Source organism: Hemitrygon akajei, chromosome 11 (genome assembly GCF_048418815.1).
Source record: "Hemitrygon akajei chromosome 11, sHemAka1.3, whole genome shotgun sequence".
Classification (NCBI taxonomy): Eukaryota; Metazoa; Chordata; class Chondrichthyes; order Myliobatiformes; family Dasyatidae; genus Hemitrygon; species Hemitrygon akajei.
Window position 1 is genome coordinate 29970312 of NC_133134.1, and position 60948 is coordinate 30031259.

The window sequence follows — 60948 nt, forward strand, 5'->3', positions numbered from 1 at the left end:
CTTCCCAGTCATCGAACTTCCCACTAAGTTTTGCTATAATGTACGCCTTCTCTTTTGCTTTTATACAGTCTGTGGCTTCCCTCTCAGCCATGGTTGTCGGATACACCCGTTGGAATACTTCATCTTGGGAAGCAGCTATCCTACACCTTCTGAATTGCTCCCAGAAACTTCAGCCATTGCTGCTCTGCTGTCATCCCTGCTAGTGTCCCCTTCCAATCAACTTTGGCCAGTTCCTCTTTCATATGCCTGTAATTCCCTTTACTCCACTGTAAAACTGATACATTTGTCTTTAGATTCTCCCTCTCAAACTGCAGGGTGAATTCTAACATATTATGATCACTGCCTTTTCGGGGTTACTTTACCAAACGTATCAAATCTGGTTCATTACACAACACCCAATCAAGAATTGCCTCTCCCCTAGTGGACCCAAACATGAGCTGCTCTAAAAACAGCACCTCACAGGCATTCTAGAAATTCCTCTCTTGGGATCCAGCACAAACCTGATCTTCCCAATTTACCTGCATATTGAAATTTGCCATGACAATCATTATATTGCCCTTAATACATACCATTGTAATTATATCCCACATCTTGGCTACTGTTCATGGGCTGTATCATTCCCATCAGTGTTTTACCCTTGCAGTTTCTTAACCCTTCTGATCTGACCTGATAGAGGTGTATAAGGTGATGAGAGGCATTGATCATGTGGATAGTCAGAGGCTTTTTCCCAGGGCTGAAATGGCTAGCACGAGAGGGCATAGTTTTAAGGTGCTTGGAAGTAGGAACAGAGGAGATGTCGGGTAAGTTTTTTACGCAGAGAGTGGTGAGTGCGTGGAATGGGCTGCTGCCGGTAGCGATGGAGGTGGAAACGATAGGGTCTTTTAAGAGACTCCTGGATGGCTACATGGAGCTTAGAAAAATAGAGGGCTATGGATAAAGCCTAGGTAGTTCTAAGGTAGGGACATGTTCGGCGCAGCTTTGTGGGCCGAAGGGCCTGTATTGTGCTGTAAGTTTTCTATGTTTCTAGTGGAAAGTCTAGGGGGATAATAAATCAGACATGATGGTATGGTGGAGTACACTTTATAGGCTCCTAAGTCTTGTGTCTTATGGTTAAACTAGTCTCACTGACTCGTAATTAAGCAAGTCTGCTCAGTGCTCCTAGCTCTGCTTAGCTCGACCCACCCAGCCTCCGATTGCTGCAGCCTGGTGGTTGGGGGGTGGGGAATTGCCCCATTTCCACTGGGAGAAGATGCCTGCAGCCTCACAGCAAAAACTATCCCCATCGATCCTACCATCTCCAAATGCTCTTTCATATATATGAGATGTCCATAACTTAGGGAGGAGCTGAAATGAAATGGAGCCAGTTTGCAATGGGATATGTGTAGAATTTACTCAAGACTGTAGACTCATATCAAAATTCAATAGAGTCAATCCTATCCCATAGTATTCCACACCACCCAAATCCACCAGCAAGGAGAATGAATGTATAACGTTCTCCAGTGATTCACAAATATTTTCAAGGAGTTTGTAAGCATCTTGAGGTTTTGTGCTGCAATTTTTTAGATGGACATATTGCTTGTGCATATTTTGAATTATACTGGGTTACTGCTGTAAAAAGCTGATACTTGTGGCGTGTGTATGCCAATGACAGCAATAAACTTGAATGAAGCTTGAACGTGAACAATTGTGGGACACAGTAGGATGAAACTGCTGCTCACTGCCATCAGAGCATCTCAAAGGGACAACAAACTTTATTACAATATGGGCAACAATTCAAAAGAAGCAATTAAAAGGCAAAGTCTTACTGCCTTTAAGCAAATTTGCAATTTTTGTGGGGCTCTACATGGAATTTCAATTACATAAAAAAGTATTTTTTCCCACCTGTGGAACTGAAAATTGTCATTTAGAATCATTGGTAACTCACCAAGTCCATTCCTGGTGTTAGTCATCCTGAAATTGCATATTAGGATGACAACTTGTTTAAGATATGACAGACTAGGAAATTTAACTACCTTTCCATGGGGGTGTTCTGTTTAATAAGATACCACTTTATTGTGCAGTGAAGTCATATTTTACTTTAAGTATTCAGCAATGCAGAAGTCAACCAAACCACTTTCAATATTAAATTATGAGAAATAATTTCACGAAGATTATAAGTCTTTGCCTTATGGGAGGAATTGGAGACAAAACCAAGAATTTGAGAAATTCATTACTGGGCTAAAGATGAAGAAGGCAAACTGTGGGCTGAAGAACATAAAGGAGATGGGAGAGAAGCGAGACAGATCAGGCAAGAGAGAAACTGAGGGAGACGAGGAAAATTGCAAAAAGAGACAATATGAAATCAGACATCAGTAAATAAATACGTTAGTAGGGAAGACTATACTTGAAAGGAGGATATAGACTATTAACTTCCATCAGCAATAAAATGAGGTATGAGAAAGCTGTTGCTTCTCCTACTAGTGGTTTGACTCATTCTCATGCTCAGCAGCCCATTTCTTCACTAATGTTACCTTTCAGATATCAGTGTTGAACACAGAAGGACAATACCAAAGCTTCTGTCTATGCTTAGTACTAGTGAAAATTCCTGGAATCCTCCTGAGGAGCAAACTTGGGGCCACATTGCTAAAGCGAAACAGCTGTTTGTTAACTGTTGGACTGAGATACTAAAGAAGTTGCCAACAGTTGCTAAATGCTCCAATCAGTTTTTGGGACCATAGTTTGATTTTCAGTACACGTGCAAATTATAACCAAATAAGTTGAAATGTGTCTGACCCTGACCTGAATGGAAATACTTAGCCCACTATATTTTCCTTGCTAAGCTACTTTCAGGTGCTGATTTGAACACTGCAAACATAAAACAAATGTAGAGAAAACTGCAATTAGATATCGAGGGGTGTACAGAGAGAGAGAGAGGGGGAAAGAGAAAGAAAGCGAGTGAGGGGGCAACAGAGAAAGGAAGAGGGAGGAACATTTTCAAACTGACTACATGTATGGTAGCTACTAATGTTGCTCCATGAGAGAGTTAAGTGGTGGGTTTGTCACTGATCTAATCCAGAATGAAATCAGAAATACCAATGATTCTAAATGGTTACAAGAAGCAGAAGGTTATGTTTCAAGATGCAATGACCTACAAACACTGCATGTGGCAACACTATGCTGTAGGTAACCATGCTCCCATTATTAAAATCAGGGTCCCATTTGGCCTTGTAGGCAAGCATGAAAGAATAAATGACACCATTTTAAGAAGAATAACATTACAGGCAGCATCCTTGGCAATATTGGTCATTGGTTAATTATCACATGTTACCAAGATATAGCAAAGAACTGTGTTTGGCATGTCATCCATACAGATCGCTTCACAACATCAGCACGTTAAGGTGGTGCAACAGAAAAATAATAACTCAATATAGAATATAGTGTTAGTTACAGAGAAGGTGCAGTGCAGGCAGAAAGTAAGGTGCAAGGCCATGATGAGGTAGATTGTGAGATCAAGACTCCATCTTACAGCACAATGTTTATCTTGTATAATGCGCTGTAATGTTCCACTGCTAACGTAATGGCTTCTCTGTAATGTTCCACTGCTAAGGTAATGGTTTCTCTGTAGCAATGTTTGGGTTATGACTAGAGATAACGGGGCATGTTAGCCAATGAGCAGGATGTTGTTCTCTCGTGTGTCTGGGAGCTGGGAATTCACAGCCTTTTGCCGGGGAGAGATGAGGAGAGAAGGCGCGAATGGAGAGAGTTGGTAGATCGTCGGACAGAGTGGACGTGGAGCGAGGGTCTGAAGGTCAGTGACGATAGGAGGAGGTCGATGGTGGAGGACTGGCTTATCAGTGAGCTCCAATGTTGCACATTAGACTGTTTCGTGAGAATGGGCCCTTTTTCTTTTTTTGTTTTCTTTACTAACCGTATAGTCAAATTAAGAACTATAAAGCTCAATCATGCTTATAAAGCTTCCAAGTGCTTATAAGCTCGAAATAAAATACACATTCTCTTTTCTTGCTTTGACGTGGTTGAATGGGGTCATAAAATGACTACCATAGTAATGGAGCAGGTAACCACTTGTCCTAAGGTTGGTACCAGGAATAGAGATATTCTGTAAGGATGCAATTAGGATGTCACCATGGTAGCTATATCAGCCTCCCTGCAATATACCGATAACAGTGAAGGTTCGAGCTCTCCAGATTAGACTGGAGAAAATTGACACTGTTATCTTTTGTAATTGCAAAACATGCAACTAAGATGGAGGTCTGAAATGCGAGTCTAATTTTGTCTTTTAGTTTAAGCAAGGTGCACATGGTGGCATGATGATGTATGGCATTTACATATAACCTGCAATTCATTACTTAAATGAACAAGAATGCTTAACCTAATGATAGAATTACAATATCACTCAAATATTAGATACACAACCGACATCATAAAAGCAAATCCATCAATTTATGTGAGTTGCAAATATCAGGCATCACAATATGGCAGGACTGGTTGAAGGACAGGTATTGGTGTTTGGCCGATTTAAACGCTGGCCCAGATAAACTGGGAAGGCAGGGTGCAGGGACCGGTGGTGAGAGTCTGGCCAACTTTGCTCGCTCTCCCGCTGTTACGTGCTTTGTGCCTGTGAGCTTCACAGTGGATTGACCTGCTATTTGATGAACTTTAGACCTAGGCTTTGGGCCTACTCTGGCTGCTCCAGTGAGTCAGATCTACGGACTCAATTTGGTTTGGAATGCTGTTGCTTGCTTCTGCTGTTTGTATGATTTGTGTTTTCTTTCTCTGTCAATGCGCACTGGGAGTTGGTATTTCTTTTTTTTAAATTGGATTCTTGCTTTGTGGCTGCCCGTAAGCAGACAAGTCTCAAAGTTGTATAATTTATACATACTTCAATAATAAATATAATTTGAATCTTTAAATTTTTATATTAATGTTTAAACCTAAGTTTAGGACTAGTAAGAGGCAGGGAGGAGCTGACTTTTTGAGCTGACCTTGGAGATTTTGGTGAGGAAAGGCAAATATTTGATGGAATGAAACATCCATAAAACAATAAATTGATCCATGAAAGTATCAAGTGAGAGGTCACCTGACTGTTGTTAGGCCACCTGATTCCTGTTCCTTGTGGGTCAGAGCTTAGCTCGTACTAACAGTGCCAAAATCAGCCTTCCTGGGAGAAATAGTCAGTTTTCTCTTGATTGTAAAGTTACGAATCACATAGAAGGTTACCTCATGCTTATGTTTTGTTATAGGGACTCGTCTATGCATCAGTTTTTGTGCTTGTTCCCTCAGCAGTCAAATTCTATCAAGCACAATGCTTTAGCTAAAGGATTTGACCCTTACTGAGACCTTGCTACAGAGGGATAGAGGGTGTAATTCCAGTGGATAGGTTTTTTTTTGAAATACTGTATTTCAATCTCCCAGTGCCTCTGTGGACAATGGCTGATATCATAACTAGCTCACGTCAACCTCCTGTCACTATTATCCATCTTTCCCCATCATCACCACTTGATTGAGTATTTGGTGTGGGAGGGTGTGCTAGTACAGGGAGGGGGTCAGCCATATGCTTGTGCTAGAGATTGGCCAAGCATAAGCAAGGGTTTGAAATATTGGCAGATGAGAGGGTGCAATCAGCAGATGGTTAAAAGGAGCCAGAAGACTCAAACTGAAACCTTCCAACTAATACCAGAGCAAGCCACAATCCTCCAGTTAAAGCCGGCTTCAGTGTAGCTGGCTTATGCTCTCAATGAAGCTCCAATGCACACAAAAATATTCTACAAGTGAGATCAAAAAGTGCACTATGTCTCACTCCACATACCCTGGTGTTTTTGCTTATATGCACATCTGCACATGGAACATGTGGATTAATTATCTGGGTGTGTGCACCATTCACAAAAGGGCCTGGAAGTATTTAGCTATTACAGTTTAGCTTAAGTTCATATAGAACATAGAACAAAAATCGTTGTTCCTTTCTGCACCTTGTGGCACATTGGATGGTAACATTGCCATTTCTTCAGCAAATAGAACATACAGTTCAAAATAAATTTATTACCTAAGTATATATATGTCACCTTACACAACCCTGGGATTCATTTTCTTGTGGGTGTACTCAATAAATCCATAGAAGAACCATAACAGAGTCAATGAAAGACTGCACCAACTTGGGCATTCAACCAGTGTGCAAAAGGCAACAAACTATGCAATATAAAAATAAATAAATAATCAATAAATATCGAGAACATGAGATGAAGAGTCCTTGAAAGTGAGTCCAGAGGTTGTGGAAACATTTCAGTAATGGGGTAAGTGATGTTGAGTGAAGTTATTCCCTTTGGTTCAAAAGCTGGGTGTTTGAGCAGGTATTGGCGAGAGTCCCAAGGTTCCTGTACCTTCTTCCTGATGGCAGCATTCCTGTGTCAATGTTCTGGTAGATGTGTTTAATGAGGGGGGAGGGCTTTTTGTAGGAATTTTCCATTCAAGGGGATTGGTGTTTCCATACCAGGCTGTGATGCAGCAAATCAATATATTCTCCGCTACACATTTGTAGAAGTTTATCAAAGTTTTAGAACAGTACAGTGCAGTTATAAGGTCCCTCACTGTCAATATGCATCTATTACAAAATATTCTTGTAAAAGTATTTCCAGCCTGGTTTGTTTAACAGGCTAAATATCTCATTATGTTTCAGATTAGAGTTACCTGTCAAAAATGGACACCATGTTAGAAGAGAAAGATGAAAGGTAACTAAACTCTTGGTGAAAGAGGCAAATTCAAAAATATTTATTTGAAGGAAAAGAAGGATAAATTTAGGGAAGGGTTTCCAGAGCTTTTGATTAATTCACCTAAATGTGAGGTAAAAATTGATGTAGATAAGAGATGCACAACATTTTATATCAAAGGAATATGAGCTGCAGGTCTGAAGGAAGTCCAAAAGAACCAAAGCCAAGGAGAGATTTGGGGACAAAAGATAACTTTTACATTGAGGAATGCTTTTAACCATGAGAAAAGCAAGATTATTTGGAGGTGAGGCACTAAGCTATCTGCAGCATGCTTAAGGAGCCTAGCTCGTCAATTCAAAGAGCTCACATAAACACTATTTTTTGGCAAGTATAAAGCAAGAACAAACTTTGGACAATTCCAACTATGTAGAGTACACTCAAATTAACTAAACTGTCACACCCTGGTGAATAGTAATCTGCATTTTACTGAAGAGTACGGTGTATTGGCTGATGCGGAGCATGTCCAATAATGTTATAAAAGTTCAGAGGAGGAGAACACTATTTTCACAATGTTGACAGGTAAGTAAGCTGGGAACACAAGATGCAGAAGTGGCTACTCCTTAGTAAGCTCAGTATCTGGCTATAAGATTTCATATTTTCTGAACACATCTGGATACATAGGTTCTGTTGGAATAGTCTGCTCTGGATTGCTTAATTACTCCAGATATATTAGAACTTCCTGTTTTTCCACTTATCAGTTCCATTGAATGAAGATTTCCTATTGGAACTGCAGGGCTATAGACACCACTCTGTCAGATTAGTTGACCATCATCACTTCACCGGAATATTTTTGCTTTAATGAACATGCTCCTCCCAAAATGAGTCTCTAAAGGACAAAGAAGCAAGTGCAGAATGAAAGGCAATGTTTTAGAATTTACTGTAATATGGATTGTGCAGCTCCTCCATCTTCAACAGCTAAATATGCATGCTCCTTCAGTACCAAACTATGTTCCTTCAGCAGAATATCATGTAATATCTCTGTCAAGAATGCCTGACCATAGTTATGTCATAATTATCTTATTCACTGAGATGCAGTGAGGAATAGGCCTTTCCGGCCATTCGCACCTCGCCACGAAGAAATCCCTCAATTTAACCCTTGCCTAATCACAGGACAATTTACAATGACCAATTAATCTATCAACAGGTACATCTTTGGACTGTGGGGGAAACCAGAGCACCTGGAGGAGAATGTACAAACTCATTACTAATAGGTTTCCCTTCCAAATAAATACAAACCAGCATGCCCATACTCTCTAGTCAAATGAGCATATTTCCTTCAACGGATTGGCCTAACAGATTAATAGAATTATGAACCCATTGTCCCACCATGAGAACATAAACTTAAATATAACCGTACATTTTGTGTTCATGGGAAGAGGACATTGAGGGATGGAGACAATGGTGGAGCTGGTGACAGTTGGGATTTGAGGTGGATTCAATTACGTCTGCATGGACCAGCACTGCCGCACAATCACATGTTGCCCATTCACCACTCTTGGCTTTCAAAGGTTGAGTGAACAGAGAGAACACCAATCGGAATACTGATACCCAGTCTACAAAAACACTGCACCTGTAATTCCTTAGAGCAATTTCAGATCTTGGAAATGCGAGGACTGTTCACTCAAAGAATTGAAACATAGCAGAAGAAAATCTGTTTTTTTAATTATTTTCTGTTAATTAACATAGAGGTTTACTTGTTGGCCACATGGCTACAGAAGCCTTTTAAGCAACACATCGCATCTCAATCACTGTAAAACATCTACAAGTGACAATGTTCATTAGCCATATAAACTACAAGTATGGAGTTATACAAAAATGTCATAGAAAATAAATTAAAAATAACACTATAACAATATTCCCACAAATTGTTTGGTTTGCATATTCAATTGTCACAGTTTTTATAACACTGCTCGTCAGCTATTTAACTGTACTTGAAGAGTCTTAGGACCTTCAGCAGCTGGACGTGGGCAGATGATTTCAGATTGGAAGCTTCAGCAACAAAACTGTAATAAGTGCAGCTGAAAGGGGTTGCTGCTGTGGGAGTTAGTGGTGCCGATGGGTGGGAGGGTGATTCTCCTTCTGCTTGTATTTGGATGGACACCAGAAGTAGATTTTGAACTGTAACAGATAACCACGGCCAGGCATACCTCAAAATACATAATGCTACCTATATGGAACAAAAAATTTGGCCCAGAAAAGCTGAATTTATTTCACTATTACATTCTTTAACAGTTATGCAATTGCATATTAAGTCAAATGAAAGAATGCATGGTTATTTTGTCCTGCACTTAAATTTAAAAAAATTTTTTAAAGCTATTTTTGCTATAATAAACTTTACTTGCATTCTGGAAATATTATTGCCTTTCAAAATTATTAGAACTGTATATTGGTTAATGGTGTTTCAGTTAGTCTACCCAGTAGATTTCTAAATGAATAGTTGTGACTTTGAAAGAAAACAACCCTTATGTATGAATCCTTCATTTAAAAATTACAGTCTAATGAAGCAACATTATAGCTTTTCACTTTTTCTGAAGAATGAAATTATTCAAAACTGCCACGACTTATATAGTCTACTTTTCAAATGAATGCCGTCAATATAATCTCAAAAAATTATACAGTAAAGTTGATGATTGTCTACAGTCTGTTGTAAATATAATTGTTAATGACTATTAGTGCTTTTTTTCATCCTGTTTATGCTTACCATTGTTTTGTCAAATACTGAAAATTGAAGTTTGTTTTAAAACAATGGTACATAATTCTCCAATGGAATAGTGAATCAAACTGGAATTTTCTTTTGGAACAGATTAAAATTGTTTCACTGGGCAGATAGACAGCTTGTCAATATCTGGCAGCCATCACCAATAATAGTTCTTGCCAGATATTTACTTAGAGCCCAAGGGTAATATCCCTACAGCCTCCCTTTCCATTAAAATACCTAATGTTTGAGTGGTTAGTGAAAATGTTATGCTTGTCTGTTGTACTAAAGTTACATTTTAATATCAGCACACGGAAATGGGACAGTGTTGCCATTACAGAGACCTGGTTTCTCGAGGAACAGGAATGGTGCTCAATGCTCCTGGGGTTTGTTGTTTTAGACATGATAGAGAGGGGGTTAAAAAAAGGGAGGTGGCATTGCACTACTGATAAGGAAGTGGTACTTAGAGAAAACATTCCCCTCGAGCCCATCCACAGAGACGATTTGTGTGGCGCTCCAAAATAAAAATACTCTGATGGGATGGTACAGCAATATAGATAGAAGAACAGATAGGTAGATAGATTATGGAAAGCCGCAGGAACAACAGGGTTATTAAAGAAGGGGACTTTAAATTCCCTGTTATTGTTTGGAACTTTGTTTTTAAAAAACACAGAAGGCTTAGATGGTGTTTCTGCAATGTATCTGAGGGACATTCTTGAAACAGTATGCAGAGTCCAACTAGAGAAAAGATCATACTGGATCTAGTTTTGGGAAATGAGCCAGGCCAGTTGATTGACCTGAGAGCGGATGAACATTTTGCAATAGTGACCACAACTCATTTTGTTTTGGGCAGCACAATAGTGTAGTGGTTAACACAACGCTTTACAGTACAAGTGACTCAGGTTCAATTCTTCCCGAAGTCTGTAAGAAATTTGTATGTTCTCCTCGTGACTGCATGGGTTTCCTCCGGGTGCTCCAGTTCCCTCCCACAGTCCAAAGGCATATCAGTAGGTTAATTGCTCATTATAAATTGTCCTGTGATCAGGCCAGGATTAAATCAGGGGATTGCTGGCTTGAAGGGCTGGTAAGGCTGATTCTGTATCTCAATAAATAAAATTTTAAAAAAGATAGCTATGAGTAAGGATAAAATCAGCTCTTTCAGGAAGGTATTAAATTGGGGAGGCAAATTACAACAGGATAAGACAAGAGCTAATGACCATTGATTGGGAATCCACACCTGACACAAGGGGAATTGTTTAAAGATTGGCTGAATGTTCTGGTAAGGATGAAGGACCAGGATGGTAAGGTAAGTAAATCTTGAATGACCCAGAAGGTCCTAAACTTAGTTAGCAAGAATACATAAAGCTTAGAATGCTAAAATCAGACAGACACTTGTGGAGTACAAAGATGGAAAGAGAGAGCTCAAGCAGGCGATTAGGAAGGACAAATATCCTTGAAATATCCTTGGCAAGCAGGATAAAGGAGAACCCCAAAGCATTTTATACTTATATTAAGCAAAAAGGATAACTAAGGGGAGTATAGATTTACTTAAGGATAAGGGAGGAATTTGTGCTGAGGTTAATGCAAGTGGCTGGTTTGTTGGGATTTAATTACCGTGTGAAAATGAATGCATGTATATTTCAGCTGTTTTGGTTCAGTCTTAATCAAATACATATTTTAGTGGGTTTGTAGCTAAATGACCTAACATAAGATAATGACAATTATTTAACTAATACATATGTGTAAACCAAATTTTACTTACTATTCAAAAATCAAATAGAGTTATTCTAAGAATATTGATGTTTAGCCATATATAATTTAATCTATTTCAATAGAAAAGTATTACAATATATTGAAGCCTGAAAATAAATCAAAAAACAGAAGATAAACCAAGCTGTTTTCCTATATGGAGCAGACAGTAATGATGTTATAATGGTGTGGCACTTTGATCAGAACCTCAACATTGTTCCTCCCATTTGGCTAGAATGTCTTTGTGTCAATGCTGCCGATTCCAAAGAAATCACTTTCAGGATGAATTCCAAACAGCCAGAGCTCCTTATGCTGGTTAGTTGTTCTCCAGGGAGGGAATTTTACAAACGAATGGAAATTCACGGCTGCAACGATTATCGTTCCAGGATCTCAGAGCTTGGAATATAAAAAGAGAAATAAAAGTTTTTAATTTGGTATTAAATAACAAATAAACTTTAATTGTAATAAAATTCACCCTTTTTTATTTAAGAAGAGGATTAGTTGAGGGATAATAGAGTGGAAGAGTTATTGTTCATTATTGTACACAGCATCAGCACCTAATAACATGTATATTAATTATATTCATTGTTTATATGAAGGAGAAAGTTTTCTGTAATTTGGATGGAGTCCTGGGGAGCCCCTGTTTTATGTACAGGTATATGTGATGCTACAAATCTTAGTACTATCCCTTTCATAAAATCCATGCAAGGAACTGCCAAATTAATATTAGATTACAAGGATCTATGGACTTGAAGTTTCTCTAGCATCAACTAGGTCAATTTTTTTTTTATACTGAGTTACAACACGGAATAAGCCCTTTGGCCCTTCAATCCATCCTGCCCAGCAATCCCGAGTTAATCCTAGCCTAACCACGGGACAATTTACAGTGATCAATTACCTACCAAGGGAGGAAACCAGAGCACCTGGGGGAACCCCATGCAGACACAGGGAGAACATACAGATACCTTATAGGTAGTGGCAGGAATTGAACCCGGGTCACCTGTACTGTAAAATATTGTGTTAACCACTACGCCACTCTGCCACCCGGTGACATCTTGGTGTAAAGCTAAACATTAAACTATAAACAAAGGAATACTTACATTATTTAACTGAGGCTGGCATTCAACTCAAGAGCAATGCCCCAACCTAGTTCAATGCTGGTATGTCATTGAGTCACAGAACACGACAGCACAGAAACAGGCCCTTCGAGCCAATAATGATGAACTATTATTCTGCCTAGCCCCATCAACCTGCAACCAGACCATACCCTTTCCATCCACTTAACGATCCAAATACCTTTTAAATGTTGAAATCGAACCCACACCCACCACTTCCTCTGGCTGTTCGTTCCACACTCTCACCAGAGGGCTAAGTGAAGAAGTTCACATTCAAGTTTATTGTCATTCAACTGCATACATGCCCACTGCCAAACGAAGTGGAAGGATGAGAGGGGATCTGATTGAAACACAAGATATTATAAGGAAACATAGAAGATTATTAAGGGATTGGACACGCTGGAGGCAGGAAGCATGTTCCCGCTGATGGGCGAGTCCAGAACTAAAGGCCACAGTTTAAGAATAAGGGGTAGGCCATTTAGAACAGAGATGCGGAACAACTTTTTCACCCAGAGAGTGGTGGATATGTGGAATGCTCTGCCCAGAAGGCAGTGGAGGCCAAGTCTCTGGATGCATTCAAGAGAGAGTTAGATAGAGCTCTTATAGATAGCGGGGTCAAGGGGAGGGGGCAGGAACGGGGTACTGATTGTGTATGATCAGCCATGATCACAGTGAATGGCAGTGCTGGCTAGAAAGGCTGAATGGCCTACTCCTGCACCTACTGTCTATTGTCTATTGAAACAATGTTGCTCTGGACCAAGGTGCACAACACTGTACTTAAAGCTCACACACAACACAAAGTAAAATTACCACCAATAAATTCACTAGTAATAAAATGTATTCCAGAGGATTGACATTCAGCACAAGGTGAGTTTACAGCTCATTAAAAACAGTATAACACTACTTGGTGCTTCATCCTTGATGAGACCTCAATGGTGGCAAGGAGCTCAGTAGTCTCATGGAATGGGGGAAGAAGCTGTTTGCTCTCCTAACAGTCCTTATCCTATAGTAGGGGCTCAAAGAAATTGTGGGGCAGATGAGAGGGATCCTTTACAAAGCTAAGGTTCTTGCATATACAGCACTCATGGTAAATATTTCGGATGGGTAGAAGAGAGACCCCAATGATCCTCTCAGCATTCCTAGCAATCCTTTGTGGGGTCTTGCCAACAATGCCTTGCAATTCTTGTTCCAAATGGTGGTGCAGCTGGTCAGACCACTCTCAAAAGGGTAGACTTGTCCAGGTTGAGACTCAAGTTGTTGTGCTCACACCAAGCTACAAGCCACTCGGCCTCCTCTCTCTATGCCATCTTCTCGTCAGTGTTCTTCCTTTATGTTGATGATTCGGTTTGATGTGGATCTAGCTGTACAGTCATGTGTCAGCAGTGTGAATGGCAGGGGGCTGAGCATGCAGCCCTGGAGGGGTATGTGGGGGTGGTGGCGTTCAGTGTGATGGAAGTAGAGCTGTTACTGCCAACACAGACTAACTGATCTTTCAGTCAAGAAGTCCAAGATCCAATCACAAGAAGAGATGTGGTGACCCAACAGTTTACCCACCAGATTTTGAGGGATGATTATATTAAATGTGAAGTCAATAAATAGCATCCTGGTCTATGAGGCACTATTTTTCAGGTCAGGCAGGATGGAGTGGAGGGCAGAGGCTTTGGCATTGTCAGTGGACCAATTTGAGTGATAACCAGACTGGAAGGGTCACATTTGGCAGGGAGATGGGATTTAGGGAGATCCATAACCAGCTGCTTAAAGCACTTCATTACTGTTGAGGTCAGTGGCACTAGACTCATTAAGGCAGGTTAAGCTCACAAGTCTAGTGAGGTAAACTTGCAGTACTAGGTGTTCTTAATATCCAGCAATGCTTTGCAATCTTAAGAAAAACAAAGGAGGAACAATTACATCATTAATTGGCGCTGGAGTCCCCTCCATGTTCCCTTTAAATATTTCACCATTAACCTATGACCTCTAGTTCTAGTTTCACCCATTCTCAGTGGAAAATATCCTGCTTGCATTAACCCTATCTTTATCTCTCATATAATTGTATACCTCTATTAAATTTCTCCTCATTTCCCAGCACTCTAGGGAATAAAGTCCTAATCTATTCATCCTTTCCCTATTATTCAGGTCCTCAAGTCCCAGCAACACTCTTGTAAATTTTCTCTGCACTCTTTCAATCTTGTTGATAACTTTCCTGTTCCATTTAATAATTAATAATCTGAAGAACAGGACAATACACGTCAATATCACAACTTATAAGCACCATGTCAGAAGACTGTGGATTCATCTCATTCCCCATTTGATGACTAATTAGTAAAGAACACAGATCAAATCTAGAAGAAAACAGACAGTTTTAAAGAAATTGTTTCATTGCAAACTTCATTCTCCTCCCCATTACAGCCATAATCTCTGTTTTAGTAACATTACAACTACTTTGGGACATTCTAGGTCAGAGTATTTGCTTTGGTTAAAACAAGAATGAATTTCCAGGAGGACTGTTAATCAAAGATGACTTGGGACTCAAGTCGGCTGGCGTTTACACGATTCCCCGTGAATTATGAGCAGCATATAATCGGCTAGACGGGATACACAGTGGAAACCCACATCAAGGAGCACAGGAGGTGTATCTGTTTGGGTTAACCAGAGAAATCGGCGGTAGCAGAATATTGCATTCACAATGGCCATAGGATTGCCTTTGATGGCCAGTGGCTTCTGAAAGCACCTGGTAAAGAAAGCCAGTGAAATGGAACTAGAAGAAAAGAATTTTAAGAAAGATGAAAGTCTCGCTCCAAGATAGATCTAGAATTGGATTGTAAACAAGGTGAGAGAGTGAAACCTGACTGAATTAGGACTAACCAATCAGGAGGAACAGACTACAGGGGTATAAATGCCACTGGACTAGACATACAGTGGTGCTAGAAAGATTGTAAACCAGTAGAGTTTTCTCTGTTTCTGCATAAATATGACCTGAAATGTGATTAGGTCTTCACACAAGTCCTAAAACTAGATAAAGAGAACCCAATTAAATAATAACACAAAATCACTATACTTGTTCATTTATTTATTGTGAAAATAACCCAATATTACATGTATTTGTTGGAAAAAGTATGTGAACCTCTGGGGTAATGCCTTCTACAAAAGCTATTTGGAGTCAGGTGTTCCAATCAATGAGATGAGATTGGATGCGTGAGTTGTAATGGTGCCCTGCTCTATAAAAATGCACACAAAGTCAAGTTACTGACAGAGCCTGCTCTTCTCAAGAAGGATCTGTTTAAATGCATCATGTCTAGATCAAAACAACTTTCAGGAGCACAGGTACCTTTGAAGAAGAATTGTAGAGATGCATGAATCTGGAAAAGGCTACAAAAGTATTTCTAAAGACCTGGGTGTTCATCAGTCCACAGTAAGAGAAATTGACTACAAATGGAGGAAACTCAGTATTGTTGCTCCTCTCCCTTGGAGTGGATGTCCTGCAAAAGGTCACACCAAAGAACAGTGTGCAATGCTGAAAGAGGTGAAAAAGAACCCAGGAGTAACAGCAAAAGACCTGCAGAAATCTCTAGAACTTGCTAAAGTCTCCGTTCACATGTCCACTTAAAAACACCGAACAAGAATGGTGTTCATGGAAGGACACCATGGAGGAAACCACTGTTCTCCAAAAAAAACATTACTGTACATCTCAAGTTTGCAAAAGATCACCTGGATGTGCTACAATGTTTCTGGGACAAGGTTCTGTCGACAAATGAGACAGAAGTTAAACTTTTTGGCAGAAATACACATTGCTATGATTGGAAAAAAAAACATGAAAACCTCATCCCAACTGTGAAGCATGGTGGAAGGAGCATCATGGTTTGGGGCTGCTCTGCTGCCTCAGGGCCTGGTCAGCTTACAATCGTTGAGGGAACAATGAATTCAAAATTGTATCAAGATCTTGGATCCCCTTAAACAGGGTAACAGTCTGTCACCTGAAGCTTAATAGAAATTGGATAATGCAACAAGACAATGATCCAAAAGGCAAGAGTAAATCAACAATCGAATCATTCAAAAAGAAGAAAATTAGTGTTTTTTCACGGCTGAGTCAAAGCCCTGACCTTAATCCTACAGAAGTGTTGTGGAAGGACCTGAAGCAAGCAGTTCATGCAAGGAAGTCCACCAACATCGCAGAGGTGAAGCAGAAGCAGGTTTTTAGGGAGAAATGGCCTAAAATTCCTCCAAGCCGATGTTCAGGGCTGATCAGCGGTTACTGGAAACATTTGGTTGAAGTTATTGCTGTACAAGGGGGTCACACCAGTTACTGAAAGCAAAGGTTCACATACTTTTTCCAACAAATACATGTAATATTGGATCATTTTTCTCAATAAAATAAATGAACAAGTATAATGTTTTTTTGTGTTATTTAATTGGGTTCTCTATCCAGTTTAAGGTCTTATGTGAAGATCTGATTACGTTTTAGGTCATGTTTATGCAGAAATAGAGAAAATTCTACAGGGTTCACAAACCTTCTCGCACCACTGTACCTAGGCATTATCCCTGAAGAAGATGGTAGAATTTGTCATTGAAACGTCAGCTATAATTGATACCTATACCTGGCAGGAAGCCCAAGAAGTTTTTATTTGACCGGTAATCATTTACACTTCAAGTTACCATCATAACTCCATACATTCATAATTTTACCTGGGAGGATTCTTTGGAGAATCCGGAATGAGAAGGCATAGTCTCAGATTAAGGGGCTTTAAGATTGAGATAAGGAAGAATTCTTCTCTAAGAGGGGTGTGAATCTTTGGAATTGCACACCTCAGAAAACTGTGGTGGTGGAATATTTGAACATAATGGAAATATGGATTTTTAATCAACAAGGGCATCAGACACTATTGGGATAAGGCAGGAGAATTGATTTGAAGGAAGTTGGATCATATTGAGTGGCACACCATATTTGAAGGGCCAAATGGAGTATTCCTATTTTCATGGTCTTACAGGGTCAGCTTTAGATAGTGGTAGTTCTTCACTATCAACGGAAGAGCCATTGATTACCCGATTTTAAGTCCGCTAATGCATAAAGATATCACCCTGACATATAAAATCCACTGTGCTCTAATCAACTGCCCTAAGTATTTTTAAAAATTCAAATATCAGCACAGCAAACTAGAAATAAATCTTAGACATCAGCTGCAGTCAGTGTTGCTATGGAAACATAATGGCTAATGCACAGCATGAGTACTTGCATTCTGTTTATTCCCTGGCAGCCATATTGTAAATTGTCAGTCTCTACAGAAGGCAAGAGACACCCCCGCCTGGATGATCTGCCACACTTTTGTAATGTTGTTGGTAACATTTTGCTGTAGCCTGTGGTGTTTGCAGACAATTGCTCATTCAAGAGAACAAAATTTAGTGCTGCCTGCTGGGAATGCAATACAAATAAAATATGACATTTTAGAATTTGATCTGGGAAGTGTCAGCACCTATGGCTTTCCTGCCATTTACCCTATCTGAAAATACTAGCCCAATCAATGCTTCTGGCAGCAAACAGATTTAGAATAGCTTCACCCACTACTGCCAATTACAATCTACTGCATTATGAGACACCTCATGCTGCTCAAGAATGCCAATGAAAAGTACACTTCTAGGGAAATGGAAATAAGACATTTGAGATGCCATTACAGAAACAACATAGATCTCCGAGTTCCAACAGCATACTTTCTAATATCTGCACTTCACATTTTACCCAGTTGCCAATCTTTATCATTTGATACTTCAATAATAAACTCACAGGTGTTTGACAATGAAATATTAACTCTGCTTCCAAGCGCACAAATGGTACCAGGCCTGCTGAGTGTTTTCAGCATTTTCTATTTTTACTTCAGATTTTCCAGCACTTGCACTTTTTTGACTTTTCTGGAGATATTTCATCCTGTCCCTCTCTACATCTGTAGCTCACCCAGGTGAGCCCCCTTGAACAGCGGTCCAAGTTAATCCTGTCCACACTATGGACAGTACATTGGTCTCACTTGCTGCATCACTTTAGTTTTTGTGGTTGTTGTTCAGTACAATAATCACTGGCAGGACCTCTGGTATTCAGTTCACAACTGGGAAATGCTTGCATGTGACATCTGGTATTGGCCTTGTCAGAGTTTGTGGAGTCACAAACTCAGCTCCTGGCCCACAAACCAGGAGACTGTCTAAAGCTCAGCTGGAAGGTTTGCGACCTCTGAGTTGCTTTTAACATAGAGCTGACTTTTCATCAACATACTTGCTCCAACACTTAGGTCAGCCAATATCCAATTCCTTCCCACCCTGTTACTTGTAACCATACCTCTTTCCCACCCTGTTGCTTGTAAAGATGCCATTCCCTTCTCTCAGTTCCTCCATGGCTGCCGCATCTGCTCTCAGGATGGGACTTTTCATTCCAGAACTAAGGAGTCATCCTCAAAGAACTTCCTCCACCATCAACGTTACCCACACCGAATCTCTTCCATTTTGCACACGTCTACCCTCACCCCACCACCCTCCATGAGCAGAACATAATTCTCCACCTTCCACTACCTCCAACGGGATCCCACCACCAAGCACATCTTCCCCCCCTCCCACCCCACTTTCCGCAGAGATTGCTCCCTACAGGAGATTCCCTTGTCCATCCGTCCCTCCCCAATGATCTCCGTCCTGGCACTCACTTATCCTTGCAAGTGGAACTAGTGCTACACTTGCCCATACACCACCTCCCTCACTACCATTCAGGGCCCCGAACAGTCCTTCCTGGTGAGGCAAAACTTCACCCGTGAGTCTGTAAGGTGATCTACTGTGTCTGGTGCTCCCAGCGTGGACTCCTATATAATCGGTGAGGCCCAACATAGATTGGGTGACCACTTTGCCAAGCATGTATACTCGGTTCACCAGAAAAAGTGCCATCTCATGGTGGCCACCCAATTTAATTCTACTTCCCATTCCGACTTGCCAATCTATGGCCTCCTCTACTGCTGTGATGAGGCCACATTCAGGGTGGAGGAGCAACAGCTTATATTCTGTCTGGGTAGCCTCCAACCTGATGGTATGAACATCAATTTCTCAAACTTCTGGTATTTGCACCCCCCTTCTCCTTCACGACTCCCCATCCCCTTTTCCCTCTCTCACCTCATCTCCTTATCTGCCCATGACCTCCCTCTGGTGCTCTTTCCCCCTTCCCTTTCTTCCATGGCCTTCTGTCCTCTCTAATCAGATTCCCCCTTCTCCAACCCTCTCTCTCTTTTACCGATTGACTTCCCAGCTCTCTACTTCACCCCTCCACATCTCCTGTTTTCACCCATCATCTACTATCTTGTACTTCTTCCTCCCCTCCCCCCACCTTCTTACAATTTTCTTTCTCCAGTCCTGATGAAGGGTCTCGAGCTGAAACGTCGAATGTTCACACTTCTCCATAGATGCTGCTTGACTGATTGAGCTCCTCCAGCATTTTGTGTGTGTTTCTTGGATTTCCAGCATCTGCAGATTTTCTCTTGTTTGTCCAATTCTGTGTAAACATTTGATTCTTGTCTCTGCTAAATGGGGATCCATACCCTCTTGATGGTTTCACATCTTCTGTCCTATGAAAACTTCTGCTAACCGAAAATGCCCATGCTCCAAGTCACGTTCATTCAAAACGCTTGCTGCTTATGCTGGCTTTCACTCTAATAATATTTGAACATGAAACTATACAAAAGCCTTATTTACAAGCCCTTCTATGACCTCATTTCTACAACCCCTTCCAGTCCTACAATTCCTCCTGATTCCCAAACTCCTTCAATATTATCCATTATTCTCAACACTGGTGCCCCTCATGGCTGTGTCCACAGCCCTTTACCTATCCTACTCCCTGTACACTCAAGACTGTGTGGCCGGACTCTGCTCCAACTCCAATTACATGTTTGTAGATGAAACCACTGCAGTGGCCCATATCTCAAATAACAGTGAGAGAGAGTCCAAGAGGGATAGTCTAATGATATGGGATCAGGACAATGATCTTTTCCATAATGTCAACAAAAGGAACGAGCTGCTCATTGACGTTGAGGGGAAGGGTGGGGGGGGGGGGGCATTGTGCAAATGCTCCTGCACAAGTCAACCATTCTGAGGTCAATGGGGTTGACAGCTTCAAGATCCTAGGAGTGGACATCACAAATAGCCTCTTCTGGTCCAGCAACATTGACAACACAGCCATGCAAGCTCAGCAACAGCACCTTTGCTTCCTTGGGAGGCTAAAGAAATATGGCAGGTCCTCTTTGACTCTCACCATTTGTCATTGATGCATCACATAGGGTTTTCCTTCTGGATGCATCTTATTTTAGTATAGCAACTGTTCTCCTCTTCACTGCAAGAAATTGCAGAGAATGGTGTACACTGCTCAGTACATGTAACATCGGTAACATCTGCTCCTGTTAAATTCCCCTGGGATGTTTCATTACATTAGAGATGTTAGACAAATTCAGGTTCTTGTTAGCTTAAATCCAGTAGGGAAATGGGAAATTCCTTCACTCAGACAGCTGCTAGAATGTCCTTACTTTCATTGGAAGAGATCGAGACAGAGAGCATTCAAGTATGACCTGTACCAATTTATAGAACAAATTATATTATTACAATTTGCTGTAAGGTTAGGATGAAGTTAACAATAGTGGTATAAATATGAGCAGCAGATAATTGAGCTGAATGATCTACTTGTCTGCCAACCCTGCAATATAATTCTTCATGTTCATAAGTACATTAGGGAAAATTGTATTTTATGTACAGAATTACCGAAGAGGAGTAAATAGCTATAGATGTAATTTTTTTTTTACTAGCTCATAAGAAGTTACTTTTTTTAAAAAAAAGAAATGGTGCAATTTCTTCTTTTGTGCAAATAAAGTTGGGAAGTTGGGAAGAGAAAAAAATACTTTGTAAATATTGCCAGTTTGTCAAGGTGAATTATGTTGAACAGAATGATTGGAAACTTTCCTCATGAATGAATCCACTTGAAATAGAATCCAGTGGGAATTTTGGATGGACAGTGGTGAAAATGAGTGATATCAGATTTGCTATTTGTTGTACCTCTGTCCTGAATTCCATTTCTATACCATTTATTATGAAGTATCCTCTCATTTCCTATACAGAAGAGAGAAAAAAAAAATCAGTTTCTGTTGTTTTGTCCCCTTATCACCAATGAAGTCAATAGAAGAGATATGAAATGAGGGTCTGAATTGATTTTACATTTATAAAGTCACAGAGAAACGGACCCACCAGGTTTATGTCAACTCCCAGATGCCTATTCACACTAATCCTCCATTTTATTCTCCCCAAATTCCCAAATTCTATCATTCACCTATTCGAAGGACAATTTATTGTGGCCAATTAACCGAACACAAAGGAACCCCACACAGACACAGGGACAAGGTAGAAACTCCAAAGAGATAATAACAAATATTAGGATTGAATCTGGGTCACTAGAGCTCATTTACCGCAGCCGAGTACCAAACAGTAATTCTGAGCTAAACTTCAGACAGCAAGTTCCAGTGCTATCTCCTTTTGCTGAAATGCCAGTGAAACTTTCACTGTCATTTCTCTGCTCTTCGCTTTGTTGGCATCAGGTCTCCAAAGCGAACCCTAACCTATGCTGTCAGGCACAACGTTGAATTGATCTGCAGTGTAGTTTTAAATTCAGCAGGCCTGACAAGATCAGTGAGTAACATGAAGGCATACATATAACAAATTCTTCTTCCTGCCCTTTTACTGAAAAGTTTTTTTTTTAATATGAACATCAGTGTAAACCTTTCAAGCTCAATGTCAAGTATGATACCCATAAACAAGCTCTCATTATCTTTCAGGCAGAAGTAGATCTGAATTTTGTTGATGATGAAACAGGGTCAATGAAAATCAGCAATTGCACAGTTTCTTCATATAGGGTCTTCAGCAATTAATGATGCAGGGTATTTCACAGGGATGTTTATTTATGTACAAAATTTGACACCAAGCCACTTTAAGGAGACATCAGGGCAAAAGATGAACGACTAAGTCAAACAGGAAAGCTTCAAGGAGAATCGTGTCAAGGGAGGAGAAAAAGAGAAGTGGAAAATTTGAGGGAGACCTTGGCAGCAGAAAGTACAAATATCAATGGTAAAGGGATTAGTAATGGGTGAGTAAGGGTATGAGAGTAGGCAAGTAAGAGGGAGGAGTAAGAGTTTGAGAGTTGTAGGGTTAGATGAGGCAACATGTTAGAGAGGTGCAACATCATGGAGCAATTTGAAACCATGATGAATATTTGAAAATGGGCATGTTGATTCAATGGAAACTAGGGTAAGCCAAACTAGACAAGTTAAGACAAGGGTAGGATGTTTAACAACCCAAAGCTTATGGAGAATAGAATGAAACAAGACATCCAGATGCAATAGAATGGCAAGGTGTTGGGGTAACAATGGTGTGGGTAACAGCAGAGGAGTTTATACAGGGGTGAATCAGGAAAAGACAATAGAAGCAATTAAAGCAATGGGAACAAAAACTAGAGAGCCAATGTCTACCTTATAATATCTAACAATGTAACAATATACGAGATGTTACCAGATACCCTTGTACCCAGATCATACCAGAGGAGCAACACCAGAAGTTGCCTTACAATGGAGCTATATATAGACAGCAAAAAGTTGGAATGAATGGAAAAGGTGCATCCAATGATTGAGGCAACTAGATTAATAATATTACTTAAAGCAACAAGTGGTTTTTTTTTCTCTTATGTTTTCCTTCCTGTGACTTTCTTTTCAAAGAGGTGACTGAAAATGGAAGCATTTTGGATGCATCTTATCTCTGAATGTTATTCTATATATAAAAAAAACAGAATCTGAGTACATCTATTTTTAAATCAAACTAAACTTCTAATCAAACTTTAACCTTGTCTATAACTCATGCTCTTCTGTAGATTCCAACTAGGTGGAATGAACAATCAGAATCTGGCATAATTACCAGTGCATCTTATTCAATATTTTCTTCATTTGATGGCCATTGATCTGAATGTTTTTACTGCATTACATCACAGCAGAATCTTCACTCTATAATCACCATTAAACAAGATTTCACAACAGACTGGAATGTCAGTGCCATGATGCCAATAGTCATAATCTAGATGATGCACCCACTATTCTTTTAGCAATTTGAAGTGGCCTCCAGCTTGATGATAAAAATGTATATTTATGCCTGCCAGGTTTTACAACTAAGGGATTTAGCTTCTAGTGTGCCCCTGCTTTCTCCAATTGCTAGAAATCACTCATACAAGGTACTGCTGTCTCAAAGTTGATGATCTGAATCGCAGATATCACTGACTCTTTGTATATGTGCTCCACCTGGGGACCATCTTCTAGCATGCTCACTTACTGCTGGAGGATGGAAGAGAGTTCTTCTGCACTCCCAAGATCCCCCTGAGAGAAATCTCCAAACATTTTTTGGGCAGACTCTACATTTGTCAGAAACTACCATCACAGCTGGTGATAATATCCTTTAGTAGCTTGTTGCTTATTAAACAATTATCTCCTAATGTGGAAAATCTTTCCTCCCATAGCTCATGTGTTCAATGAGGAGCCTCGTCTACAATGCAAGAGAGCTAAAATCCTGTAATGGCAACTCTGAACCACATGATTCAGCTCACAAGAGCACTACCACATGAACTCTCTTGTCCTCTTCAGTGTCTATTTCCCTTCTCATTCCTACCAAGGAACAATACCAAAAGACCAATATCAATTTTGTTTCATCCTTCTCATCAGGGTGAATTAAAATCATCTCACTCCTTCCTTCTGGCATAGTTAATAAATCTCTAAATGCTGCATTAAGCTCCAGTTCTAGATAGAAGTGTGAATGATAATGATGTTCCTCTAGTGGTGCGTGATCTGCTTGACCCATCTGTGAAATGAGCAAAGAGATATTTATAAGTACATGAAAACTCTTCTTCAATTCACTCATGCCTTGCATGTAATGAGCTGTGTAACTGTTGTATTCAGTCTGTTGACACAGGAGCTTAAATTTTGGATATATCAGGCAATCTTCAATTGTCCTCTAAATCAAAACACTTGCTGCCATTTCATTGTTCACGAGAAACATTATTCAAAGGGTTCTTTAAAGTATTTGTACCCTCAATCCCATTTTAGCAATGACTCCAAGCAATATCTTTTTTTTTGGAGAAGTGACACAAGTTGTATTTATTCCTATTTCCTGCACCATTCATCTTCATTATGAATTCCAGTTATATTCATGAGAGCATCTAACTGTGATTTTAAATACATAACACTGGAATGCTAAAGCTTTTTTAACATTTTTATCTTCTGCACTGTCAAGTCTATGGGTTGTCAATTTATTCGTTCATTTTAATATGTGGAAAATTATAGGTCAGGGAGTGAAGGTGAAAAATTCCAGTCCATATTTTCACCCACAGATGTTTACACAGGATTGTAGCAATTATTTTAACTGCAAAGATTTTATCCATTTGAGCTCTGTGGTTTGCCAGAAGTCCCACCATTTCCTCACCTACACAACACACGACTGACAGTGGCCAATTGGAACGTGGGAGAAAATTGGAGTACCTGAAAGAAACACACAAGGTCACAAAACAAAGGTGCTAACTCCATACAGAGAGCAACCAAAGTCAGGATTTAACCTGGGTCTCTGTACTGAGAAGTAGCAGCAATACAAAGACCAGCGACGTGCCGCCCAATCTGTTTTACAATCTTCTTTCACGAATGTTTGGCTGCACCCTCACAGTTGTCTAATTGGTTATTGTGATGTATCTAGTGTGGTAGTCTATGGGTAGTGCTTGTCGTTCTCACTTTCAGCTTCTACTGCTGGCTAGCATTCTCACGAAAGGGAGAGCCAAGTGTGCAAGTCTCTCCCTGCCAGTGCATAGCCCCTCCAACAGCAAGCCTCACGTAGAGCCTCCTCGCTGGCAACGCACAGAAACTGAACTCCTTTCAGACTCAGGCTGAACTACAGAGGACAGGGAGGAGGTCTGGCCCCTGCACACGCAGCAATCAGGCCCACTGGTGTGTGGACACACCCTGCTACTCATGAATCAGTTCCCCAGCTACGGGTAAATAGTTTCACTACCTTGTGGGCAGCCTTGGGAGGGACGAAGGCTACGGGAGTAAATCCAGAGTGAACTCCTTAAGGTGGCTGGACGTCATTGAATATCCCTCCGGCAGCTCCTGCAGCCTAACAAATTGCTTCATAAGCTTTCCTTTGGACTACACTGGTGAGGCCGAGTGGGGGATCTTGATGACTTGGCATCTCAGGATCTCCCTACCTTCCGCCCTGTCCTTCTGATGCTAGCCACCATCACTACAGGACATCCATCATCTCCCCTTCACCAAGGCCAAGCCACATGGGCTATAAGCTCACCACTAGTCTTTCAGGAGCTCTCTCCCATCCATCACTGAGACATACATTTACACAACAGCAACAATCCCTTGTAATTGAAACGGCATTTATTATATTAACGCATGTTCATTTCTGAGCTGGCAACAAGAATCGCATCTGCTGGAGAACACAGTGATGAAGACTGTTGGATCTTGAGGCATTAATGTAGAATGCACTGTCTAGACAGATGATCCCTTTTAGCATGGTGTTAAAACAGGGAAGCCCAACAATGCTGTCCTGTAGACTGGCAAATGAAATTCTCACCCTTTATATGAGCTTCACAAACAGTGTTGATGGCATGTAACACTGCTTTAACACCACAAGTTTGGCGCGAAACAATTTCCAGTCCCAAATGCACTACTCATGACCAAGATAAGACGAGGAGTCAACCATCAGAGCCTTATGTTTTATCCCTGGTTTAATTAGATTAAAGCTTTGTTCTTCATAGCTCAATATAGCAGTCTGGATCTGCAACTCTTAACAAACATGATCCTATATTCTTTGTCTTGTCACTCTTATGGACGAGGAGGTATTGTAGGTTTATCTACTCCATCCCATTAAGTATTCTCTTGACCCCTCGTGGATACTGAACCACTCCAAAGTAAAATTATTTTCAAAGTACATACGTGTCATATATGCAATCCTGAGATTCATTTTCTTGTGGGCATACTCAATAAATCCAACGACCATAATAGAATTAATGAAAGACCACAACAACAGGGTGGACAACCAGTGCGCAAAAGACTACAGACTGTGCAAGTACAAAAAGAGATAGATTTATAGATAGAAAACTTGAGACGGAGAGTCCTTGAAAGTGAGCTCATAGGTTGTGGAAACAGTTCAGTTAAGGGAAAATGGAGTTGAGTGAAATTATCCCCTCTGGTTTAGGAGCGATGGTTGAGGGGTAATAACTGTCCCTGAACCTGGCAGTGTGAGTCCTGATGCTCCTGTACCTTCTTCCTGAGGGTGCAGTGAGAAGACAGCATGACCTGAGTGGTGGAGGTTCTGCTCTGTGTCGGTGTGCTCAACGGTGGAGAGAGCTTTAGTAATGTATCTAATCACCATATTTGGTTCAAATTTCTGATATGCATACTTTTCTCTACACTGTCCAAGATCTTTAAAGCCACCTTAAACTCAATGGCCACTTCATTGGGTACATCTGCTCGACAACACAAAGATTAAATCAGCCAATCATGTTGCAGTAACTCAATGCATAAAAGCATGCAGACGTGGTGAAGACATTCGTTTGTTGTTCAGGCCAAACATCGGAATGGGGAAGAAATGTGATCCAAGAGAATTTGACTATGGAATGATTCATGGTGCCTTATGGGGTGATTTGAGTATCCCAGACAGCTGATCTCCTGGGATTTTCATGCACAGGATTCCCTGGAGTTTACAGAGAATGGTGCAAAAAAAAAAAAATCCAGTGAATGGTAGTTTTGTGGGTGAAAATGTCTTGTTGACAAGAGAGGTCAGAGGAGAATGGCCAGATTGGTTCAAGCTGACAAGAAAGCAACAGTAACTCAAATAACTGTTACAACAGTGGTGTGTAGAAGAGCATCTCTGAAGACACAACACATTGAACCTTGAAGCAGATGGCTACAGCAACAGATGATAGTGAACATACACTCTGTGGCCACTTTATTAGGCACAGGAGTTACCTAATAAAGTAGCCACTGACTGCACTTTGCGAATGGGAAGCCTGCATGCAACATTTCTACACGAGCCCGATGAGAGCACTTCAGAAGTTCAGAGAGATTTCTGGATATTTAATAGTAAACAAGCAAATTGGTTGTTTACTGATATTTTTCTCAGACGGGTTAACAAAGGTTATAGAACAATTCTATGGGATAGAAACTTTAAAAACATTCTAGCAGTGTTTTTAAAGGAGGGAATTCCAATTTTTCCCCCACTCATTTGCAATGTAGGAACAGTGAAATCTTTTCCTGTTATGATAATGTATATTTGGGAGCTTAATTTAGGGGTAGTGGCATTCCTATCTGACCCTTTGAGTAGCAGAGGTTATAGTTTTGGGAGGTATTGTCAAGGAGCATTTGCATGATGCTGCAATACATCAAGATCAAGTTAATTGTCACTCAGTCGTATACATGTACTCTGCCAAATGAAACAACGTTCCTCTGGATCAAGCTGCACATCACACAAGGCAACATCTCAGAATCAGAAATCTCCACAAGTGTCTAAACAAATAATAAGCTGCATTTACAAAACAAGTTAAAAAGTAGACAGTATAATGTTATTGGTGTGTCATACGTGATGAAAGCTGGGTGGTGACAGGTGGTTCAATGGTCTCAAGGCCTGGGAGAAGAAGCTATTTCTCATTATTAACAGTCCTGGTCCCAATGGTATTGCCCTGCCTGTCTGATCTGCACACGGTACACACTACAGTGTCGGGGGGAGGAAAAGAGGATCAACCTTGACAACAATGAGATTGCCAATCAAGCAGGTTGTTCCATTCTGGATGGAATTGAGTTGTTTGAGAGAAGTTGGGAGCTGCACCTCACTTGTGGAATGGTTTCCATTACAATTGTTTCTGGACATCAAATTCCACAATACTCGTCACCAATAATAACCCCAATTTTAATTCAATAGTGACACCCATGATCAATGGGAGATTTGATGATGGCAATGAAAGTTAGGTAGTTGAACTCGCTCTAGGAGATATCTGTAGGGAATACCAGTATTCCAAATAATATTGGTCATGTACCAGAAATGCATTGAGATCTTTCTTCCTGTAGGAATGGTCTGCGACATTAAGGGCATTGAAAATTGCCCTAAATATGGTGGAATAATCAGCCCTCCTCTGCTTTATGATGGAGAAGTAGGAAGCTGTTGAAGAGGTTGACGTACAGGATGATTTATAATGAGTTTTGAACCAAGCTCTCGTCAGGCAATGGTGAACAACTATTGGTTAGCAAGTGCTGGGTGATTGTACTTCCATTAACACAATCCATTATTTGCTGCAGCCGGTGAGTAGACCGATTGTGTGGTACTTTTGTGGGCAAGAGATACCTGGATAAAGTCTGAACAATCCAATCTCTGTGTCCATTCTAATAAAGAGTAATCTGCAAATTCTATTATCTCAAAGTAGGAATACTAATGTACTGAAACTGTAAGGATTACAGTTTCTATTTCTCTGATTTTAAACCTTCATCACAATTAATTCCTTCTCCTTTCACCAGTTAATGCAGTATATTAATAGTAGAAAACATCTTAAGTGACCTAGAAAAATTGCACATAACATGTTTACACCATTTAGGTTATCAAAAAGAATACTGATATCTTTTGAATTATTTCCAAGCATGAAAGATTAGCCTCTAATGTACTGAATATGTGGACAACAGAACCCCAGAATTTTGTATTCTTTACATGGGTACTACATTCTCCTGATTTTCCTTTTTCTGTAAGAATTGTTCTTATATCCTTAAATTCTAAAGCCAAGCTAAATTAGTATCAATCTCATCCTATTTTTCCCCTACAATTAATGGTATAAACTCTGCTTTTGTCTACACATTTATGACTAATTGCACAGATTCTCTGCTGAGAGTGATGTAAATAACAGGTCCATTTTATTCGCAGATCCAACACCCAAGATGCTGGACCTAAGGAGACTTATACAATGTTCTTAAAAAGGGAAATGCAGTAATACAAGATTACAAAAGTCCTATTCTGAATGTTGTATCATTTCTTTCATGGCAGAAGCATGCATCACTAAACATTATATCACAGAAATGCACATATTAGAAATATCATACCACTGTTTTGCCGGAACCATATTTGCACACAATCCTCCTCTTCCTGTATCAGCTGGGTCCCATCATCTGGCTGGTTGCCATCCCAGTAATTGTAGTCATATGTTGTCCCATCAGTCCACTCAAAACTGCCTTCCTGAATATTTTAAACAGAATTTGATTTTAAAAAATTAATATGTTAATCATTAATTATTGCTTTCAAAAGATGGGCCAAAAATTTCACATTCTTATTTGGTTTCTTTCCAAATCAAGCCAGCAACCAAATATTAATCCCTACAATTTAACAAGAATGTGGTTGATCTAAATGAAACTACATCCATGTGCAGTAATCCTTCATCTCCCTCTTATCTATTTGTCTCTAAAAATAATGAAAGATTATGCTTCCATCAGCCTTTGAGGAAGAGACTAGCCTCAGTAGCTACCTTAGAACCCACACAATGGAGCAGGTTCACTCACTGATCCAAAAATAAATCTATTTAATCAGATTTTTAAAACCCCATTTTCTCTGAAAAGGGAGCAGTTAAAAGGACAACATTAGTCAGCATTATTTTTCCTCAGAGATTTGTGACCCACTGTACCCTGAAGCATGCCCTCACTCATGAACCTGGGCTCCTCTGGGTAGATAAAGTGCCAAGGTTAAACCCAGTTTCTGAGCCTTAGGCCACCTTTTACTGTTGATTTGCCACATTTCACATTTTCCTGTTCACTGCTGCATTGCAGGTGATCCTGAACACCATACTCAAGGAAAAGCAACTTCATTTACTTTCCACTCAATACACAGGAGCAGGCAAAATCTTTCTAAGTGCAGACATTTTATAGACTTCCTGGCATCCACTCACCAGGAGCCCTGTCTGCAGCCATGGAGGACTTTTTGCACCAAGGATATCCTGTGGACACTGTTCTTCATCATTCCGTCTTTGACCTCCCGGAGAATGTTCTCTCAAATCATGCATTATTGCCAGAATCATGTTTTACTGACTTGTATGATGTAAAATTTATTGTTTAGCAGTAGTACAGTGCAAAGATATTATTACAAAATAAACAGTACAATTTACCAAGGTACAAACATCTAGAAGTATTTACCAAGAAGCATGTGGAAGATAGGAGATCAGTGCTGAGTGTATCGATACGTTAGGGCCAAGGAGGGGGTAGTCTTTGGTCTCTTGAAGATCATTAAGGTGACAAGTACCCAGGACCTGATGGGATATACCCTAGGTTATTGAGAAAGGCAAGAGAACAGATGGCTGGGGCCTTGAAACATATCTTTGTGTCCTTTTTAGCCATGGGTGAGGTCCCAGAGGACTAGCAATTAGTTAATATTTTTCCATTATTCAAGAGGCGAATCAGGGATAACCCTGGAAACTATAGACGAGTGAGCCTCACATCAATAGTAGGGAAGTTACTGGAGAGAATTCTTGGGGATAGGATTTATGAGCATTTGGAAAACCCACAGTCTAATTAGGTTGAGCTGGCTTGGCTTTGTACAGGATAAATTATGTCATACTAACTCAATTGTGTTTCTTGATGAGGTGATGAGAGTAACTGATGAAGGTAGAGCTGTGGATTTGTCTGTATGGATTTTAGTAAGGTGCTTGAAAAGGTCCCTCATGGGATGCTTATCCAGAGATTAAGATGCATGGGATCCATGGTGAATTAGCTGTTTGGATTCAGAACTGCCTTGCCCAGAGAAGGCAGAGGGTGGAGGTTGAAGGGGCTTATTCCAGCTGGAGGTCTGTGATTAGTGATGTTCCACAGGGATCTGTACTGGGACCTCTGCTGTTTGTGATGTATATAAATGACCTGGATGAAAATGTAGATGGGTGAGTTAGTAAGTTTGCAGATGATACGAAGATTGGTGGTGTTGTGGATAGCATAGAAAACTGGTAAAGAATACAATGGTATATAGATCATTTGTACACATGGGCAGAGAAATGGCAGATGGAGTTTAACCCAACCAAATGTGAAGTGCTGAACCTTGGTAGATCAAACACAAAGAGACAGTATACTGTTAAGAGCAAGATCTTTAACAGTTTTGATGAGCAGAGGGATCTTGAGGTTTAAGTTCACAGCTCCCTGAAAGTGGCTATACCCGTTGATTGAGCGGTTAAAAAGACATTATGACATGCTTGTCTTTATTTGTCGAGGCACTGAGTTCAAAAGGCAGGTAGTTACGTTGCAGCTTTATAAAACTCTAGTTCAGTCGCATCTGGAGTATTGCACACAGTTCTGATTGCCCCATTTTAGGTAGAATGTCAGGGCTTTGGAGAGGATGTAGATCTGATTTACCAGGATGCTGCCTGGGTTAGAAAGTGCGTGCTATAATGAAAAGGTTGCACAAATTTGGGTTGTTTACTCTGGAGCGTCGGAGGCTGAGGGGATGTCTGATAGATGTTTATAAGGTTATGAGAGGCAGACAGTATCTCTCCCCCCTCCCCACAAAGGTTGAAATGTTTAATACCAGATTATATGTATTCAAGATGAGAGGGGTAATCTTCAAAGAGATACGAGGGACAAATTTATTTCCCCCATGCAGTGAGCCTGGAATGTACTGCCTGTGTTGGTGGTAGAGGCAGAATGACTAGAGATGTTTAAAACATGTTTAGATAGGTGCATGAATGGAAGGAAAATGGAAGGGTATGGATGTTATGTAGTCAGAAGAGATTAGTCCTGCTGCTGCCTGCAAGGAATTTGTACGTTCTCCTTGTGGCCATCTTGGTTTCCTCCGGTTTCCCCACACAGTCTAAAGACACAAGGGTTGGTAGGTTAATTGGTCATTGTACATTGTCCCATCATTAGGCCGGGATTGAATCGGGGGGGGGGGGGGGGATTGCTGGGCAGCATGGCTCAAAGGGCCAGAAGGGCCTACTCCACGCTGTATCTCAATAAATAAATGAACAAGCAAACAATTAATTTGATTGGCTCATCACAACATTGTGGGCCAAAAGGTTTCATCTAGTGCTGTACTCTTCGATGTCCTGGAAAAAAGGAATAATGAGATTGGTTCATGAACCTATGAACACTTTCATAAACTTGATGGTGGAGAAGAAGAACCTGTTTGTAAATTGTTGAGTGTGGGTCTTTAGGCTCCTGTACCAATACAGGACTGTACACTACTAGGTAGCACCTGGCTGGAAAGCTGCTTCTCATGGTTGTTTACTCTTCAAGAGTTGACTGAAAAAGATCACACCTATTGTTGTTGCAGTAACACCCATTTGCTTGCTCTGTGAATCACACATTCAATGTTCTTGCTCTATATGAGAGTTTCACAAATGGTGCTAGGGTGACTCACAACATTGCTTGGAGTAATTTCTGGGCCACTATCAATCAGGCAACTGCTAAGGAAGCTAATGTAATATTCAATACTATTCCTCCACCACCAAATCAATCAACTGGTCACCTGTCCAACTGTGGTATTAAGCGTATTGATACACACATTTGTCCACATAATGGAATTCACTGGCCTAGAAACAGCAGTTTTCTGATAAATATGCACTCTGCGTTTTGTTTTCAAGGCATGCTACTTTGGTTGTGAACTGGATCACTGTAATATTACTTCTTTGTAGAACATGGACGAATTCAGAATAAAGGAGCACGATCTTCAACTTGGAGCCAGGTCCATTCATGAATGAAATCAGGAATTAGTTTTGTATACAAAGTGCTGTGGAAACAGAGGGCTCTTCCCAAAAAGACAGTGCAGATTCAATTGAAAATTTCAAGCCAGATGGTAAGATTTATTTTATTAAGGAACTTGGAATGAAAATTAATTGAAGTATCATCATGGATCGATGAAAAAAATCATTGAAGTGGTTAAATGACCAGTTACTTAAACCTTTAAGGGCAAGAGAAATCATGATACCCTGCACAAGAGGTGCAAAGAACAACCTAAGCAGCAGCTCTCTCAGGCAAATAGAGGTCAACCTGTGACAGAGACCACTGATCCATGGAGCAGCCAACAGTTCTGAGGAATCTAGAAGAGCAACTGCCGAAGAGAAGACGCAGGAAGGATTCTACTACCCAAGCACCCACATTCCAGCTGTTCCCTGTGTCCCAAATGTCCGAGAGTTGGCAGATCCAGAATTGGCCTCTACAGTCACCAACAATCGTGCCATTGCTCCTGGGGACTCTTCTTTCCTCCTGATCTTCACAAGCGAAGAACTAGCCATCATCACTTAAACCTTTATTGTTTTCTTCTGAAGCCTCTTATTACTTTCTTGGTTATGGATTATTCTTGGGTCTTCCCCCCCCCCCCCTCTTTCATTCTTGGCTATTGTGCATTTTTCAAATAAACCAGAGCTACTTATCCAACAAAAAAGTAGCAATTCACCTTTGGTCCAAAACAGGAAAAATATCATCATCTTCTGGTCATCTCAGCTCTTGCAATTCCATTGAATTTAGCCCCTGCTCTACTCGCATTATACTTATGACTGTGAGGCCAAGTATAGCTCCAATGCCACATTTACGTTTGCCGACAACACCGCAAATGTTTGCCGAACCCAGGGTGATGACAAATACACATAAAGAAGAGAGACTGAAAACCTAGTTGAATGGTGCCACAACAAAAACCTCCTACCCAACATCAGCAAAACCAAAGCGCTGATTATAGACTAGAGGAGAAAACCAGCGGTCTATGTGCCAGTCCTCAATAGGGAAATGGAGGAAGAGGGTCAGCAAGTTTAAATTCCTTGGTGTTTTCACTTCAGTGATCTGTCCTGGGACCAGCACACAAGAGCCATTACAAAGAAGGCACCACAGCACCTCTACTTTCGTGGAAACTTGCGCAAATTTTGGCCTGTCATCCAAAACTTTAACAAACTTCCAAAGATGCAAAGTGGCGAGCATCCTGGTTGTTTGCACCACTGGCTGGTGTGGAAGCCCCAACGCTCAAGCAAGGAAAAGCCTAAAAAAAAATTAACAGGTACAGCCCAGTCCATCACAGGAAATGCCCGCCCCATTGAGCATGTCTACAAGGGAAAACAGATTTCAATAAGGACCCCCACCATCCAGGCCATGCTTTCTTCTTACTGCTGCTGTTAGGAAAGAGGTACAGGAGCATTAGATCCCACACGGCCAGGTTCAGGAACAGTTATCACCCTTCAACCTGTCGGCTCCTGAACCAGCATGGACAGCTTCAGTCAACTCAACACTGAACCAATTCCACAACCTATGGACTCACTTTCAAGGACTCTACCAATCACATTCTCATTATTATTTATTATTACGGTAGTTTTATTTTGTGTTTGCACTGTTTGTCTTCATTTGCACATTGGTTGTTTGTCGGTCTTTGTGTGTCGTATTTCATTGATTCTATTGTATTTCTATGCTTACAAGAAAATGAATGATCTATATGTACTTTGATAATGAATTTACTTTGAAATTTGAAGTCAATTAAACTGTATGGGAAAAGGTGAGTATAGATGGCAGCTAGTACTTTCACATCCATTTAGCACCAATTACCAATGACATCTTCCTTTAAAATACAAGTTTCTACAAGAGGGAAAATCTCAAATATTGGAGGACCTGTCACAAAATTAATTAAGATACAAAAAACAAACCATTATTGACACCATCTCCATTGTAACTTTTGGGTCAATAAGAATAATGAGGAGGCCTAGAGAGTCAATTAGCAAAGTTTATATTCCATGATACAATGTTGCAAGGTCACCTAAACAACTTTTTTGAAATTGCCACATGATATTACAAAATGGACTTACCGCTCTTCTGTCATGGAGTCCTATCCAAATATCAGTAGGAATTCCAGGAACTCGACTGTTAACCAAGTCATAAACAAACACGTTCTCTTCCCAGCTAGTAAGAGTAAGGCAAACAGTTAAGTTAAAATAATGTTAGTGTACGTGTAATTGCTTTTGTTTCCTTTTCATCATTATCTTCCTCCTTCGCTGTGGTCCTTTTCTACAGTGGATCTTTAGGTGAGCAGGATTGAGCAAGCAGCATTCCATTTGATTAAGGAGGCAGAGAAGATTTAAAGATTGGCTTTATTTGTCATATGTACATCAAAACATACAGTGAAAGGCATCATTTTGCATCCATGGATTGCGCTGGTCACAGCCCATGTGTGTCGCCATGAACAGCGCTTGCCCACGACTTACTAACCCTAAACTGTACATCTTTAGAATGTGGGAGGAAACCAGAGCACAGAGAGAAAACTCATTCGGTCACCAGGGGAATGTACAAACTCCTTTCAAACAGTGGAGAATCGAATTCCAATCGGTGATCGTTGGCCTTAAAGTGACTGTGAATACCCCCACCGCAGCTCTTAAAAAGAACTTTTTAAAAACTCAACAATTACCTGCCCTGCTTTTGTGCCCCAATCCTGAAAATTATCTTGCTGGAACTGTAATTAACATAGGTGCATTTGTAGGTCTGTGGTGGTTATCTGGGATGTCAAAGAGTTGATATGGTTTCACAATAATCTACCACCAACAAGATGCTGACAACTTTCGTTGCTTGCTGCAAGAAAAGCTAAGTGCCTCCCCATGAACTGCCTAGACTTGTTCTCAATGGAATGTGAGGCAAGATACTTAGTAGGTGGGAAACAATTGTAATTCCTGTACTAAACCGTACATTGGATCCCAAGGTTGTCATAGCCAGGGTGGTAGTGGTGATAAGTTCCCACTACCTAAAAAGTGCTCCAAATGGTGTGCGTCTCTAACAGCCTCTGACAACCAAGTCCAACTCTTGGCCTTCATATGTGGCTTAGCTACTAGGCCCAGCGGAACTGTTTCTGCTGAAAAGAGAAGGGGCAAATGTTGACCACTGGCACCTCAAAACCAGTTGCTTCGGGCAGGTGGGGCTTGTTAGCCTTGGATGGCAGCCCGCCTAGGAGAAGGAAAACTCTGATTTTAAACCTCTGCTGCCCATGGGAAAGGCTTCAGGAGTAATCCCCAAGGAAGAAATCCAGAGCTGGGGTCCCTAAGGCAGTTTGATGTGACTTACATCTTCATTGGCAACCTCTGTGACAACACTGGTGCCAAGCCGTGTCAGTGCTTGCTTCTCCCTTGGACGACATCAGTGACGTGGAGAGGGGGAACCCGCTGCATGGGCAACAGCCGGTTCTTCAAATCTTCCTGCCCAGGCCTGCACACAGTCCACCACAGACACAAACCCATGATCCCCTGGGATGGACGACTGCCTACCAAACTGTGTTAATTGAATAACCATAGCATCAACAGATTAGACCCATGTATTGTTTTCATTTACAAGGCCTTGCAATCTGACATTGAAAAAAATACAATATTTTTGATTCGCACAGGGATAAGCTAAAACAGAAGACAATGTTGGACATAGAAATGAAGAAGAGAGCAGTTGCTAGAAATCGGAAATAAAAAGGAATATACAGTATTTTTGATTCATAAAGGGATAAACTAAAATGGAAGACAGAAAACAACGTTGGACAGAGAAATGAAGAAGAGCGGTTGCTAGAAATATTAAATAAAAGGAATATTCAAGATGTACCAGAATCCCAGCCCCAAGAATCCAAGATGAGCTCATCAGATTTAACCTCAGTCCTAACACTGCAGAGACCAGAACTGTCCAGTGCATCAGAATCAGATATATTATCACTGCCATTTGCCATGAAATTTGTTTTTGTGTTAGCAGTACAGCACAAGACCTTAAAAAACACAGGTTACAATATAGAATACAAATGAAGCAGATGAGGAACAGCCTGTTAGTGCTCATGGGTTTATGGATCATTCAGGAATCTGATAGCAGAGGGGTAGAAGCTGGTCTCAAGACATTACAGTGCATCTTTCCTGTACCTGCTTTATTGCTACCTTAATGTAGCAATAAGAGGGCATGTCACTGATGGTGAAGTATGGATGGCTGTGTGTGGTTTTCTGTCTAATTACAACAATGCCAGCAGTGTCCTGCTGTAAATCAATTTAAGATGCCCTGCAGCACATTTCCCATTCTCACTTCAGCATCCTCCGGGAGTTTTAATCTATTTCAAATAACAAGTTGTGAAGTCTGAGCAGAAAACGTTACATAGCTGCTGGCAGTCTGTTGTAGAGAAACTGAAGTCATTAATTGGAAGAAACAAGGCATCTGCAGTATTGGACGGCTTGGTCCGATAACATTAGTTAAGTTGTACAAGCCAGCTGTATGGGTCCTAGTGCCCTTCCCTTGGCCAACATCGGTGGCGTGGAGAGGGGAAGGCCTGCAGCTTGGGCAACTGCCAGTCTCCCATAAAACCCTGCCCAGGCCTGCGCCCTGGAAACTCCAGGCGCAGATCCATGGTCTCTCGAGACCGACGGATGCCACCACCACAAGCCAGTGGACACACCTTTGTGGGAGAGTACAAACTGTCTGCATTGTCCGGTGAAATTTCTCATCCTCAGGCAACAAGGATGCACGAGAAATAGCTGAAATTGCTTGTAAAGCATATCAGACTTGAGTAAAAGAAAATAAACAAAATTAAGCAATCCAACAGCCAAAATGATAAAATGTGCTCAATACATTATGTGTACTCACATAACCTGATACTTAATTTCATGCAGAATTCAACTAAGCCCCATTTAAAATTACTTTTACACAAAGGGTGCTAAGATACCCAACATTAATTATAGTTCTGACAACATAACAAAGGATAAAATGCTCAGCAGGTAAACACCTTGTTTTTAAAAAGTTCTCATTGAAATTAAAGGTGGAGATCATCAGAATGATAGTGTTTCAGAGCAAAGTCTTGCTGATGGCAACTAATCAGTCTGAGGGAGGTGGAAATAGAGGGAATGCAATGTAAAAGAAACCTGTACTGCGAAGCGCAGCAGTTGTTGCGAAGCTAAAATAGGAGAAAATGCTGGGAAAAAAACCACCAGGTTAGGCTGGATCAGTAGTGAGAGAAAAACTACATTACATAAGCCTTGACCAGGGATTGAAAAGTAATAACATGCATCACAACAGGTTAGATATAACACAAACAGGAAAGGTAGGCTATCTGAAATTGCTGAAGTCAATATTATGCCCTGAGGTCTGCAATGTGCCTAAAGAGCTCTTACAAAGGGTCTCAGCTTGAAACATCGACTGTTCATTTCCCTCCATGCTCCTGACTTGCTGAGTTCATCCAGCATTTTGTATGTAGTGCACGGAACACAATGTGCTGTCCCCTCAACCTTTATGATATAATATATAAAACAGTATAGGAAAGAAAGACAGAGGCGCAACAGTAGGAATGTGATGGAGAATTTTTAAAAAAGCAGGAAACTGAAAGCTCAGGGTCAGCTGTGTGAACTGGACAGAGGAGCTTCTGCAAAGTGTTTACCCGGCCTGTGTTTGTTTTCTCCACTGTAAACAAGATCACATCATGAGCAATGAACACAGCACACTTAAATAGAAGTAACACATGCACGTCACTGCCTTGACTGTGTGGGTTCCGGGATGATGAAAAGAAGCAAAAGTCACATTTCCTGCAAATGCGTTGGAAGGTTCCGTAGGAAGGGGAGTTGGAAGATTAACCTAGAGCACCATGGGTGCAATGAAAGGCATGGGGAGGAGAAAATGTGTCTGGTAGTCCCATCTCATTCAGATAATGGCAACTGTGGAAGATGATTTACTGAATGTAGAGACTGGTGGGATGAAAGGCAAGGATGTGAGGAACGATGCTGGTTGTGAGTGGGAAGTGGGGCGAGAAGGTGGGGAGCGGAACAGGCAGTTGGGAACTATGTCAACCACTGTGGAGAAGCAGCAACAGTCTTAAAAGGCATGTATTGCTGGGAAAATGACAGTTTCAGAATGGATGCAACCGAGCCAGAGAGCATGGAATAGAGTCCGTACAGGAAGCAGAGTGGAGGAGGTGTTGCAAAGTAACTGTGGGAGTCTGTCAGCCTGTCATGGTAATTGGCTGCTAACCCACCTTCTGAAATGGAGATTAGGGAATCATGAAAAAGGAGGTTGAGATGGACCATAGGAATACAAGAGCCGAGTGGAGGTTGGCAGCAAGACTGATGAAATTTCCAAGTTCTGTAGGCAAGCAAGTAGTTGCATCAATGCAGTCAATCGCTATACTGAAATTGAAGGGGTGGGAAACGTTTGTTCAACAAGGTGATCACAATTTAGACTCTTGGATATTTCCACTGCACCCCTGATTTGGAGGAAATGAGTGGTATTGCTGAACTATGATTAAAATTGTTTAATTAGCATTAATAACCAATCAGGACTCTCTCTCAGATGATGTCAATCCGTATCACTCATTTTCTTTTTTGTTTTCACCCCTTCACAAATATTCCTTTTGTTCTCAACACAACTCTCTTCTTCTCCAAGTTAAAATATGTCTATCCAAGAGCTGACAGAATGCCATTACCTTAATATGTTAATTCCGTTCCTCTCTCCACATATGCTACCTGACCTGTTGAATAGTTCTAGAATCATCCATTCTTATTTAACACATTTCAGCTGTTTCATTGATTTGTAGTAGTTTTTGAAAATTTCAGAAATAGTCAGTTTTGGCAGATTTGACATTCAGCTATATTAGCTTAGGCTCCAGTGAAAGTTTTTTCTTCAGGTGTTAATAGCACGACCTGTCCAGTGCCAAACCTCTCCCTCCACAATTCCCTACCTGCCAAAGGCACAAGACCCAAACAGTTATGAATGGGAAACAGTGTCGTCAATGGTGGACCAGCAACTCACTACTGGCAGTGAATTCTGGCCCTGTGTTTTGTCAGGCATTAAAAGCAGATAAGCCTGACAGAAGGTGGGATGTTGCGATGAAGCAAACTGACACCAAGTGTTGCCAGACTCTTGGCTGTCAACAGCGGATCATATGCCAAGATATACGAAAAAGACTTCAGCACTGCCAAGTGCTCTCTGAATGTGACAAAATCCTTAATGTGTGGTGAAAGCCCTAGTTTACAGCACCCACAACGGGTGAACCAACTACGAACTTTATGGTGCCAGCAGACCTACACAGCCCCATTCATCCTGGTGAAGCCATTACAATGGGCACTTGAGTAAGCCTCGGAAGAGTAGGAGCAATTGTTTAATCAAATGACAAAGCAATGCAGTCTAGAGGAAGTTAAAAGTGAATCATCACAAGCAGTTGGATATCATGCATAATCTGTAGTGTACAGAGATGACAAGTGATTCATCACTACTCATGTAGTGCTGTATGGAAATCCAGCCACAAGGTGGGGAATCTGAGGAATTTGTTGCCACAGACAGCTGTGAAGGCCAAGTCAATGGGTATACTAAAGCGTAGTTTGATAGGTTCTTGGTTAGTCAGGGTGTCAAAGGTTTTGGGGAGAGGGCAGGCGAATGAGGTTGAGAAGGATAATATACCAGCCATAATGGAATGGCAGAGCAGACTCGATGAGATGAATAGCCCAACTCTGCCTTATGGTCTTAAGCAAAGAGAAATAACTGAACCAGACAGTCCTTCTAATTAGCATCAATAGAAATCATGGATCAGCAGGGGGCAGAGAAGCACTTTGTTGGATATTGAGATGGAGAGCAAGTGTTCTTGAACACCTTGACTTAAGGTACAGATCACTCTCAATCTCTGCTGCTGTCACCCATTGGTACAAACTCCACTGAATCAATGTTGGTGTTAATTATAGAGTGAAGGACAGGTTAGGTCAGAAGGTTAGATCTGTGATCATCAATAGTCACAGACAAAGGAATAGACACATTTAAAACAAAACACAAGATCTGACAGTGAGCCACAAAGATTTTATTGGAAATCAACAAAGGCTGAGGCAAGATTTTAAAACTTGTTCTGAAAGGGGAAAATAAAGTAGATAGGATTAGGAGAGTAATTGCAGAGTTCATAGTCTTGGCAAAGTACAAGCATCAATCTGAGAATGTGCAACACCAACATTATCCCGTCTCTCAGCATTAAATAAAATATTCCGCTTCCCTGTTTTGCTTTTGAGCATAGGGGTCATGACAGAGATACACCTTCCACTAGCCACTCAGCTGCCCCTGAAGGACTCAGTCATTCCACATCCACCTGGAGCTGATTAGTTTTAACGGGATATGTACTTGATCAAAATAGATCACTTCATATCTCCACATGATGTTGTCCGCTCAGCCAGTATGCCTATATACTCTGGAAGTCTCTTTACCTCCCTACTCATCCTGCTTAATTTGTATCATGAGCAAACTTCAGAACCCAGTATTTTCTGATCAACAGACCACAATCAGTGAGGAAAGGCAGCAACATCTCCACTTTGATCATCCTCAACAGTGGTGTCCCACTACTCTACTCCCTATACACTCATAACTTTAAGGCCCGATTCTGCTCCAAGTCCATCTACAAGTTTGCAGAGGATACCACTGTCGTTGGCCACACCTCAGATAATGATGAGTCCAGAATATAGGAAGGAGATAGATTGCTCAGTGATGTGATGTCGTGACAATGACGTTTCCCTCAATGTTGGTTAAGAAAGACATAGCTGGCCATCGACTTCAGGAAGAGGGTAGTGCACGTGCTTCTGTTTAGTGGTATTGAATGTGAAGTGTTCTGGTCCAACCATGTTGTTGACACTGTGGCCAAGAAAGCTCCCAGTACCTCTACTTCCTCAGGAGGCCAAAGAGACTTAGCATGCTCTCTTTGGTCAATGCACCATAGAAAGCATCCTATACAGATAGAACAGTAAAAATGCTCTGCTCTTGACCACATACAGCCTGGGGCGTTCGAGTTTGGATTCAGCTGCAGTGTCCTCTGTAAGAAGTTTGTACATCCTTTCCATGAGTGTGTGCGTTTCCTCCCATATTCCAAAGGCATACCAGTTTATTGATTAATTGGTTTTTGGAAATTGTCTAGTGATTAGAACAGGGTTCAATATATGGGTTGCCTGGCAATGCAGCTTGTTGAGCTGGAAGGGGCTCTTCATGCTATATCTCTAAATAAAATAAATGTCTACCTGCCTATGTGAAAGATATCAAGTAGTAACAATCACAGAGAGAGAGACACTTATAAGTTAATGTGCACAACACTTACAAATTGGCCTGTGCTCACTCTCTCTGTTTCATAGTTTTGGCACCAAACTTCTAAGGTTTAAATATAAAACACTTATGCTTTAGTGTAAGGTCTCAAACATCAGCAATATTTCATTTTTGTGCTACATGTTTATTTCAGCACAAATATAAAGAGAAATAATAGCTGTGACCTTTGCTGTGACACCTTTCACCATCTTTACTTTCGCACACAACATCTTTTCATGAAGAGAATTCGATTTCCAATGATCCGTGTCACCTTCAATTTCGTGGAAACTCTTCAACCCAAATTAAATATACTTGATATCAAATACTTTTCAGCAGCTCAAAAGAAGCCTGCATGTTGAAGGTTTAAGTAACTCCAGGCACATTTGAGTCTTAATTCTTCACAAGCTTATGTCACCACAAATTATTTAATGTCTTTGTTTTTGCCCAGGAGTCAATACAGGAAATAAAGTTTCCTGATGAATTACAGATCACGTTCCTGGTCATAAACATTTGACGAAGAACTTCAATTTTAAAAGTGTATACTTATTGACATACCCCAGCTAAACAGGTGTGATTTACCTATGAATAGATGCTAATTTTGCTGATCTAAGTCCATTTGAAAACTCAGCACAATACAGGTCAGCTTCCGCCCAGTTTTTGGTCTCAGGAAAGAAGCGGAAACAGTATCCATTAAATTCTGTCCAGAAGAGAGGGCAGGAATAGGCTGGAATGGCTCCTGTGAGACGAAGAGGCAATTCTGTAATAACACAAAAGTCACAATCAGCAATTCAATCCAAATAATTCAATTCCATGTTATTGTAAGACAAGTCCTTTCCAATACTCTGCATGCATTTCAAAATAACCCATAACAAAATACTGGTTATAATTGGAGCTATTATTGCACTGAAAACTTGCCTGAACCTCAATCATAAGGAATGGCATGTGGGATTCAAGCAGATTGAGCCAGCAGTTATAATGGATAACCTGTATTGCCCCCCCTATCATTAGCCATTGGACTTTTCTACATTAGATGGACATGTCATCAAACAGAAGTGATTAATGTTTCTGGATAGCGCAAGTCATCTTCAAGGATTGAACTTCTAAGAAGGCTGCCTGGATGCTACAGAACACAGCACTTACAGATTTTTGCCCATTTTCTCTTAGCTTTAGAAATCAGCCACATTCCTTGAGACTATACAACTGGCTTTATAAACTGTCTTTAAGACGGAGAGCAGTAATCATCTGAAAACAGATGCCATAGAAGAAGGTGTTTTTGTAATAGGTAAACAAAAATAAGATACCAAAGATGGGGCAAGGTGTTGATGGTGGTGTGAAAGAAGGACAAACACACACACACACACAGTGTCAGAATAATTGGTAGAACTGGGAGACAGCTGAAGTTTGCAGAAAAGGACATCGGGAGAGGGGAGTTTCACTGTGAAGTTAGGAACTTCAATTAAATGCGATGCACTGAGAAGCTTGTAGTTAATGTAGCTCAAAGAATAAATGTGATAGGCAAGAGAAACATTGTGGGAGTAGATGCAGAGGGCAGAACTTTCAGTGGGCTCGAACAGAGCAGGTGAATATTACTGGAATTCAAAGGCAAGACTGCTACCATCAGGAGGGAGGCACACACAAGACCACGTCTACGAACAGTTACTACACCTCAACCATTAGGCTCCCAAACCAGTGTGGAATGGGGTGGCACAAAAGCGAAGTTGGGTCGCCATGGTAGCACAATGCTTTTACAGTATTGAATTGGGTTCAATTCCCGCTATTGCCTGTAAGGAGTTTGCACATTCTCCTCGTAACCATGTGGGTTTCCTCCTGGTGCTCCGGTTTCCTCCCACAGTCCAAAGTCATAGCAGTTGATAGGTTAATTCCCATGATTAGGCTAGAATTAAATTGGGGGTGGGGGGGGGGTTTGCTGACCAGCGTGGCTCAAAGGGCCAGAGGGGCCTCTGTATTGTCTCTCAATAAACAACAAATAAACTTCACTCACCTCAACACTGAACTGATTCCACAACCTATGGACTCACTTTCAACTAACTCATGATCTCAGTATTACTTATTTATTATTTTTAACTTTTTTATTTGCATAGTTTGCTTTTTTGCACATTGACTGTCAATCTTCATTTGTGTGCAGTTTTTCATTGATTCTGTTGTATTTCTTTGTTCTACAGTGAATGTCAACAGGAAATTGAATCTCAAGGTACTATCTGGTGACATTTACATATTTTGATAATAAATTTACTTTGAACTTTGAAACTATATGCATCAGAAATAGATGGGTTCAGACGGGTGATGTAACGGTAAGCAGTTTTACCAAGGACTATTGTCAGATCAACATAGTGGCTCTTTTTGCTGAAGAACGTTAACGAGGAATCAGATGAAATTTTACAGAGTGGGTCTCAATCATGTTGAGTTTAAGTGCTGCACCAGAGTTACCTGTTTTATTAGATTTGTAGCTTGCTGTAATTGGATTTGATTTCTTTAATTTCAGGGCGCATGCAATATTTGCGTAATTAGCCTGATACTTTCAAAATAAACCAAGAGTCAGAGATAATAAATTCTTCAATGTAAATTTTTCAGCTCAAAACTGTGTATACTTCCACCCCCATAACAATACTTAGCAGAGACCAGCTGCTGCTGAATTTATATCAAGAAATACAACATATCACATTTTAAAAGCAAGTCAAGATTACTTGTCATACACATTTCAAGACCACAAGCAACTAGAACCAAAAGATTAAAAAAATAAATTACTGGGTGGGGAAGTGGATTCTACAATAAACATATTGATATGGCAAGATTTAAGATAACACTGAATTCAATTCTGGCAGCAGAGACAATTCAACCATGATTACCAAAATAAACATTAATGTGTGAACTCAAACATTGTATCCCAATGGAATTCAAGTAGGCAAATTATTGCACTTCATCTTGTTTTGGATTGGAAATTCTTTCATCCTTTTATGAGTGAAAGGTTAGAAATAGGAGAGACTGGATACAAATTGCAAAATTAGCTTTAACAAGAATTGTGGTCATTTCACTGACATTAAGAAGGCAAGAAGCACCGGAGGATAGCTATTAACTATTTTACATAAATACAGGAAACGCTCAAGCAGGCTGGAGAAAAATGAGCTAGTGTTTCCAATCAAGGTCCTCTCCTCAAAACTGGGAAATGTCAGAAATGAACAAGCTTCAAGAAGCGGAGAAAACAAGTAGGGTTGACAGAAGGTCAAAGGGGAACAGTAATACAAGGTGAGAGATGGTAAGCAAGCAGTTAAAAGAATCAAGCCATTTCAAATCAATCGAGCCAATCATGGCGTGGAGTGGCAGAGTGAACTCACAAACACAGAAAATCTGCAGACACTGGAAATCCAAAGCAACATGACACAAAATGCTTGAGGAACTCTGTAGAGCAAGGCAGCATCTATGGAAAAAAAAGTCAGAGACCCACGAGTGAATCTGCAGATGCTGGAAATAAATAAAAACACAAAATGCTGGCAGAACTCAGCAGGCCAGACAGCATCTATGGGAGGAGGTAGTGACGACGTTTTGGGCCGAAACCCTTCATCAGGAGTGAAGTAACATGGGATGGTGGAGAGGGGATAAGAAGTGGGGGGAGGGATGAAGTAGAGAGCTGGGAAGTGGTAGGCTGGAGGGAAATGGGCTGGGGGAAGGTGGAGAATTATGGGAAATAAAAGAGAAAGGTAGGGCTAGGGGGAGATTATAGTGAGGGGGGAAAAGAGAGAAAGAGAACCAGACTAAAATAGATAGGGATGGGGGTAAGGGGGGGCCAGGGGTATCAACGGAGGTCTGTGAGTTGAATGTTCATACCGGCAGGTAGGAGGCTACCTAGGCGGGAGATAAGGTATTGCTCCATCGACCTGCGTGTGACCTCATCTTGACGGTAGAGGAGGCCATGAACAGACATGTCGGAGTGGTCTGTGGAATTGAAGTGTGTGGCCACAGGGAGATCCCGCCACTGCTGGAGGACTGAGCGCCGGTGTTCGGCGAAACGGTCTCCCAGTCTGCAGCGGGTCTCCCCTATGTATAAATGGCCGCATCGGGAGCACCAGATGCGGTATATCACCCCAGTTGACTCACAGGTGAAGTGGTGCCTCACCTGAAAGGACTGTCTGGAGCCTGGGATGGTAGTGAGGGAAGAAGTGTGGGGGCAGGTGTAGCATTTCTTCCGTTTGCAGGGATGAGGCCCGGAGGGAGGTCGGTGGGGAGGGATGGGGGGGGATGAATGGACAAGGGAGTCGCTTTGGGAGCGATCCCTGCGGAAAGCTGAGAGTGGGGGGGGGGGGGGGGGGGGGAGGGGAAGATGTGGCTGGTGGTGGGATCACGTAGGAGGTGGCGGAAGTTATGGAGGATTATACATTGGATCTGTAGGCTGGTAGGGTGATAGGTGAGGACCAGGGGGACTCTATCCCTGGTGGGCTGGCAGGGGGATGGGGAGAGGGCAGAGGTGCGTGAAATACGGGAGACGCGATGGAGGGCAGAGTTGATGGTGGATGAAGGGAAGCCCCTTTCTTTAAAAAAGGAAGACATGTCCTTTATCCTAGAATGAAAGGCCTCATCCTGAGAGCAGATGCGGCGGAGGGCGGAGGAACTGAGAGAAAGGGATAGCATTTTTGCAGGAGACAGGGTGGGAGGAGGAATAGTCTAGGTAGCTGTGGGAGTTAGTAGGTTTGTAGTAGGCTGTCTCCAGAGATAGAAACAGAGATCTGGAAAGGGGAGGGAGGTGTCAGAGACCCTTCATCAGGACCGCCAGCAGTGTGTGTGTGTGTGTGTGTGTGTGTGTGTGTGTGTGTGTGTGTGTGTGTGTGTGTGTGTGTGTGTGTGTGTGTGTGTGTGTGTGTGTGTGTGTGTGTGTGTGTGTGTGTGTGTGTGTGTGTGTGTGTGTGTGTGTGTGTGTGTGGTGAACCATCAGTGATAAAGGCAACTGCACCTGATGATGAATGCTGTTGTGCAATTTCAATTCAGTGTAGAAATATGATCGTTATTAATTTGCATTAAGTTCTGTCCAGTCAGAAATTGTTAAAGTTGAGAAATAGACATCCAACAGCCTTAAGTACCAGACTGCAAAAGAAAGTAATGCAGTACGCCATAGCATTACTTTGCAATGCAGGACAGTTAAATTAACTCCCAGTGAAGGAACTGACGCATATGAACCAGAACAGGCATCCAGAACAACCTATATTGCTACAATACTGTGTCTGTGAACCAAGAGGTAAATACATCATTTAATTATTTGTTATATAATGCTGCTCCAAACTAACATTCTGAAATATGGTTTACAGAACAAATGTTATACAACACAAGCTTTTACTAAGAAAGAAAACTGTGGGAATAGTTCAAACTCGTGTGAAAAAGAATCCATATTTTTCTTGTGCATCCAGTTGTTTTCTAAAATATTGTTATTTCAAGTGAAACGCAATTTTGGTCCAGGCAAGGAAACTCTAGCAAGTTGCTGGAGAGACATATACATACTGGCAAGACAGCTGTAGATTAGGACAGAATGCAGGGCAAGTGTCCTTAAAAGGAGATATACAGTATCTATAGTAGTGTTTGTGAATTGTTATATTAAGATTGGAATGTAAAGAAACATTCAGTTGTATTGATAAAGGGTTTTCCACCGTCTTTGTTGACAGGTGATCTGTCTTTTCTCAGATAGCAAAACTCTTTTGGGAAAAGTAGTGTGATATGATGATGACCATTGCCTTGTATGTGGAAAGCACATATAGGAACTAAAAATGGTCATTTCAAATTAGAGGCAAGACTAAAAGCTTACGGTTTACATAGAAAATAGCATAATTTAGAAACTAATTAACACTTATGGAAGAATCCTGAAACTCTAATGATAGAAATATCACAAATGTGTAGAAACTCAGGTTTGTAGTTCCTTGTTAAAATCTCACCAATTCTACGTGATGTAAAAATGGAACATGACATAGTTCACTGATTTTATGCATTGGCATAGTAACAGCAAGGAATATAAATGTATTGCCAGCCACCCATAACGATTCTGTGGAATTCGTTGCCACAAAGTGCCGTGGAGGCTGCTGCGTCTTTACAACTACATATCAATGAAATAAAAGCATGCACGAGAAGGCTTTAACTGGTGTATTCACACTGCAGTGAGAGAGAGAGGGAACAATGCACATGTGGACAACAGCGCATATGCAGACAACAGATCAATAGATAGTACACGTGCGGGGATGGGGGGGAGGAGGAAATCATTGTTATAAAAATAGATCCATACATCACAGAGGCCATGTCAGTGGGTATATTTAAAGCAAAGGTTGATAGGTTCTTGATTTGTAAAGGTGTCAAAGGTTATGGGAGAAGGCAGGAGAATGGGGCTGAGAGGGATAATAAATCAGCCATTATGGAATAGCAGAGCAGACTTGATGGACCAAATGGCCTAATTCTGCTCCTGTGTCTTATGATCTTACAAATCAGCTAACCAGTTGTGATCATCCCAATGTACTTAACATCTCCAAAAGAAAGTAATGAATTTGGACAATGGCAGAGCTTCTCATTGAAATATCGGTTATAGTCGATTCTTGAAGCCCGAGAAGGCTTTAACTGGCTTCATCATATATGCCAGGAAAGCACAAGATCCTTTTTTAAAGGTTATAAGATTTCGAAATATATGGTAATTCCCATCAGCAGCTTTTCTACCTCAGCTTCTATGAATCTGCAGTAAAAAGTTTCTTTCTTCTGCTGCTCTAAATATGAAGGCATATAGCATGTATGTACCCACTTTGATCCATAATGAAACCTTTTGAAAATTTTAACCAACGAGCATGATGCAGCCAGTTTTGGTCTTGCATACGACTCAAAAAGAGAACATCTAACAATGATAAAATGATACGTTGTGTAGATTGTATGCAAGACCACAACTGGCTGCATTATGCTCATTGGTTAGAATTTTCAGAAGGTTTCATTTTTGGAGTAAACTGGCATCATTTATGTTTAAACCAACAAAAGAAAGGTACCATGCTTTTTACTGCGGAGGTAGAAAAGAATGTGCTACGAAATGGTGTAAACTGCCTAGAAAGAAGGCCCTCCAAATCCATCACTGCTGACCACAAATTTGAACAATTCTTTACAATGGGATCATTTGCTATTGGAGTCTGGGATTACCCTTCACAGGAGGGAGATGAGTGCCAGGTGCAAGGGGAATATTGGTTTACCAATTCTCAGGCCAGCGGCTAGTCCTACTATGTCAAGTCGAGGCTTAGGCAGTCCCTGGAGAGCTCAGTAACTGTCCTCTGGCTCCACCATCTGGTGCCAGCTCTAAATACAACATCAAGGATCAGACATGGCGTCTTGGCTAGCCATGAGTCAATATCCTCAGATGTGCATGGTAGTGAATATTGATCTGCCAATGCACAATTTTTTCCCCCACATATTCCGCCCTTACAATAGTTTTACTGCCCTCTGTGCTTACTTTGGAAACCTTGCTTAAAACATTGATAATTTAAGCAATTTCTGTATCCTAAAAATGATATTGCCTAATCTAACCTTCTGTAGTACTTTATTAGGTTACATGACACAAAATCTGTGTAAATCTTATTTGCTGAAATGTATTCGAGATTTGGAAACTTCACTTATTCCTAATTTGTACATATGCATTACTTTAATAGGTGTCCTACTGCAGCTGTCTCGTAATTATAAAGCAAAATGTTGAAAAAACTCATAAAATTATTACAATTTTTTTTTTAAATCCTTAAACTACCTCAGTGGTGATCAACAATGACGAAGTCACAGTTGCAGCAATTACACATATGACAGTTGGTCTACAGATAGATTATCCTTTGAAATGGTTGAATTTGCATCTCCCCCAATTTCATTTGGAATTAACTCCCTATCTAGGATTCAGTAAACAGATTTCCAAGTCTATTCTGAGATCAATGAATACTTCTTCTCAGGCACTCTCAGGATCAAGGATGTGGGCCACAGAGTCATAGAGCACAGAAACAAGCCCTTCGCACCAACTTGTCTGTCTGTCTATTCTGGCCCATCGAGCCACACCGCTCAGCAACCCCTGATTTAACCCTAAATCATGGGACAATTTACCGTGGCCAATTTACCTACTCATTGGTATGTATTTGGACTGTGGGAGCAAACTGGAGCACCTGGAGTAAACACACAGTCATGGGGAGAACATGCAAATTCCTTACAGACAGCAGTGGGAATTGAACCCAGCCGGCTGGTACTACATGGCCACGCCACCCGAGTTAGTCCCATTTACCTACGTTTAGCCCAATCCTTCTAATTCTTTCCTTTTTCCATGCACCTGTCCAACTGTCTTTTAAAATGTGTTATTAAAATCACCTGTTCCGCTTCCACTGGCAGCCCATTCCATTTGGTATCATCCTGAGCGAAGAACTTGCCCCTCAAGTCCCTTTCAAATCTCTCCCCTCTTAACTATGCCCCCTAATTTTGGACTCTACCACAGGTTTGAGTACCACTTATCTGAAAACCCAAAGCCTCCAAAATCTGAATTCATTTTTTGAGCACTGACATGGTCTCACAAATGGAAACTCCCACAAGGTGCTGGGAAGGTTACCAGGCAATGAGCAGGTCTCTGAGGATGGCAGACAGTTCTGAGAGGTGACCTCACGTGTATTGAGCAGAAGTTAAATGAAAAATAAAACAACACTGCAGAAAGTAGAAAATGAAGATCCCGATTGTGTATTGAAAGAGTGGATTCATCAGCAGAGTGAACATATGTCACCTAACTGTTTACTGGTCATGAAATAGGCAAAGATCTATCACGACAAACTGAAAATTGAAGGTAATTGTGAATATTCAGCAGGCTGGTTACAAAAATTTAAGAAAAGATTTGTGGTAATAAAGCATCGTTTGCAGATCACGAAGCAGCAGAGAAATTAATTGACGAGTTTGCCAAGATCACCACTGATGAAAGTCTAACACTAGAAGTTTAAAATGCTGATTGCTTTATACCCTACATAAAACCTAAAAAAAAAGTAAAAATACACTGTGCCATAACTTTTTTTAAAATCAAAACACAGCATCGTAGATGGAGACTGAAAGTCTGCTGTTGTTTGTTGTTATTCAACAGCTGATTCAGGTATTCTCCCGATCTGCTCTGCTGCTTGTGTTACCCTGAACACATTATATTTTCATTACATTAACGGTATGTAATAATTTTCATTTTCAGTACATGTGTGATGAACAAATGCAAGACAGAGACTGCTTAGCGGTAGCACATATATTCAGAGTTGGAAATTATGGCAATCACAAGCTATCTCATTATATATTCCAAAATCTAAAGCACCTCTGGTCCAAAGCATTTTGACTAAGGTGTACTCAGTCTGGGGAAAAGACTGAACACATTCACCCTGTCTAAGCCCCTTGTGATTTTATACCCTAGTTCACCTCTTAGTCTCTGACATTCCATGGAAAAAAAAGACCAACTGCTCCCTGTAATTTAGTCCACCGAGTCCTAGCAACATCCCTGTAGATCTTTACTCCACTATTTCCAGTTTATTACCACCTTTCCTATAGCAGGGTGACCAAAACTGAACACAATACACCATGCTGTCTTATCAAAGCCTGTCCAACTGCAACACAATCTCTCAAATTCAAGTTTAAGTTTATCGTCAATCAACTGTATACATTTATACTGCCAAATGAAACAACATCCCTCAGGACCAAGGTGCAGAGCACATTACATACAACACACATGCAACACAAGAGGTAATAATACCACAAAATAAATTAACAAAGAATAAGGTGCATTTATGACACAAGTGGAAAAAGTAGGCAATATATGCTACTGGTGTTTGAAATGTGATAAGACCTAGGTGGTGGCAGAGAGTTCAGTGGTCTCATAGCCTGGAGAAGAAGCTGTTTCACATCTGAACAGTTCTTGTTCTAATGTTGTGGTACCTCCTGCCTGATGGTAGGATGTCAAAAAGATTGTTGGATGGATAGGAGGAACTATTGACAATGCCAAGTGTCCTGGATACACAGTGCTCCTGATAAATATCTTGTGTGAGTGGAAGAGACCCCAATGATCCTCCCAACATTCCTTGCAATCCCTTGTAGGGTCTAATGGTCAGATGCCTGGCAATTCCCATGTCAGACAGTGATCCAGCTGGTCAGGACATCCTCAAATGTTCCACTGCAACACACACACAAAACACTGGAGGAGCTCAGCTGGCCAGGCAGCATCTACTGAGAAGAGTAAACAGTCAATGTTTTTGGCCTGAGACCCTTCATCAGGACTGGGGCAAAGAAGATGAGAAGTCAGAGTAAGGTGGTGGGGGGGAAATGGGAGGAAGGAGTACAAGATGGTAGCTGATAGGTGAAACTGGGAGAGGGGGTGAGGGTGAAGTAAAGAACTGTGAGGTTAATAGTGAAAGAGATAAAGGGCTGGAGAAGGGGAAATCTGATAGGAGAGGACAGAAGACCATGGAAGAAAGGAGCCACCAGAGGAGGGAATGAGCATGTAATGAGATACAGTGACGGGGAAAATGGGATGGGGAATGGCGGGGGGAGGGAGAACAATTACTGGAAGGTTGAGAAACCAAAGCTCATGCCATCAGGCTGCCCAGACAGAATACAAAGTGTTGCTTCTCCAACCTGAGAGTGGCTTCATCGCGGCAGTAGAGGAGATCATGGACTGACATATTGGAATGGGAATGGAAAGAGAATTAAAATGGGTGGCCACTGGGAGATCACAGTTCTTCTGGCAGATGGAGCGTAGCTGCTCAGCAAAGTAGTCTCCCAAACTACATGGGGTCTCACCGATATACAGGTGGTCACACCGGGAGCACTGGATAGGCTCACAGGTGAAGTGTCGCTCTCAGGTTGGAGGAGCAACACTTTATATTCCGACTGGATAGCCTCCACCTAAAGACTTCTCATCTACCACCCCCCCCCCCAAACCAGTCCTGACAAAGGGTCTCAATCAAAACGTCACATGTTTACTCTTTTCCATTATCTGCTGCCTGGCCTGCTGAGTTCCTCCAGCATTTTGGTGAGTATTGCTTGGATTTCCAGCACCTGCAGATTTTCTGGTGAACGCTCTATTGGGTAAAATGGGGAGAGAGGTGGGGAAGGAAGTTGCTGTGCTTACTTAGCTCAGGAAGTGAGATCATCTGTTACGTGCATGCCCGGTAATTTGGTATTCCTAATTCTCTCCAAGAGTACCCGTTTATGTGAAGTAAGGAGCGGTCAGCCTACATCTTCCGAAAGTCCACACTTATCTGTTTAGTCTTGTCCATGTTGAAACTCAAGTTGTGTTCGCACCATTCTGCCAACCACTCTGTACGTTATCGTGTCATTATTGTTGATGAGGCTTTTTTTATCCTCTATATTCACCGCCTTGACTGATGAATCCAAGTATGCCAAAAGCCTTCTTCACCACTCTGTGACCCACTTTCAGGGAATCATGTATCTGAACTTCTGATTTAAACTTTCAGAAAAGTAAAACCTTGCAGTTATCAGAATTAAACTCAGTTTGCCATTCCTCAGCCCACTTACCCAACTCATCAATGTATCCTATAATTTTGTGGGTTCTGAGTTGGCTAATGAGACCAATGTAGGACTGCTCTACAGATGAGGCTATCTCTTTCCATGGCAAGAGCTAGAGTGCTATTAATCCATACCTGTTCAATGTACAGCACCGCCTTCTAAATGGTTCCAATTGATCATTATTTCTGCTGTTCAGAAATAGTAAATAATGAAGGAGATGATTCCATTTGAACAACCCCACCATTCGGCTCATCCCAATCCTAGCTGCTGTGAGAACAACCCACCAATGCCATCGCATCTCTTATTGAATTCCAGGGCCCCTAGGATACACAAAAGATGCCGGAATTGGGAACAAAAAGACGGAACCAAGGGTCAAGCAGCATCTGTGGAAATCGTGCAAAGTGACTGAGAGGGAAGAAGAAATATTGCCTGTATATTGCTGTGGCAGGGGAGGTGGGATATAGAAAGGTAGGTGATAAGTGGATCCAGACGGAGAGGAGTTGATGAGCAGATGGAACCAGTTAGGAGAGGGGGAAGGGAGAGTGAAAAAAGGGTGGATAAGGGTGTGTGGGAAGAGAATGTGAGGGGGGTGGGTTACCTGAAATTGTAAAATTCAGTGTTCATGCTATTGGTTTGTAAGCTACCTGTAGAGAATACAAGATGTTATTCTAATTTGCATTTGGCCTCTCCATGAAAATGCAACTGGATGCTCGAGTCGGCTATTGCAGACTCCACAAAGGAGTCAGCTCGCTCATACCTCGTCTCACAAACATTGTGGAGGCTGCATCGCAAACACCAAGTGCGGCAGACTAGCCCAGAAGAGGTGCACGTGTACATCTGCCTCACCTGCGAGGGGCTTTTATGTCCCTTGGTGGTGAGGGAGGAGAGGAAACGACAGGTAAAGAGCCCGGGTATAGGGAGAAGTGGGGCAAGTGAAGCAGGGAGTCGCAGGAGAGTACAAGCAGATGTTGGAAGGAAGTGAAGAGGGAAAGAGACGATGGGTGTTTTGATCACACTGGAACTGGCGGAAATTGTGGAGGCTGCTGTGCTGGAAGCAGAGGCTGGTGGGGCGGAAGGCAGAAACCAAGAGAGCTCTGTCTAGATGGAGGGGTCAAAAGCAGCCTTGCAGGAAATGGAGCAAATGCCTGCAAGGGTTCCATCAACTATGGCAGAGGGGATGCCATGTTCGTGGAAGGAGAAAGACATTTCAGAGAGCCTAGAGTAGAAAACAGGCCTTTGGTGAGATCAGCTGCATTGGAAAAGGAGCCTTTGGGGGGGGGGGGGGGGGGGAAGGATCCATTGTAACAGGAGCCCTGCTTCATTTGAGTATTCAGCCTTCCAGTTGGTAAACAGTACATCACCCTTTGCCATTTCTGCTAATTCCAACATGATCAGTCACATCTTCACCCCACACCCCCACCCCAAACCTTTCTTATTTCCACAGAGACCACTTCCTTTGGGAGTCCCTGGTCCATTCATTAATTTCCTAAGCATTTACCCTGCAACTGTAGGAGGTACAATACCAGTCGCTTTCACCTCCTCCCGCACCTGTCGGTTGAGGCAGAGGTGTACCTGCAACCTGCCTCATTCTGTTCTACTGCATTCCATGCTCCTCTCCCCATCTGGTTCCACTTATGACCTACCAACCTTTTGACTTAATTCAACCCCTCCCAATCCTCTATAGTTTTTTACTGACAAACTTTCCTTTCCGCTCTCTGTCCTGATGCAGGGTCTTGACCCGAAACATCAACTTACAAGACACTGCTTGGCCCACTAAGTTCTTCAAACATTCTGCTGCGAGAGAAAGACCTTAGGCAAACCATTTATCAAGACTTGTCAATAGGGGATTGTTACTTTTAATGTTTATGTTCCGGCTCACACCTCTCAACCAATTGCCAACCTATGTCAAAAGGTTATCTTGCATTCTGTGAGCTCTCAATTAAGTCCGTAATCTTCAGGGCAAACTTTTTATTGAATTCTTTCTGGGAATCATTGGTGAAAGATAACTCTCAATGAGATTCTGCTGATGACTTTCCCCAAGCATCCAACCAGATTAGACAGATGTGACCTGCCCTTCACAAATCCAGGCTGATTTTCTTTGATCATTTCAAACTCACCAAGTACTCAGTCATTCCGTCTCTGAAAACACATTCCAATAATTTCTCCATGACTAATGTTGAACTTACAGGCTTGCAGTTATCTGGTTCATCCCACTGTCTCTTTATAAATAATGCAGCCAAATCTCCCATACAAATATTAACTAATTTATTTTTCACGTTTAAGTTACAGTAAGGCACAGATCAATCACAAATCCATTAGCATTTTTAACTTACAGTAAATCTCCTCGACTCATATTTGCAACCTCTATAGCTCTTTAGTAACGTTAAAGAGCTATAGAGGTTGCAAATATGAGTCGAGGAGATTTACTATAAGTTATATCCTGCTAATTCCATCCACACTGGATCCCTATTTACCCATTCGAAGTTCATACTCCCATGATGCTGTGTTTTTACCCGTTTGAACAATTTGACTTACTCATTAACAATTCCATACAAAATAACAGAAGACAACTAAATACGTACTACCGGAAGATACATACTCTATACGATCAGGAAATGTTAAAATCGCCTTCCACTGCGCATCCTTGCAGAGATATAACAGTTACATCATTGATCAGCGGACTGTGTGCCTCGTTAACTCCCTATTGTGTCAGACCAGAGCATATGTAATGCAAAACACCACTTTATTACATTAACGCAAAAATAATGTTCTAATTTTAATCTCCTGTGCACCATACAGCGTCTTCCCGACAGGCATTTGCCCAGAAGTGCCACACATCTGAGGCTGAGGCGCCTAAGCCCATGAAGTTCCCAGACTGGTCTGGATCACTGTCGACACGGTGATGTTCTAAATTCTTGGGAAATATTATTCTAATATACTGTATGTACAGATTTATCGGCGATGTTGCCAATGAACACTCTGCAACGTGTTTCCAAGATAAATCTTCATTCCCCATTTTATCGCGCTTACAAATTAAGGAAAATGTTGACCAATTTCCCCGTGCGAGTTCGGTCTAGTTTCGTTTTTCTATTTTTGATGTGGAACGATTAAGGAAAGAAAGAGAATGAATGTCACTATACATTTCACTTCAGCGCAATATAAAGATTTTTAAACATCGTGCATGTGGACTTGACAAAGTCATTAAACTATGCCCATTAAGATGTAACTTCCAGCAGGTTTCCAGAAAGTTTTTCTTACCTTGGCTAATTTGAATTTGTGTCGGGGGGACAGCCGTTTCTGAAATTACCGCAAGAGACAGGACTACCCCTACATTCCAGCTAATCATTGTGATAGCCCTTGGACTGTCTCCCACTCGTAGATCAAACCCAGCGAACCTTCCGCACTTCATTCAGTACAAATTCCTACCGACTGCCGCCGCGCTCCAGCCTCGGCCTCCACCCTCGCTTTTATGGAAATGAGACACTGGGGTCACGAGGCTGAGTTTGCATCCTAAAAAGGTACGTTCGGTCCCAGAGAGGGGGAAAAAAAACAACGTTGGGATTCCGATAAGGAAAGCCTATTGTGTTAATTTTATTCACAGTCATGAAGTGGAGAAATCTATTAAGTTTGTCTACCACCAGCAGCACAGCATAATATATAATAGTGGAGAGACTACATTTTTGAAAGATGGTGAAGACAAAAAAAAGTTGAGAATTTCCTCTGATCGCTGCTGTGGTGGGCTAGACGCCAGAGGACAACGTGTACTGTCCATGATGGTAATTGTATATGGTTTAGGTTTTGTTCTGAAGCATATTCTCTCCTCACACATTTTGTCCCAACTGAGGAGTATTGTCTGAATTCACTATCCACTGAAGCTAAATGGGTTACTACCTCTAATGAAATACTCAAAAGCAGTAAGATAGATATTTTATTGATCCCAGAGGAAATTACCATGTCACCATAGCATTACAAGTGCACAGATGTACAAATGTGCAAATATTAGAAGAGAAGTACAAAAGAATAAAAAGAAGTTATCTCAAGCTGTCTAACAGGAGGGGGTCATCATTTCCCCAGCTATAGGTTGACTCATTATAGAGCCTAATGGCCGAGGGTAAGAATGACCTCAGATAGTGCTCTTTGGAACAGCACAGTTGTCTTAGCCTGTTACAAAAAGTGCTCCTCTGTTCAGCCAAGGTGGCATGCAGAGGGTGAGAAACACTGTCCAGAATTGCCAATAAGCAGCCTAAAATAAATATTCAAGGCTATACTGATAGTAACACATCTATGCCCATTTGGATAGGGTTAGAATGCGGTTAATACACCTGTCCCATCATTCAGAATGACCAATGACTTTTTCTCTATCTTAATAGCAAATTCTATCATTTTCCCCTCAGTCCTTAATGCCTCTACTCTCCAGAAATCCAGCTAACTCCTTTGCAAATGTTTTCAAATGACTTGGCCTCCAGAGGCTTCTGTGACAGGAGGTTCTGCAGATTCTTGCCCCTCAAAATGATGAAAATTTTCCCTTTCTCACTCTTAATACACTGTACTGTGATTCTAGATACTTCAGGGAAAACATCCTCCCTTACCCAGCCTGATTTGCCCTGTCAGAACTTTGGACATTTCAATTGCATCCTTCTTTCTTCTAGCCTCTGGTGAGTCCACCCCTAGTTAACCATCCTTATAAAGCATGATCTTGATCCCAAGAAACAGTCTGGTGAACCTTCACCACACCCCCTCTATGGTAAGCATATCTCTTCTTGGGTAAAAAGAACACAACTATCCAGTTGTGGTCTCCTAAAAGTCCTGTATAGCGGAAGCAAGAGTAATCACTTGGAAATTATTGACCAAGAATTATATGTGTATTTTAGGCAGCACCCTATGGTTTACCTAGAATTGTGAACAGCAAGTTAGTAGCCAGGCCTTAATGGTTTCAATGACAGCATTTAGTATCATTATAGGGTGAAACAGGTAATGCAACCTGTGGAATAAGCACCTGTGTAGTTAAATGCAGAGATCCAGGAATCACTGTTCATAATTCTTTGCTTCCATTCATGGTACACCATCTTCTCCAGTGTGATCAAAGCAAACTAATGGTCCATGAACAACTGAAAAACACTATAAAACTTCTAGGCTTTGTTACATGAACTGTGCATAAGTTGATAATTTTTTACCAAGCCATACTTAGTATTCTGGTACTTAAAATGTCTAATTTTCATGAAAATATTTTAATGGATTTACTAAATTATATTGTGTTCGTTTTATATTTCAGCTTCTACATTAATCTCTTGAGTATGTTCCATTGATTTGTAAGCTATTAACAATTCATTAAAGTTTGCATTTTTCCTTCCTAGTTTGCTACGTATGAGAATGTTTCAATGTGATTGGCTGTTCAGTCAGGTGAATGTCTTCACTGTTGATGGACACCATGGATCCTGTTGGACTAAGCCTGTAGTTACTGCTGGTAGGAGAGAGAGCATCACAGAAATCATTGAATTATATTGGCAGCTTCCATTGATGTCAGTGACAAGTGCCATTCCTTCACCACTGATTGAGAATTTAGGTCATTAATGAGGCATGATTCAAAAGGATGCCTACATCTCCATCACTATATTGGATTCAGCTCTCCACCGTCTTTTTAAATCTATCAACCCCACAATATTGGCCAACTGTCAAAGGTGATTCCTCCCAAACTGCACTTGTTTAGGCTGAAACAAGCAACCTTATAAGGGCAATGGGGAAAAAAGTAATTATTTTGCTATTTCATTGCAAAGATTACAGTCTGGACTTCTTAAATACATTTTAATTGAGGTAAGTATAAGTCACATTGAAATTTGATTACTTTCCCACTTAATGCCAAGGAGCATGATCAACAGAGATCAAAATGTGGATTTGGTGCCTCTCCTGAAACTAGTTTTTGATGTGGACTTGCCCATTTATCCCCATTTTAAGATTGTGCACATTTTAATGCTGTTGCTTGTATTCCAGGGCAGAATTTGGGATCAGCAGAATCACCACATGATCAGGTTTAATGTTTGGGTTGAGCCCAGGGAGGAATCTCCAGACTTTCTACTTTGTCGTAAATTTTCAGCCTTTTTAGCGCTTGTTGAATATGATTTATGGGTGAACTAATCACAGAAATACATGAATAGCAGATAATGCAATAAACATCATTAGGCAATGTTATATCTAATATTTAAATTAGCAAGTGATTGGCTACACTCCAAAGGGAAGCTGATTTAAAACAATTTGTCATGCAGGAAGAAACCCATACAAATAGCACTGGAAGTTTGATGTCCCCTAGTGAGTTGTGAGCTGTGACACCAACAACTTTAATCTGTGAGACAAAACAAACCCTCATTATAATGACTGGCTTTCTAGTTTGTCTACATTTGTTAAAGCAGTGCTGAAAATTGGGTTTATGTTGATTTCCTTGAAGTGCTTCTGGTTTTTAGTGTTCTTGCCCAGTAATTGATCCAAAAAAAGCAAAACATTTTGCAGATCAATCATTTTACAGTAATTATCCCAGTCAAACATGCAGAGATCCCTTTCTAAAGTTCATGTGCAAACTCCATTGAATTTTGTCAGTTGGACATAAAAGTCTATTTCAAAAAAGAAATCACAATTAATTTCAGACATTCATCTTCCAGGGAACCCAAATGGCCATTATTACCGTGTTTCTTGTACAAATGATTTTGTTTGAAAATGGATCTGATTAGAAGTCAGGTATTCAATGGTATTGATTGAGACAATCTGTCTGAGATGGCCGTGTTTCAATGCAGTCAATTGAAAGGTTTCAGAACCATTATTATCATTAACAAAAAAGATCCATAGGGAATAAGGATGCAAGGATGATGGTAACCTTAATGTAGTAACATTGATAGTTTAAAAAGATATTGTACTTCGGATGTGATTCATCTAAATCTAGATCAAAGAGAAAACAACTAAAATAAAGGACAGAAAGTTACAAAATGCTAGTGTTATGAATGTGAAGCAACTCT

General features: G+C 41.1%; 1 protein-coding gene across 1 annotated transcript; it reads right to left on the bottom strand.

Annotated features, from left to right (window-relative positions):
* Window positions 1-8390: 8390 nt before the first annotated feature.
* Window positions 8391-57400, bottom strand: clec19a (C-type lectin domain containing 19A). Its single transcript, XM_073060536.1, has 5 exons — window positions 57206-57400; window positions 42998-43175; window positions 35194-35287; window positions 29486-29618; window positions 8391-11601 (listed from the first exon to the last, which is right to left on the bottom strand). Exons 1-5 carry the CDS (start codon window positions 57354-57356, stop codon window positions 11522-11524), a joined length of 636 nt encoding a protein of 211 aa, XP_072916637.1. The 5' UTR covers window positions 57357-57400; the 3' UTR covers window positions 8391-11521.
* Window positions 57401-60948: the final 3548 nt, after the last annotated feature.

Coding starts and splice junctions, on each gene's coding strand:
- clec19a (XM_073060536.1), bottom strand. CDS start 57,356: ATGAAGTGCGGAAGGTTCGCTGGGTTTGATCTACGAGTGGGAGACAGT. Junction 29,619..35,193: donor GACTCCATGACAGAAGAGCG/GTAAGTCCATTT, acceptor TAAAATATTCAG/GAAGGCAGTTTTGAGTGGAC. Junction 11,602..29,485: donor ATGGTTCCGGCAAAACAGTG/GTATGATATTTC, acceptor TTATATTCCAAG/CTCTGAGATCCTGGAACGAT.